Raw genomic sequence first — 72089 nt, 5'->3', positions numbered from 1 at the left:
TCATAAACAAATCCACCACTTTTTTTAGCTCGTCTAGATAATACACACACAACTCTTAAAATATCTTGCGTTTACATTGTCATTTGCCAATGTTATTTCATTGGTTATTCAATGTTTGAAAAAATTAAATCTGTCACACTGTGAGCTGTAACATATGCAGATGTTCAAAAAGAATGGCTTGCTGTAGGGTCTAAAACTTTGCTTCATCAAACGCCCTTCGTGCCTTTTTCAATTCCTCATTCATTGTCAACAAATCTTTGACTCGTGAATATTTTTGAGGATCTTTTTGTATTAAATGCACAATATCTTCTACTTGTACTCGCCCAGGTCGACCGTTCTGTGAAGCTTTCTGTGTCACATCTGTGATAAATTCTATCACAAGTTCTTCTATTAATTCCACAGACTCTGTGTATGGGTTTTGATCGTCACCAAAACCGTACATCATGCAACGAATCTCTTTGAAAAACAGCCTCTTTTTTCTTTCATCAGCAGCAGCAGTAGTTCGAGATGACGTGCCTTCACTATGATAACTCCTTGATTCATCTGCCATTATGATTAACAAAACTACCAGTAAACTACTTTAAAGAAGCACAACAAATTTTGTGTATACCTGAACACCTAAAAATATACTACAAAGTTATACTGAAAAGCAGATGGATTTCTTTGTACAATAAAAATATTGTGATAATTGTCCTGCATAATATCGGTTGCAAAATATCTATTAAATTAAAAGCATGATAAAAGTATAAAAATTCGACACTTCTATAAACAAGAATTTGGACAAGAAAAAAACAAACAAAGCAGCATTTATTTGGAGCAATTAATTTTGATATTTTACATTTTTCAGTTATATAACATACAATAAACAAATTCATACCAAACTAATATGTATATAGTGTTTTATTTCACATTCACTTGGACTAATTATGCATGCTTTATTATGCGTAACACCACCATATTTTTGCAATGTCAGTTGTACCTAAAATTACTTCAATGATTATGTAATGTTTTCTAACCAGGAAGAAATTTGTACTTTTAGAAAAGAAATTTCCCATTTTTGATGATGCAATGATGTCAAACGTCTTCCATGCCATAAACTTTATAACACATGCACACAAACTTTAGGCCTGTCTATCATGGTTTGTTTATGCTGATAAACATTATCTGTTAATGGGAAGGCACTTTGGTAGCCTACCAAGTTACTTTCAGATAAACAAGTGCCCCAACTGTTGCATTGATTTGAAAGTTAAAATGAACTTGTGTTTGCAGTTTGCACAATGCACATTGCTTTCTCATCTTCAAATTTTGTGCTGGATGGAAATAACTAAAATTTTAAATGACCAAAGAGAAGAAAGAAATATTGTTAAGTTGCAAAAGTTAAATTGGAAACAACTCGTCGTGTGAGCGTCTGGGGCCGAGGGTCTATCCTTTTACCACCCCAGATCACGATGTTCCCGGACTACACAGGAAACAACTGATTTAACATTTAGTAAAATTGCAGCAGTAACATAATTATGAAGATATTTTAAACAGAAATATTCACTTTTAGCAACAACTACAATAGATACAACATTACAACAACTACAAAAAAAATTACAAAATATTTTGAATCATGGACCAAAAAGACAAATTGCATTTGCAATCAACAAAATTTTAGTTTCTACATTTAAAAATTAAAACAGGCTTGTCTCTTTCAGTAAATGATTAAAACTTTTCTTGGAATAATACAAAGTTATGTAGCATAGATGAAATATAATTTGTAGAAGATTTTTTACACTGTTTGCAGAAATGACAAAGTTGATGCATTGGCCGAATGGGAACAACAATCTAGTGTGATTTTTCAATTGGCAAGCCAAGCTAAAAATATAAATACAGGCCTCCAAGCTCCTGGCGGACACGGTCGCTGAATCAGGGTTGAGAAAAACCTGGGTTTTTTTAAAAAAGCCCAACCCGCCCGGGTTTTTTTTAAAAAAACCCGGGTTTTTTTAAAAAAGATGCAAAAAAAGGTAGATTCATGCTTATTTCACCTCAAAACTACTTTTTACGAGTGAAGTGCCTTTCACTCACAGTACATGCTTGCATAACTCAATAAAATAATGCACTAGGGCTGTTGTTGCTTGAATGTTGCATCATCCATTAGTTTCAAGATCAAGTTGGATGTTGCATCATCCACTGATTTCTATACCAAGTTGATGCTATTGTGGTAGAAATCACATTATTGCATCATTTGTTTAGATTTGAAGGCAAGGAGCATTTATGCCATCATGTTTAAATATTTTTTATCATTTATATATAATTATATTATATATAGTAATGGATGAGCAATTGCGTGGCCATTTAGGCAAATGCTCTGAAACAGCCATGCGTTAGAATCCAGAATCTGTAATTGATAAATAGCCTCCTAAATTGCATTTCACATCATATATACAGACTACAGTAGAGTAGTACTTTCACCAATTTAACTATAAGGCCTTCTTGCATAAATGAGTTTTAGTGTAGTATACACAAAGTGACATTACTTGATTTTTGTGTAATGTGCAATATCCACTGCGTTTTCAGTTTATTCTTGGAAATTACTGCACAATCACATCCTTAAGTCCTAATTTAAAGTTTGTTGTAAGTGCCTTGTAGTGTTTTTGTAAATTTTTTTAATTTTCCAATAAAAACTGGACAAATATGATGCTCTGGGTTTTTTTATGGGTTTTTTTTGGTTTTTTTAAGTGGGTTTTATTAAAAAAACCAATCCGGGTTTTTTTGGGTCGGGTAAAATACCAACAACCCTGCGCTGAATGGCTGAAAGTCATTAAAGGGCCTCTCAAACTATGGTGCCGGTAGGCCATGATTGGTCGCCGGCTTACACAAGCCAAAATTTCTTCATGTTGTTGGTATTTCAAACTATTTTTACTTCACTCGCATTTGCAACTTTTTCCCACAAACAAGTCAAAATCTTTTGCACGTCAACAAGAAATATTATTGATAAAAGTTTTGCGATAAGAATAAGTCTGAGAATCAACCTGTAAAAAATTGAAGACTAGCTCTATGCCTACTTGGAAAGCAGTGCATTTATATACAACTGCAAATTTGTTTCAGGGCCTTGTTCACTTGTTCTTACTTGAGTGAACACAAAAACACGATATTAATTTACAGACTTTTGAAAACACAAATTTTTTAGAGATTATTTATTTTGGCTGCCCGACACCAGAATTTAGCCGCCAGGTAGAGGCTGTGGTATGTGTGGTAAGTCAGGCTTGGTTGCCCGAAAAATAAAGGAGCTTAGAGGCCTGTGAATGTCACTTTTTAAGTACACAAAATAAACTATAATTTGAAAACAAAACAATAGAACATTTCCTGATGCAACATATCAAAAACAACATGATAACTATCATAACTACACAATCACTTCTATGAAATCTAAAACATCTTTACTACACACACAGTGGAGCTTCTCTAAAAATGTGCATTTTGCTACAGTGCACTCCATCAAAACATACCAACTGATGGCACAAACATGATTACAACATTTTGCAAACGAAAACATTCTTTGTGATCTCCAGGCTTTTGCATGCAGTTGATGGTAGATACAGTTAACGAGACAAAAAGGAAGCCAATCTTTTGAGGATCATGGAGCCATACCTTCAACAAATTTACTCACGATAAACATTCAATGAAAGAAATAATTTTGACTGCTAAAAATTGGAAACATTTTTTCTAATACAGTAATTACAGTATTACATTGACAAAATGGACGTAATATGTTAAGGTATTCTACCTATTTTTTTTCTTACATTGACAGTTTAAATATTATCACAAATGAATTATTTTTCAGAACATGCAGTGGGCTAAAGCTTCATGTCACAGAGTAAAACTCCATTTTTCCAAGAATTTTCATATATATTAATGATCAATTCAAAGGTTAAAACATTTTTGGGATACCATATTGTAAAACCCTTAAACATTGAAAATTGACAAAGAAAAAAAATACAAAAAAAATTTTTTTCGTCACCAAACACCTTGACTCCAAAAATGAGTTCATAATTATATATTTAAACACAGTAAGTTCAAAACGTTTAAAATATATACGGTACCGGACTAGTGTTGTATGCTACAATAATTTTATAACACAAGATTTGACAGTATTTCTTTCCATCAATACAGGCTTATTCAATTGTTTTTTCACATTGATTAGAGAATAATCTTAGAAACATTCAAAAAAAAATGTAGTAGGTTCCAAGCAAGCAGCCCAAATGATATTTTGTTAATACCGTACGTCTTTTTTGAATGTTTAATAAAAGCATAAGCTAAGAAATTGCAAGATGTTGAATAAATAAGTATATATACAGCCTGATGATACAAATTGACAGAAAAATATGCTTGAAAAGATCTAGCAACCAATCTGGTTACTGACTTGCCTAGACAGTAAAAGTTGCGTTTTCACAATGTTTCAATGTAACCAGATGGTGACATGACACAATTCAATAAAGGCAACTTTTGCTTGTTTGGGTACGTGAACTAACAAAGCTTTTCAACACACACAGTGTACATTTTGATATTTTTTAAAATTAGCCATTTGAAATCTGCACATTCTAAATCCTGAGCTGCAAGAAAAGTATACTTGCAAAAAATTCTACTGATTCTTCCAAAAGTCTTTTCGTTGAAGAGATCGCTGAAGAAGATCTTCTGCAGAAGCCACCGACAACTGATCAATGTCAATGGCCGGCCGTGAATTTTTGCCACAATGTTGAAACTCTTGGCTTCGTAAAGAACCCCGAATTGGAGCTCTAACAACTCGATGCAAACGTCGAGGAAGAGATGGAGATGGTGTAGGCGCCTTTCGGATCACTCTTGTTTGCATCAGTGGACTTTCTTGTTTGGCTGGTTTTATGTCCTCATCATCTTTATGTTTTTTACATGGTGTAGAGGGTACAGTGTTCTTTTTTATATAATCTTGCACGTCAAAGTTTATATCCTTTTTAGGAGGAGAATTAGGCTTCGATGAAGGCTTTAGCTCTCTTAGGCCTTTCATTGAAAGATTAGGAGATGTTAGCAAGGCACCACCACCAGCTGGTGTTGTCAGATCATGATGTGTTCGAAGAGCACCACCAAGAGTTTGTAATTGAGGAGTAGGCAAGCGACCACAAACACTTTCGTTACTCTTCGATCCAAGTGTTGATGCAATTGTGGACTTGTCATCACTCTCTTCATCATCACCATTTTCATCCCAAGCTAGCTTTCTTGCAACAGGATTTGAACCTATTAAAGTATCATTTGAAGTCGTACTTCTTGCATCCAATGAATCCTTTTCAAAATCAGCCTCAATAGTCTCAATTTCAACATCTTCACCTTCCTTTTTGTCTTCATCGGGTTCAGATTTTTCACTTCCCTCCTGCAGTTTGGCGTCGCTTTCTTTTTCAGCAGGTACTATAATGCTGCTTGTATAAGAAGAAGTATCCCATAACTTATTATTTGGTGAGCAAATTTGATTTGTGTGATCTTTGTCGAATGCGCTTCCTTCCCGGTTTAACTTGTTGTGGTTTGCTTCCTCCTGTACCTTTCCTTGATACTCACCAGGAAGATGCTTCTCAGGATATTGCTTTGCATATTCTGATTTGCTAGCCTTTGGTGAATGTGCATGATGTTGGTGAGATGAAAGGTCCCTCGCTTTCAACTTCAATGATGGAGAAGCTGGAGAGGTAAATGAGGACACAGATTTTTTCACAGGAGATTGGTTTTTATACATGGAAGAGTACTCAGATTTTGAAAACATTTTTGGGGATTTGTGTGGAGGAATTGCTGGTGATGAAGAGTGAACAACGTCTAGAGCAGATATTAGAGGAGACGATGGAATGAATTTAGTTGGTTTCTTGTACATGTTCTGATATTCCGATTGATGTGCTGAAAGATACCTTTGTTGCAATGACCTGTACTGAAGAGGAACGTGATTAGGTTTAGCTCCTTTTTTAGGTGATTTAGACTTCGCAGGAGATTTAGACTTTGCTGGAGAAGGTGAAGCATCTTTTCGATTTATGCCATGTTTCTTTGTTTTTGATTGGATTTCTTTCTTAGGCGACTGCTGAATTTTTAACAGCTCTTTTTTCTTTTGCTCATTTTGAAACTGAGTGGTTTGCACATCTCTTTCCCATGTGCTTTCCACATTTTGTGCAGATTTACCTTCCATCACTTTAAGTTTTGGTGATTCTTTTTTTGCGATTTTTCCTTTATGCTTAACCTCATTCTCAGAAACCTTTGCCTGAGTTGGTTTTACTACAAAAGTTTTTGAATGCACTTTACCTTCTGTAGTGGAGCTACTTTTTACTGAACCATCATCAATACATTCACCAAAGTCGCCATCTTGCCACCATACCAAACATTGCTGGGTTTCTGGTCTTCTATGAGGAACCTGTCGTTTTTTAGTGAAACTTGGCTCAACTAACATGTTTATTTGATCTGATCTTAGGCCGGCTTCAGGAGATGTTTGGATTGGACTCGGTGTAAACTTGGCAGACCTGTATGATGGATTCCATTGGTAAGTAGACGAATATTCACTGACACCACGAAATCTCACAGGCATTTTACTTCGGTTCACTCCAGACACTCAAGAAAATAAGCAGTTACATCAACTTGTTGATCAAATACTATAAGTTCTGTTAAATACAAAAAACTTTGAAAAGTGATTTTGTAAAATACAAGTGATATTTGTTTTTATTTACTGATTTTAGTTGTTTGATTGCATCCTACAATACATGGATCTTAAACAATCTATGATCTGCAATTTTCCTAACATTGAGAAGTCAGATCAGAGGTTAGGAAACATCAGAATCACTCTGAACATATATAAACTTGGAAGTTAACTGGATTCAACAATGCAAAAGTTACAAAATGGTAGTGAAAGTGTAGAAAAATTGTTCATTTTACACTGTGGATCTGGAATGTATTGCTTGCAGTGTAAATAAATAAATAAAAAACGTTAAATCCATGCCTAAATTTTAGCCATGACTTTCAACGAAATTCAATTTCAGTTTAACAAGCCATTAAAAATTATAAAAAGTCTACAAGTTTACTATATATATCTCAGCATGCTACTATAGATTAGATTAATAAAAATATACATTTTGTGCAGTTGTTAAGCTTCTTTTTTGAGTGTGAGCAGAAAAAAAGGTGGCCTATTGACTAAATTAAGCCATCTGGTACAAATATGGTACTGGTAAGCCTACACAAGGTCCTACATTACATTCAGGGCCGGATTAAGGGTACTGTAGGATTAAGGCTGTTTACTAGAGAAGGGCCTAATTTTGCAAACCAAGCTACAAAAAGTAATAAGAATACATATATGATATACATGAAAAAATCAAATTATTTACTGCAAAACAACATAAACATAACAGAAAAATGGCTAATGATGGCGAGAAGCCTAATTGGTTTTGGAAACAAACGCAATTTTTTTGTGTCAAATTTGAAGCAGATGGAAAAGATCTTGGAAAGAAAGAAATGGATAGTAGGTACCTCTACCTGATGACACTCTAAGCCAGGGGTTTTCAACCTTTTCCTCATCGCGACCTCCTTAGAGCAATCAATGTAGCCTAGTCTCGCGACTCCCATGAAAGTATTCAACAACAGCATATTTAATGCAAAATTTAACCAAATTTGATTAATGCCAACATCCAGTTTTGTTTAGTTTTGCTGCTCCAACGTAAACTTCCGAAACGAAAAACGATTTTTGCGATGTTTGCCTATTACAACTTTTATTGCATTTCCTCCGATTGTTATTTCCATTTTCTATCACTTACAGTAGCTAGATAATAAGAGAAAAAATGAGAGTAATCTACGTTTTTGCACTTTCACCGGTTGAATTTATTGCAATCTTTTGTGGATTTATTTTAATCAATTTCAGTGAGGTGGTTGGTCAAGCCCGGATTTAGGGGGGGCAGAGGGTGCAGGTGCCCTGGGCCCCCCTTTTGAAGGGCCCCCCGACGTGGACAAAATGTGATTTTGTGTTTTTGTTTTTTTCTTTCAGCTTTTAAAGTTTTTGCAAAATGTTGTGCAGTGCTGGATTAATGCTACTGTAGACGTCGAGGTGGATCTTCGAGGTGACGGCGTGAAAAATTTTTCGCACGAGGGGCTCCCGATCTAACAGTGCCCTGGACCTTCTATCAGCTAAATCCGGCCTTGTGGTTGGTGCCGCATATTTTTAACTATTAAGTTTGTCAATGCGTGCACCTGTTGCTGAAAGAACTTTCAAACAAAATAGCCGACACTACTTTTTTTCAATGCCATTGAAAACAATAATGAGAAGTCTATATTTTGGATAGGATTCTTCATAATTTTGCTTTTTTACCATAGCGTGGTTACTAGTTAACTTTAGTCTGCACAAAGCAAGTAGCCTACAAGAACTTGGTGAAAAATATCGAATGCTTTCCTATAGTTTAAAGCCTTTTGCAACGTCTGAAAGCTTAAACGATATAGCCTAATAACCTGAAGTAGAGGAGTGGTCGATTGCGAAAAAAACACAGTTTTTAATCTTTTATGGCACAAAACAATTGAAAAGAATGCACTGGAATTTCAAGCGCCTCGCGACTCTCTGAAAAACGGCTCGCGACCCCCAGGTTGAAAACCCCTGCTCTAAACTCAATTTCGGTAAAAGTGGCGCCTACGTGGTTTTGGAAATGTGCTCTTTATATGTATTGACTCAACTCGGTCATTCGTTTTCAAGCAAAAACTGTAGGCCTACTGGTAGGCTACTGGATCTGTATCACTATCAGCCTTACGAAAATTGAATCTTAAAAAAATGGAGAGCCGGTTTTTTCCAGGGCCTAAGGCTATAGCCTTATTAGCCTAATGGTTAATCCGGCCCTGATTACATTATATAGTAATTCTTCATCTACACCTCATTCACCTTAGCACACTTCTGATAGTGTTATATTTTTACCCACTTACCGTATTTTTATGGAAGTGGCTATTTTTCCACACTTAATGCCATGGTTACAATCAGGTGTTGCCAGAGTTAGGATTAAAGTTAGGAAGGGTTAAGGTAAGGGTTAGAGTTAGGAATAAGGTTAGGGTTTTGATTTTTGCTCAAGACTAAAAAAAAATGTCCAAAATACAAGTTTTTGTTTTCAACAGCTTTAAACTTTTCTCAAATTAGGGCAGAATTCCTTATCTGGCAACACTATTGAGGCTATTATTACATTATATAGTGTAAATATAGCCACAGCCTATTTTTATATAGCCTACTTTGCCTTATTAAAATGTCTAAAAACAATCATCGGAGATGTGGTATTTTTTTAAGCTGCAACATAGTGAAAAGATTACAACCTACAAGATTTTGCAGCAGTCTATATGCATTAAATCAGAATATCCACATCTTTAATACACTTGTTACATCCAGCCTAATTAAATTCATTAGTTTATGACCAATGGAAGGTCTTGGTCTAAGTCCAATTTGTCCACCACCTTCTTCGATATCGTCTGGCATTGTCGTTAACATTAATTCAAGCTGTTTTACAATCCAAGCGCTGTGTGCCTTCGGTTCACTTTTGAAATTTGACGCACAGCACTGTATTTAATGTGTACGCTTGGCACACGGCCTGTGTAGCGGACGCGGTAGTTAGCACGCGTGCTCATATGCAGCCGTCCGTGCTGACGGCGACATTCCTGGGCAGAACCAAGATCAGAACCGGCGAGGAATGACCAGGACACGATAGTCTTTTTCACTGTCTTATCTATCGACTGGCTTGACGGAACAGAATTTGACCACGAGATAGAATTCTTTAAAACTGCGTTGTTTATTAACTTGACTGCTAGTTTCAGAAGAACAAAAATCCAAACATAGCGAAATGAGAACACCGAACTAAAAGAACTTCAACTTTGATTACCAACAGAAATAACAGCGAGTCTTGATTACAAATAGAATAAAAGCGAGTCTGAGTTGAACAATCCTCGAATCGTCTCGAACAGTATAGCATAGTATAGTAAGTCCAGTGACGATCGGTGAGGGAAAGCAAGGAAAGCAGTGCTTACCTTAGCAAAAACTATGCAAAATATAATGACTGAATTCCAGTTTAACTTATTATTTTTATCACGTCTATTTTAACTTGAAAATTACTGTATTCGTGACTAGAATTACTCGTAACGCTTGTGAGTAGTCTAAGTCCTCACCAAACCGCATGTCTTGCCTATAAATGCCAATTGACGCAAACGTTTCTGTCAGAAACAATCACTGAGGCTCCAGGTAAGCAACTATCAAACTTGCTTTCCCAGATTCAAAAATGTCAAAAAACGCCTTCGTTTTATCCAATCCTCACGCGTTTTGCAAAACGTCACCAGCTGCTTAGCCAATCAGATGTGTTATGGTTATGGTAGGTTAGTTGTGCTTTCCCAGTGACGTCAATGCGTACATTCGCTAGAGCGACTAAACTAACTCGTCAGAATGGTATCTCGTCACGGTAAACGCACAGCATCATAATGCCAAAAAGCTTGTTGCTGTTTTTTGATGTCTCCTCGCCATGTAGGCTACTTTAGCCTACTGTACTAGCTTTCATAGTCATGCCTTTGCCCTTTTTACAGCGTTGATATAACGTTACTTCGCTAATGAACGTTCAGGTGCGGATGCAATATTTAGTTTGTTAAGCTTCTATACGCAGGAGGCAAACTTATCCAGCTTTTTGTACAAATTGCTTGCGGTTGTAATGTTTAGGCCTAAGTGTTAGTTTTTGTAGTGTAGGCTTAACTGAATATCTGAGAATGAACATTCATGACGAATTAAACATTTAGACAACTATTATTCCATGTCTAACACAGGATTTTGGTCCTGCAACGTTAAAATTAAGATTGTTCATGACTTCTAAACATTAAATGAATGTATGATCACGACATAGACGAAGCACAATTTGACAGATTTTTATTTTTGATTTGTTTTGGAAATGCTCTCAGAGCGCACCAAATTGGAAGTGTTTTTCAAAAACTTCTGGCGGAGGCCCCCCAGACCCCCCGCTGAAAGTGTTGCCTTCGGCAACACGCCTTCGGGCTTCGCCCGACGGCTACGCTCTTCGTGCCTACTACCTTGCTGCAGCATATTTCCAAGTTGCTTTCCCAACGGTTTAAGCCACCGAACGTCACTGAGTAAGTCTGATATAGCAGTCTCGTCTAGTATAGCAGTATCGTCTAGTATAGTAATAGAGTGAAGGATCATAGTTGCAGTTACTTAAAAAGAACTCTAGTTTAAATTGGAGAGGCGCATCCACAGGCACTGCCAATTCTACATGCGATCATCTAACGTAATGCAACGGTGGATTCACTAGTCGATGAAATACAGTGGTATTGCAATTCAGGCACAATGCAAAGATTGATTACAAGACTGCATTCCGAAAGTATGCGGTATTTGTTGATTAGGAAGGAAGATTCTGGAATACGACATGACGTTACAGTGACGCGCGTTGCGTCAGAAAAAATTAGTTCTCGGGCGCCACAGCCTGTTTCAGTTAAATACTTTTACTTGTACGTAGGCCTATCGATTGCAAAAATTAATAACACGCATTGGTTTTGACTGACCTATTCCAAACAATCACTCACAAAGCACATTTTTAAAATGCGGCTGTGCAACAAAAGCGTGGACATAATGAGCTGTCTGTTTCACTATGGGCTATCCTCGATCGACGGCATAAATAGCCTACTTATGTTATCGCCTACTCTTTCGGTGCGGCACACCTATGGTAGGGCTACAATACGTCCTCTTTTAACCCTATCTTGATACGAGCTGTTTTCGTACGCGGAAAGTTCGACACGGGCTATCTTGGCCCCGTGCTAATTAATCGCTAATAACGGGAGCTATGAAAATCAAAGAGCCAAAATATTTTACAAGGTAATAGCCATGTGTATTGTGCGTTTAAAAATTAAAGTTTTACCCAACAAATTTATTGAAATAAATTGTTGTAGATGAAAAGACATCAGAAAGTCAGTTTTTATTCTACTTTCCCAAAAATAGCTTCAAAATTGAAATTTTTGAATAACAACATAAAGTGATGCTAAACTAAACAAAAAATTACTTTTTCTCATAAATATAAGGCATTTTTGAGCGTTTTTACATTTCAAAGTAATTGCAGTAACATTTATATTGCACTTACATTAAATTATATATATCTACCATTGCACGAAAATGTCTAACCACCTGAGACGAAATGTTTATTGTGAAGGGCAGGAAGGTAGAAAAATTACCAGTGTAGGTTTAAAAAAATCGCAAAGAACAAAAACTAAAAGTCAAGAAATTTCAAATTTCTAGCATATTTCCTTCTGTGAAATATTTCACTACTAGAGTGGGGCGTCCTCATTAAACCCCGTGTCGTATTAAGATAGGGTTAAGAGGATTTGTCCTCTTTAAAATGCTCAAATGTCCTCTTTTTTAATAGTTTGGGTTTTCATGCTTATATTTTTCCTGCGGAATTATGTTGCTTGATGACGTTTCAGCGACGGCTTGTAGAGTTGTAGGCTATTTTTTTTCTAAACATTTTCTATACCAATGTAACATGCTGATTTATAAATTCTACAAGAAATCGGCGCATTTTATGGAACTGTTGTTGAACGTTCATTGCCTGGTTCACTGAAAGATATTAAATGACATTTCAAAGGCCATGCTCACACTTTCTTACCAACTCAGTTTGTTGTAGACGTAGACGTTGCTGGTTACCAACTCAGTTTGGTTCGTTTGTTAGCCTACTTGAAACAAATGTCTAAACGTGCAATGTGTAGCCTATAACACCTAACCTACCGTAGGCCTACAGCAAAAGAAATCGTGGCATGGATAGGCCTACAGCTTTGCAAGGAAAGGAACAGCTTTTTAATTCAGGCCGTTTTTAGCATCTTAACGGTACCGGTAGGACAAGCCCCCTAGCCGGGATGTAGTAGTGACATGTCTCTAATGTGTAGCCTATTGCTTTAGTCATATTTCTTGCAAATAAGGCACCTGCAGCTAATAAGGCCCGGCCAGTAATAAGGCCCACCCCCTGGATCTCCGTTGTTACAAATCTTTCAAACAAAATTGGAAGCTCTGATTGCTGCTATGGTGAATTGAGACTAACTGGTAAAGTTTCACAACCTAAAGTTGAGAACTTTTTGATTTACGGAAAGTTGAAGTTTGGGGGGGCTGAAATTGAGTGGTTTTATTAATTTTCACATATTTTAGACTGTTCTGCAGTTAACAAACTGCTTTGACTTTCGTTTATTTGCATTTTATGTGAAAGATATGTGCATGCTGATGCAGTAAAACCTATAAATTTGAACTTTTTTTCGAACTAAAGCAAGACTGATAATGATGATCAGACTAGGCTAATTTTGATAATGAGGCCCATGGGCCCCTGGGGTAACGTTGTGCACCCCTGGTTAAGAAAGTGAGGGTTAAAGACTTGAGTGACCTAAACAATTCTTGTTGCACCATTAATCCAATTTGTTATTGCAATGGAAATCTCATAATTTCAGAATCAAAATTTTTGGCATCACTACCATACCTAAAAACACCATGTCGCTTTTTAAAAAATGGAGCATGGGGCGGGAGAGGGAATAGTTGTCTCTGTGTATTTAATTTTTAGTTATGTGCCTGTGTTGTCGATTAGAATTTGTTTTGTGGTGTTGTTATGGTGAAAATACACCTTTTCCATCACTTTTGGTGCTAATTCAAACCGGGCCTTATTCACAACACGTGCATCTAATAAGGCCCGCTTGAGACTTTTTTTTATTTTTTTAATATTTTGCAACCCCTATTACTTAGAAACTTGTTTCATAGATATGTTGTTTGGATAGACCCAAAGTATCCTCATTCCAAGTTTCGTTCAAAATTATGCAGTGTTTAGAAAAATATTGAGGTTTGAAAATTAGCGGGCCTTATTAGCTGCAGGTGCCTTACTGTAATTTAACAATTTGGTTAAGGCTGACCATTCCTTGTTGAAAAAAGTTAAGGCTTGACCTGGAAGTCGTGCCTGATTTGTCACATTTTGCAGATTTTTGAGATCATTCCTGTCTGACTGAAACTATCTAAAAATTAGGTATTTTTTCACGTTTTTCTGACTCTCAAAAATATAAAATCATGTGTTGTCTTAAGGAAGCACTAGAAATGAAAAAAATAAGTTAAACGTTCAGTCAATCTGTTTTCTTGTCTTTTTTTCGGTAACTTTTGCTGCGTAGGCTTATAGTATTATAGCCTACTGTAATGATTTAAAAACATGTAAAAGATTCTTCAAGCGTAAAATTCTACTTGCTGGCGAAACGTGTCCTCTTTTTAGGCGATGAAAATAAGGTAGGCCCAACCTATGGAAACTCAGACAAGTTCCTGTGAAGTTGTAGAAAAAAACGGCGATTACACTTTGTCGCTTGATAAACTGGATTGATATGTCGGCCCGTCTTGCTATGCAGTGCAAATTGTTAACTGTTAGGCTACTATTGGTGCAGAGTACAAGCAGTTTTAAATACAGTAGAACTCGGTTAATCCGGATCTTCGCCTAATCCGGATGAAACTGGAAGTACAAATGAACAAGTCTTCATAGAACCGTCATTGGTTAATCCGGATGGAATCGCCGGTCAAATCGAATCCGGATTAACCGCGAGTTCTACTGTAGAATTATTGCGCTAAAAAACAATATTTTTCACACTGTATCAATATTGGAGTACCGTATATGTAGGTCCTGTGCCATTATCATGTGAAAGACAACCCTTTTTGCTTGTGCGCCTGTCTTGTGTCAGTGGTTCAATTCAATGCATTTAAAACTGCCAGGATTGAGCTCTCAAACAAGCTTTTGTAGTGGCACTATTTAATGATAAGCCACCCATACACAACTACAGTAGTGAAACGCATAGCCATAGGGGAGTAAAGTAAAACATTTTGGGAGAACGAAACAAATTTTCCCAAATTTTGTTTTTGTAAACATACCGTCCCTACTGTCAAACTCGCAACATTACTCACAATCTCTGAGGTGATGTAGGCCTATAGTCTAATACAGGGGTCGGAAACCTATTTAGGTAAGAGAGCCATGAAAGCTACATTTTTGAAAATGTATTTCCGTAAGAACCATATAATGCTTAACATTTAATACAATTAGCCGACCACAGATGAGGAGTTGTAAAAGTGGGGCCATGTGTTTACTGAAGATGAGAAAAACAACGGGTGGTCTGGGGAACTTCTCCCAGAAATTTTTGAAAAAATGCATTAAATTTAGAGCATTCTGAGCGCATTTTCATCTTTTAATTGCAATGATAAGTTAGGATAAAACTTTCTGTAAGCCAGATACGGCCAGGAAAAACCATGGATTCCCAAGGCCTGGTCTAATAACTCTAGTCATCAACTTGGAATTAACCTTTCCCGCAGCCAACCAATGAAGCGTAAAACAAAGCAATTTACAAGCTGAGTTTAATACCGGTAGTGGTGAAGCACAGTTTTTGATCAAATAATCGTTCATTTTAGTCGTACATTTTGTACTAAATGTAGCCTACTTTATTGACTGAGTAGCCTATTGCAATTAAATTATCTACTTAAAAAAAAAAAAATTTACTACAGTGCCTAGCTAACTACCGTCGGCACAGCGTTATAGCCTACCGCAAGAGCTACATTTTTTGTCCAGGATAAAGACTCCCACGATCAATCAGTCGCCTTCAAGCATTGAAATTGCATGTATTGTCTATGGAGTGGTGGCTGACTCGATAAATACTCATGCCTTATGGTCTTTTCGTGATTATTATGATGCAACGTATTGATCAATGTTATATGGCCCTTCGGAAAAAAAGAACTTGACTTGGTAAATCACTTCTTGAAGGTAATCATCTATTTTTTTCGTCCCTTGCTTTTATCAGTTTAAATGTGCTGCGTACAACAGCAAAGCCTTGCCAAACGAGTAAACATTGGCTCAAATCTGATTTGTATCACTGTTTTTAAAGTTGCAAAATCCTTTCCAAATATGGTTTAAACATGATCGGACATATCGTAGCTTGCAATGAAAAAATGTGGGCTCAAGCCTACAAAGTATAGACGGAACTATGCTGTTTATCAAGACACAAAAAGCACAAGAGATGCTTGTCTTCCACGTTAACTCAGTGGTTAAACGACCGACGAAAGATCACGCGGCGCTGGTTATACTCTCGAGGTGTGTGCTCGAGCAACGCATTTTTAAGGACTGCTCTCCATTCAGCGGAACCTAGTGGATAAAATAATTTCCCGGCAACATTTCAACAATCCGAAAACTTCACTCTGCCAATCTCGGTAACCGGTTCTGCGTCAAAAGCCTCTACAGTCTACAAGAATGCAAAACTACCAGGAATAACCTACCAAAAGTTTCGTCAATCCGAGGATAAACATTCAAAACCAACCAACTGAAAACCCACGCCACACTCCGATAACAAATGTGTACGGTAGATCCCCATTGTGAACGCAAAAAGGCATAGAGCAGTAAAAAGACAAAATTAAATGTAGTAGGGTAGTTCGGGGCAAAACAAGTCGTCGGGTAAAACCGGCAGAGGTGGGCACCCGCTACTTTTAAAGTAGCGCGCTACCCGCTACCGCTACTTGGGCCAAAGTAGCGCGCGCTACCGCTACCCGCTACCAATTTACAAAAGTAGCGCGCTACCCACTACCGCTACTCGGGCCAAAGTAGCGCGCGCTACCGCTGCTTCTTCCGCTACTTTTGTCTAAAATAACATTAGGAAACACTCTCCCTAGTGACGCAAAAATGACCTTGAAAACTAATGTTACCGGTATCAATCGTTTACGCTGTCATTTTAACGTTGTTACAGAAAACACATTCTAAGGGAAATTTATTGTTACGCATCTTTCAAAAACACGAGCATTTCAAAATGAGAGTCATTAAGTCCTGCCCGCTTTTTTCGGCAGCAGTGGCCGAGTGGTTAGCGCGTTGGGCTCGCAGTCGAGAGCCTGCATATTCGACTCCAGCTACCCGCACTTGCTGTTGTTTCTCTGGGCAAGAAACTTTACGATAATTGCCTCTACCCAGTGATCGATTTCGAGTAATGGGTAGTACCAAATTTAAGTCATAAGTAGAGTAGACAACCGGAAACAGACATTGTCGTCGGCTGCAGCGTGAGTCAGGTGTAGTCGGAAGGCGTACACCGATGTATAGCGCTCAAGTCCGCTTTCCCGCAATGCAGGGTAAAGATATGAAAAACAAACAAACAAACAAGCACATCTTTTCCAACAGAGAAAAGTCTCTCCACCGCAGCACTGGAAAGAATGGGGGTGTTGTATTCCGAAAAAAGTCGTCCACAATTGCTGCTTCCTTCTGCACTGACGTTTCACGGGATGGCGCAAACACTCCAAAAAATACATCCTCGGAGTCATGACTGGTGTTGGTGTCACTCTTCTCGGTATCAACCTGGCTTGATGTCTCCCGCAACAGTCGAATTACATCTGTCTTGACTTTTTCTCGCAGTGCGTCAGCATCATTCGTGGAAACGTAGTGCAGAAATTGTAGCCACGATGTCTTGAAGGAGGGATGAAGACATGATGCCACAACGCATTTCATGTTGTTGAAGCACTTGTTGAATCGTTTCTTCACCCCTTCAAGGACTTTCACTTTCAACTCCTCACAGGTCACAAGATCACTGATCTCGGTCAACTTCTGCCCGCAAATTGTGATGGTTGGAAGCAAGACTCCTTAATATGCCTTGGACTTCCCTGGAGAATGTCTAAAGCCTGGCAGATAGCCTTCATCACACGGAGATATTCGCCGAAGAAGTTGACGTCAGCTAGAAAAGACCGAAACTTTGCAACCAAGCCGATTATATAGCTGCTTTACCACGCCAGTATCGCAAAAAAACAAGCATTTTTTTCAATTTAAATTAAAAAGTAGCGGTAGCGGGAGTGCGACTGAAAAAAAGTAGCGCCTCTTCCGCTACCGCTACTTTGGAATAAAAATAGCGCCGCTACTGCAGCCGCTACTCCAACTAAAAAGTAGCGCCGCTACCGCTACTTTTACGAAAAAAGTAGCGCCGCTAGTAGCGCCGCTACAAAAGTAGCGCGCTACTGCCCACCTCTGAAAACCGGTCAGTTTGATTTTAATCAAGCATACTTGTTGGCGCAACCCAAAAAACAATCGTTCGAAATCTTCGCGGCCCAAAGGTTTCAGAAGCATATAATTTTGCGCAAAATCTTTTGCAATTTAATATCAATTTCAATACGGTCGTCCCCACATATTAAGCCCACATCGGGACCGGACAATTTTAGGCTTATTGAGCGGAGGGGGGGATTTTCTACCACTCCTATACGGTACTTTCAGTAATTCAGGAATGGACCAAATTGGGCTTAATAAGTGAGTGGACCTACTAACTGTGGTCATCGTCGTTTGAGCCTCTGGACCCGAAGATCTACCTTTAATCACCCCAGATTCACGATGTTCCAGGACTACACTGGAAGACTATTAGAGAACAGCCGGTCTTTGGTTTCATCATCCAAGATGCGCAGACCTTCCACTCCGTTCTACAGTCATTGATGATGTGGTCTGCGGTCTGTTCCTCGGCACCACATTCACAAGAGGAGGAAGAGACCATTCCCCATTGGTGCATGGTTGAGCGAAAAAGCCCGAGGCTCGCACGGAGACTGTTGAGGCGCACCCATGCCTGTCTTTGTAGTGTCAGGCCTATGGAGCATGTGTCGGCGTAGGAAATGAACGCATGAAGCCTGGTAAATAGGCTACTTTGACTTCCGTTCAGAATTCAATAGATGGTCTGCCCAAGTAGCCGCAGAGATGTTTTGTTCATCAGCTTCCTTGATCAGACGTTGAGCGGCTGGCACGAATGGGTGTCTTGATTTCAGTCGACGGGGGTGCTCGTTTGGAGAGTAGAGATCTTGTGGTGGAGAAGATGGTTAGGCTCCAGTGCCCGTCGACTGAGAGACAGAGTGGCTTCTTCACAACGAAGATCAGCGGGTTGGATGGCAGCGAGAATGGGGAGATTGTCCAATGGTGTGGGACGCAGGCATCCGGTCACTGTGCACAAGGCGCTGTTTATGGCTGTGTCGATGTTGTGGCAGTGAGCACCAAACAGGTGCACAGTACTCTGCTGAAGAGTAGACAAGGGCCAGGGCTGCTATACACATTACACAAAGTGTCAGCCCTCGCCCCCCAGCTGGAGCCTGCCAGGCGCTTGAGTAGCGCAGAGCGGGATGTCAGTTTTTCGCGCAGTGACACCAAATGGTGGCGGTATGTGAGCGATCTGTCTAGTGTCACCCTAAGATATTTTGGTTCGGGACAGAAGGACAGAGGTTTTCCATTGTTCTGAACGTCTAGCTCACGATCAGCTTCCCGATGTTTTAGGTGGAAAGACGAAACTCAGTAGGCTACGCCAAAGAGTATAAGATTGTATTTATTTTTGAGATACAAGTTATATTTATAGTAAGTTTAAACCCTTTTGCGACCCACTGTGGATGGTCTCACAATCCAAATTTGGGTCGCAATCCACTATTTGCGGATCCCTGGTTTAGAACCTCGCATATCGTAGACAATTTAGGCTAAAAGCGAATAGCAGAAATTGTTATATTGCAAAATGTGCAGTAGCTTACATGACCTTAAAAGGGCATCTGCCCCCCGCTTCCGGAGCCCCTGTAGATGTGCTACTGTTAATGTGAAATTGTTTGTAGCCTATTTATTTAATTCGTTTTTGTAATGTTGACAATTTGAAGTTTGTTTTGATTGTTGGTCTATATATTATGTACTGCCACTTCCTATGTTTTGATTGCTTGCTTGGGGACACGCAAAAAAGAAAGTGTTATCAAAAGGTCCATATTTTTGGATTTGGGAACCCCCCCTGAAAATGTCTGGCTACGGGCCTGCTTCCTCCACATACCACGCACAAGCTGCAACCTCTTGACAGGACTTTTTTCAAACCTCTAAAAGCAGCTTTCAATGCAGCCTGTCAATCATGGATGCGAACACATTTTGGTCGCCGCATAACTGTTGAAAATCTTGGAGAGCTTTTCAGCACAGCTTATTTGAAAGCTGCTGCTGTTGAGAACGCAGTAAATGGCTTTAATGTACTGGAATCTACCCTTATAATGATCAAATTTTACCTTCCAGTAACTTTTTAAATGACCCCAGAAGTGAAGAAGACATATCACCCCAACAATGCTTAGCTGAGGCTTCAGAACCAGAAATTCCTAACTCTTTCCATGAAGAGCCAACTTGTTCTTCCATGCTGCTAAACATAGAAGCACCAAGCTCAACTTCTCAAAGTACACCAATATTTGACCAAGAGGACTCTGCACCTGAATGTATACCAGGCACTAGCTTTTCGAACAGTTTTTGTGACATCATGGCCATTCCTGATTTACATCCCAAAGGATCTGCACGAAGAGAAGAATCGGAAATTTTGACAAGCACTCCTTACAAGAAAAAACTTCTTACAAGAAAAGAAAAATCACAAAAAAGAAAACCTCAACAAACACAAGCTCATAAAAGAAAAAGACTATATATATCAAAAAATACAGCAGTTCAAGAAACAAGCATAAAATCTCAAAGGTCTCAAAACTCAAGAAAAGTGACAAATTTAGATTGCCAATGCATTGTGTGCAGTGAATGGTGGCATGATTCCAAACCAGAAGAAGTTTGGGTGCAATGCAGTAAATGCTAGGAGTGGCTCCATGAGCTCTGCAGTTGGCAAAATGATCAACAGACATTGGTTTGTGACATGTGCTCTCAGTTGCATTTTGCAAAGTGATGTGGATTTTGCCATTTAACCTGCTTTTGAGCATTATATACACTTTTGACTATGAACTATGATTGCTGTCATTATTGAAGTTGTTTTTTGTGTTTTGCAACTAAATTTCTTGCTTAAAGACAATTTTAGCACAGTTGATTCACTTTGTATGTGTAATTGTGTAAATATAAGCTTTCTTTCATCAAAAAACACTAACCTGTTTTACCCTTACTTAGGGGCAAAACCAGTCATTTGACTCGGTCGTAAAAATGATGTTGTATTAACATAACTTAAAAATAAATTTCACTTTTTTTTGCTATCTTGTTTAAGGAAGCCTTAATACAACTGTTTAACACTAAAAATTGAGACATTTTTAACTTTATGTGAAGATATACACAATAATAGCAAAATGTGACTAGTCTTGCCCCGCACTACCCTACTCAAGTCAAGGTTTGCTTGCAGCAACAAGCGTAACAAATCAAGGTGGAAAAATCATGCATTGATCGTTTCATTGTAATAAGAAACGTAAAAACTTTTAAAAACCACCTTAATTAAAAAACACCACTTTTTAATTATGATGACAGAGGCCACTGAATACAAGGCTTTCGGAAAAGTTTAAACTTATCAGCCAAAAATGTTTAAAAAAATTCAAAGGTTTGGTAAACGATTGGTTGATTTATAAAGCAACTAATACAGGCAATGATAGCCTTGTTAAAAAAAAAACTACCCTTTCTTACAAGTACAAACGCACATTGCACAAGACTAGTGATCATTCATTTTGCGAGTTTTACTTCAAATATTTGCGCCAGTAGGCCTACTAGTTCAATCGGAGGGAGAAATGTAAACTCCTTCATCTTCTCCCACAAACTCTTAATCACTTTCTTGTTCATCCTTAAACAACTTGGCATTTTCAGGAATGTCCTCATTTTCTTCTATTTTTCGCTTCATCCCAGATATGGATCGCTTTTTGTTTTCTTGCTTTTCTATTTCTTTTCGTTTGATATTCGCTTCTTGTTCGGATTTCCTTTTTTCTTTCAACTTGGTCTTTTTTCTCAATGCCTCTCTAAGAGCTTCCTTTTCTTCTTCTGTCTTCTCAATGTGATGGTGATAAAGCACCTCTCCTTCACATAAACCTTCTTCTATCTTGTACAGTTCCAATGTCATCCTTGGACCAAGTTCTGTAAGACGAATGGCACTCTGATGATCTTTCATGTTACCACGACCTGCCATTTTTTGGGGTAATTCAACTTTGTTGTTTGGGTCGTTATCCTGCTCCCCTTCAGATTCTGAAGCACTCCCTTCTCCAAGATTCATCAAGTAATCACTGACGTCAATGAATTTGTTCATATTAGGAACGTTTTGATTAGCAACAATCTTTTTCATTCGACGACTCATTCCAACTGGCTTCACAGCAATGTTGTAGTGCCGAAATTCTATCCTGTCTGTTTCTGCAACGTAATTGAATAAGACACATCGTTGAATACGATTAAGGTTCAGTGTGTGTATAGTGATTGAAGGAAACATGTTTTGTAGCATGGTGGCACAAAGCTTGTGCGGGTTGTTTATTCCACGATTAGATGTTGAATCAAAATCTTTTTGAAAGTCATTTAGCACCAGCAAAGGAGAATTTCTGTATTGTCCTTCTGACGACTTTGGCTTCTTCAAAACTGATGTGATATCCTTTATTGCACAATACTTGTGAACTCGAAAATACAACGTTGGACCTTTTGGCACACGCATCACTCGCATGGTTACACTTTCATCTGTCTTGCTGAAGTTCATGAAATGTGTGACGCCTAACGGACCAGCTACAGCAACAAAGTCCTTTAAAGTGTTTCTTTTTCGCACTTTCAGATTGGAAGCAGTATATGGTTCCATAACACGTCTCATATCTAATGTTAATTGGTTGGTGTTTGCACCAACAGCGCCACGACAAAACACAAAGGTGTGAGGAGCCCTAACCACCTCCGGATCTTCTTGCTGAATGTTAACAGACTTTTTCTTTCTCTTCCTAAACTTTCCATGCTTTCTTTTCATAGTGCGTTTCTAGCAGGTAGCGTTTCTACAAGTGCTTTTACAGGTTATTGTTAACTGCCAAAGATCAGCAACCGTAAAAACCTGTAAAAAATACAAATATGAAAACTCAAAAAACTCAAAAAAATAAAACTCAAAAAGTTTCGAAAATTGCATTTTTTTAATGAAATTTGAAAATAGATATTCATTTAGGGGGTGGAGCTAATCATTGAGATAATTTTATTTCCAAGTATTTCATGGCTGTCATAATTTATAGCGATATTATGAGCAGTTTAAAATTTTTCAAAAAAGATTTTTGAGGTAGGCAATGGAAAGATCGTATTTTATTGATTAATAAATCCCGTTGTAAACCTAACAAATGTAACAATGACTTATGACAAGTAACAAATAAAATGATCGCAACAACAACAAGGAAAAAACTCGTAGCCACGTGTTGCATAACCTTCAAGTAGCTTGCTTGATGTCACGCGAGTATCATGCTTGTGACAAAAACAACCATTTTCTTCGCAATACTGTATTAGTTCACCTCTTGCTTTACGTTGACTTGAAGCGAAAACCAATGATCAAAAAAAGATTTAAACATCCGTTCAAATTACATTTATTTGCAGTAAGTAATGTAACCTAAAGTTAGCTAAACGGGGTGGCTGCCACCTCGCCACAGCGGTTATGGGGTGGCGTGGCCACCCCGTAAGTCGGCGCCAGTGATGGCAGATGTTCATTTTTGTATTTAAACATGACCCATAAGTTTTGCAATTTTATGTTTATAGGTGGTACATAACAATAACATTTCTGATAAAGTGGAGCTGCTGTAGTTGTTTGTTCACTATGTTATGGCTCGTATAATTCTGATTTGCAGGACCAAATTCAATTCAATTGTTTTTTTGAAGCTAAACCTCAACTGATTCCATTGCTTACAATTGAATAGACCATTGCAGTATAAAGGCTGAGTAATGCTTTTCTGTTTAGGTATTTTAATTTTTTGAAAAAGATTATAGTTATTTTTAAAAGTCTGGTGCATTGTCTACTACTCGTACACCTCACCTATAAACATAAAATTGCAAGAATCAAAGATTGCCTCTCCATTCAGTGGCTACTAGTCGATGAAATAATTCACAGACAATAACACTTCAATAATTGGAAACTTCACTCTCACAATTTTGATTGATTGAATCTTTATCCTTGGACTGGAAAACTTCAAGAGCTTAATCCTGGCAGTTTCACATACTTGTAAAGGCATTGAACGGGTGGCAATGATGTCATCCCCTGCCGATGTCGTTCCCTCATATATCGGGAAATGCAATCTCTTACACCGCCAGAAGAAACTTCATATGCGGCGGGCTGTTGGATTTCAGCTTGAGCGTCAAGGCTTATGTCGTCCCCGGAGATTGATTGTGAATAACGCTGCCGAATAGACTTCATATGCAGCGGGCTGTTGCATTTCAGTTCAAGCGTCAATGCCCATATCATTCCCAGTGAGCAATTATAAACAAAGCTGCCAAAATGACTTGATATTCCCTAGAATTCGCAAAAGCAGAATTACAAAAGTAGGTTACTACATTTTAAGTATTTATTGTGGTGTTTGTTACGTTATTCTTTCAGTTTGGTACAACTTGTGGGATTAGTTGATAAACAAACAAAAAAAACAATCAATTTGGTAGGCTGCCAAGTTTTTAAAAGTCTCTGATTTTATTCGATTACATCTCAAAAATAAAAATTAATTTCTAGGCTAATTGTTTTTTTTCAGATGTTTTTCAGATTTAGTACAATATTCCAAATAGACTGTGAGCTATTCCTTAGATAGTCTAAGCATTCCTACAGTAAGAAAAGCGGTTTGGGTCTACTTAGTTTTCAGCTGCCACAATTCGAAAAGAAACAACGTAGTGGAAAGCTTAAAACTTACAAAAACCGTCCACAAACCAGACAATATGGCTCTATTTGGCTTCAGTTAACAAGCACTTACAGGTGGATGTAGCTACTTCGGTTCATACGGTATGTGACTATTATCATGTGCAATGTTGCCACTCTCTTGTCATGGAAAAGTACTAGATTTGACTGAAAAAAAACACTAGATTCACAAAAAAAACACTAGTATCATAAATACACGATCATTTATGTGGGGTGCAACCTATTTTTCCCAACAAATTTTTCAAGTTTGGCCTTTGCAATTATGTTGTCAAAAACGCAATATTACTGACAATCTCTGAGGTAGTGTACCGATAGTCTAAGAACTCCACACTCATCAAATGTAAGCCGACGTAAGGTAAGCCTACTGGTACCATGTGGTAGGCTACGCTACCTATTTTAGTCTACTTTGACAACTTTTCACAGTCATTTGTGTGTATTTTTAAAAAATATTTACGCTGAATATCTCAAATTTGGTCATTATTGGGTGTAACCAGACAAAAAACTCGCTGTCTGCTTTGAAAAGCACTACAAACACATTGATGCAGCCAAACAAAAAATAGGTGGGACTACTTTGAACACTGTCCAAACTTATGCACACCAACAGAGCGGTAAATCTCTAAAAAAACACTAGAATACTAGATGCAATCCAAAAACACTAGATCTAGTGGAAAAACACTAGGAGTGGGCGAGTGGCACCACTGACAGTGTTGCCACTCACATCAATTTTTAAAACATCAAATTTTTTCATAAAAAACATCAAATTCAAGATTAAAACATCAAATTGAAAGCTCGGGTGCGTTTTGTCAATAAAATGATAAAAAAAGATAACAATTACATTAAATCTAGTAAAATTTTCTTAAAATTTACTTAAAGGTTTATTTAAAAAACATGTTTTCAAGAAAAACTACTTGGCTAGCAGAATTTTATATGCAACTAAAATAACACTGGTCTACGAAAAAAGAATTTTTTTTTGCTCCAAAACTTTGAAGACTGATTTAGAGTAATTTTGGGGTGCTGAATCCGAATCTGACCTCAGATTTATCCATCACGTCAGGTTTGTGAGATATAATAACAACAAATTGTTACTTTTATCAAAAGTGGAAGATTTGGCATTGCGTTTACTACCAACATATGCAGTGCTATAACGAAAGGTTAGTGTTAGACAGGCCAAAACAGCCTAAATAAGGCTACTGGACAAGCATTGACATAGGCCTGCTTAAATCTTTGTGGTTTCATGCAAAACATTGACGAAGGAGGGGTTCAGTTATACTTTTAGCTTTCCTTTTAGTTTGTTATTACTGCCTTGTTAATAATGTTGCTTAGACAACAAATTGGTATGAAAATTATAATTGGTAGGTGTATTTCAGCTACTTATGCACCACATGGCCTGTATTTCTGGATATAGCACAATGTGTATGTGCAATAAACGCAACATCAAATCTTCCACTTTTGACAAAAGTAACAATTTGCTGTTATCTCACAAACCTGACGTGATAGGATAAATCTGAGGTAAGATTGGGATTCAGCACCCCAAAATTGCTCTAAATCAGTTTTCAAATTTCATAGGGTAATAGCAAAAATCGTGTAGACCAGTGAGTACGCTTTCAATGCGGTACCTTTTTAATTTTGGCGGCTGATATTTGCAAAGAAGCTTACCTACCGGTACAGTATATACAACTTAGGCCTGTATTTTAAAACCCTACTCGACTTCAAGTTTGACTCACTTTGGATGTAATGCAAAACTGATTTTACAAAATGCATCTTTTATGATGAATGAAGTTCAGCAATTGGCTAGTTATGAAACATCAAGTTAAAGTATCATTTTGGTATTACACTTTAGCCTACTTCATGGGGTCGAATTTTTAGTCAAGGCCGACTTCAGCTCAAGTACGGTAAGGTTTTAAAATATGACCCTTAATGTCTTCATCTTAGATACTACAACCAGCCTATCAGTTTTCTTCACAACGGCTCATCATGCTCATGTATCTTTTACGTGGACCACCATTGCTCATAACTTCCACTAGCCTATTTGATGGTTGCCAGCTGGTGCAGCTTCCACTACTTTGGAATACAAGTTGGCGAGCTAGAAGCTGTCCTTTTAAAGTTATTGAATTCACCAAATTGATTATATTTTATTTAGTCTGAGCTAGTTAACACCAAATCGCTTAACATCAGATTTTTGGGTAAAAACATCAAAAAGTTACCCAAAAACATCAAATTTGATGTAATTACATCAAGAGTGGCATCGCTGACCACTGATTATGTGAGAGTGAGTTTGTGACTCTTGTCTTGTGAGTGACCACAATGTTGTGTTGCCAGACTCCGCAAAATGATTTTCTTACAACTGCTTCGAAAATTCACCCGTCATAATTTCCTTTCACCTGTGCTTTTTTATTACAAATCTTCCTTGAGAAGTTTTCCGCTAACTTTAGCGTTACATCCAAAAAAGAGTGCTCTCTCTCTCCAGGTTTTGCGTAATCTCCAAAAAAATCTTCGCTCTTTGAAACGAATTTCTAGTTCAAGCCCTTTTCTCCACGCTTTTTTTTTAAAACTTTAAAATGTTGTCATTTACATTTTTTTTCTCGACTGACTATAAAATTTCCATACATTCTGGACAGAATTCAGTATCGTGTCATCATTTTTCAAACATCATGCAACGTGACAGGAGCAGTGGTTTTCAACCTTTCGTTGCCCACTTTCACTAAGCATTATTTTATATGGTCCACTAACCCTATCGTGCGAGCAAGAATCTACAAAACCGAGCAAAACTAAGTTTTTTAATCCCGGATTAATGAGCTTCTTGTTTGCTGAATAAAGAACCTTTTGAGTAATGCACATTATTGCATTTAAACGACATAAGGCTAGTAATTTTGAGATAAGGTGTTGCGACCGTGCCAAATTTTTTTTTTTCAACTCAATAATTTACTTCGGTCACAAGCACGTTATTAACGTTCGCGTTTTGTCGCTTCTACCTTTTTCTCGACCTTTGCTATGTTGACGTGTATTGTTTTGATATGATGGTCAGAAATAAAAAACAACTGAAAAAAAACAACTGAACTGAACGTTTGTAAACCATTTCTAGCTCCCAACATTGCAGAAACGCCGTCGGTGCATCAACATAAACCACAACACAAGCAATTTTTCTCACATCTTTCGTATTGGTTTGCAAAGTAGGGAAAAAAACTAATCATCCCACTGTCTTTTATAATTTTTTTGTGAAATACAGGGCTCTATCCACTTTTAGAATTCGGGGGGGGGGGGGGTGATTTTAGACAGTGGGCTAAAATCGTCTTAGTTATTTCAAACCACTCCAATAAGTGGGGGGGTGATCATCCCCCTTGGATACAGCCCGTGGTGAAATATTCATAAAATACCAAAATCTGTGAGAGCAAGTGGCAATATATGTGGTTTCACCAAGTTTAATAAAAAAACAAGCACTTAATTTTTATACCATATTTGAAATTATCTGCTGTTTCCAACAGCCATTTTTAAAAAACAAAATTGTTTCACAGTGATCTGCTTTTACTTTCATGACCAAGCTCGGTTTTAAACGTGCAGCAGAAGGTTTACCTTGTCCAACCTTGTTACGCCAATTTCCTACAATTTACACTGCATTGCGATTCATAGATTGGAATTTCCATAGCAATTGTCTTACATTTAATCACCCGAGTCAGTCACACTTTTTATTTAAACCAGTGATATATGCTGATATATTTTAGCATATTCCTCATCTACTGTATTTCGTAGGCTTTGCTGTGGGCCTATGGCCAGTTGCGCTGTCAGGGGAATACTTTTTGGACCGGGATAATAGAACCATGGCCTTTTCAAGGGGCCCGAGAACCTAAACAAACCACCCAGTATTCTTTTGATACAATGCGTTTTTCTTAGAGGTGTCTTGATTTTATTATTGTAACTGTCTCCGCCGCCAGTGTAGCCAAATCGTTTGGCATCCGCTGGCTTCGATCAGTCTTTCAACAAGGTTGATAGGATCTCTATTCTGGTTTGTCCTTTGCGATGTTTTGCAATCGATGGAGATGTGGTGTGCTGAGCAGGGATCCCAGGCCAGCTTTTCTGATGTCGGATCTCAGCAGTTGTAATAAGTTGGTACGGTGACGTCCGGTTCGGCTTTGGTACTTTTTGCTACCAATTATTGCAAATTCAAGGGCTTTCTGGGGAGGTGAGTCCTGGTGAAGTCCCAGAATGTGTCCAAACATGTTCCATCTCATGGTGGAGATCTTGCAAGACAATGGTTCACTGTTGCATATTTTGTAGAGGGTGTGTTCAAGATAACACTGTTTGGCCAAGTATGACCAGTTATGACACGTAAATGTCTTCGATGACAGGCATCCAATCTTTCAAGACTTGCTTTGGTAACAGACCAGCTATTACAGTTGTAGATTATAATTGGGATGCAGTGGCCTACGCGTTGTGTAATCTTAGTCGCAACTGTAATGGGATTCTCGATCTCTTGCTCCATAGTTTCCAGTGTAATCTGAAAGCGACATTGCCTAAATTGCAGCGTGATTTGACATCGGTAGTGCTGCACAATGATGATCTAAAATTGAAACCAGTTCTTCTTCAGTGCCTGAAGTGTGTGTGCACAGGTCGTTGTCAGGGGAGGGGGCACGGCGGCACGCCCCCCTGCAGCGACGTCCTTGACAACACAATAATAGTTTTTAGAGTTGCAAATTGCAATGCAATGAAATGCATGCAACAATTCTCTAGTTGTTTTGCTGCAATCGGCAATCGTGAGTAAATTTTACAATTAAAATGTAAGCGCAACTCTGATTGCAGCATCTTGCATTTTACCGCACTTTTCAAGAGCAAGACTCTGGAGAGTGCTGGGGATTTATTGCATAGACTTAGATTAGGGGCGTAGCAAGTTAAAATTTGTTCCTGTTTAAAGTTAAAGAAAATTAGCCATGCAGTAAGCATGAAGTAAATAGGCTAGAAATGACTGTCGAGAAAAGATGCAAGAACAATACAGTAGGCCTATAGTTCAGTGCTCTCGCCAGAGCGAAAAAAGTAGGAAGGGGAGGCACCTGCCCAAAGTGAGAGAGCACCAAAATGTTAACTTAATGAACAAGTCATAAAAAAGCCGGTCACATAATAAACGCCATAAGTTTTCGTGGGACAACAATATTATGAATGCGGAATGGTAATTTTGCAAATCAAAGTTAACAAATAACTAATCAACATAATAAGAAATCGGTTTATAAGGAGAGGCCACAGAGACAAAAAACGTAACAAATAATAGCCTAGTGAATTTGAATGAAAAATCATTTAAAATTCAGCCAGAGAACTGGGGAAGCGCTGCAAACTCACTCAGTGGAATCCGAGGATCGGAAGCTCAGGAAGTTTATCAGAGAGTTTTTGGCATTAAATGGCAAATTTTAACATTGAAAAATCCGATATTGTTGTTCCGATATAAATTTCGTTTGATTTTGCGTTTTTTGAATTTTTTTCAATTATTGCTGACTTTGCTGTAAACAGCCTTTGAAGCAGAAAGCAAAATACAAAGTTTGGAATTTTTTATGGTATTTTCATTTGATTTAATTAATTTGCCTACTGCACGTAAACGGCAGTGTAACTCAATTGATAAAAGCATCCAACTGGTATCTGAAGGTATATAGTTATAAGCACGGCGGTTACCTCAGTGGTTTGATTCTGGATCAAGAGGTTGAAGATTCGATACCCACTGCCGCTGTTGCGATTCTATTCATGCATAACTTACAAAAAGTTTTGTCCATTTACAGTAGCCTATATTATGTTCGATTTTTCGTCATGTTGATGAAAACAGTTCGTGCTGCATGGGATGGGGCAGCACTAATCAAGAAAAAAAAAATTATTGTTATCGGACATTATCGGCGATAATTTTATCGTTATCGCTTAACTTTTTTTTGATTTATCGTTATCGCTTTAGGCATTTTTCGTTTAACTGAAAAATGAGTTATCGCGCCCAACACTGTCACTAATAAAAGTGATTCCTCACACAAATATCCGTTTTTCCGAAACTACCATTTTGCGATACTTCTCTGCAGGCCTAAAATTATCTGGCAACACTGATACCACACGTGCGTATTTTGCCAACTCCGTGTAACTAGGACTGATTGTGATTGAATTTTTTTTCTCGGATTGAAAAAGCGTAATCCTGAATCACTGGCGAAGGCCCAGTCACTGAGTTTGATAGAGCAAAGTTTCCGATTGTTGTCCGTGAATAAATCCATTCACTGGGTGTTGCTGAATGGACAGCTTTCCTTGAAATGCAAATGTGTTGCTCAAGCATGTAGCGATCCATTATTTCATCATGTAAGTTTTCCTGCCTTTTACTATAGTGAACTAGTTTAACTTAAATTTATTTCCTAATGTTTCTGTAATTTTCCATGTAATCTGCTCCCGAAGTCAATAAGAAAAAGGGGACTGACAATAAAATGATTTGTTCGCATTTGGCGAGAGCCCAGTTCAGCTCTCAGAAAACATTAAATTGATTGTTTAGTTAAAAATATAATGATTTGTAATAATACAATATTATATGAACACCTTCTGATAACTTAAAATTATAATTCGAATAACAATTGTGCGAAAATTAGTTCATGGAGTCAGATAGCTAAATTAGATAGATAGAACTTTCATCAGGTAGTCAGACAGCCGTAAAATTCAACTCAACTTATAAACAAACATTCTTATACTTAAATATAAACTATCCTTACACTTAAATATAACCTAAATAAAATATTACCACAAGCACACCTCCAGAATCGATCCAGCAGCGTTTGATCTTGCAGTTGCTTAATTCGTGAAGTCAGGCGCTTAATCAAGATAGAATAATTCCAAAGCTAAACGGAGGCCTATACTTTCATAGTGATATTTAAAATAGGCTACCGCACCCCAATGCAACAGTTATCAATAGCCTCGGCCTACCAGAAAAAATGAGGTTCCGATACGCGAAAATTATAGAAAATAAGGAAGGTACCTAGATGGGAAAAGATAATGGGAAAGACAAAAAAATATTAAGAATGAGACATAGGCCTACATGGTTGGACTTCTTCGTCGTATGAGCTGTTCTTCGGGACTATATGTTTGGGCATGATGTCATCAGCCACTCTACAGTCTCGTCATCCAGGGTCTTCAGTCCAAGCGTTCCATGTGGTGGTTGATGGATTGGGCAGTCATGGACGACATGATCTACTGTCTGGTCTGTGGCGCCACACTCGCATCCCGGTGAGGGAGCCAGGCCCCATCTGCACATGTCTGAACGAAAGCGACCGACGCCGGTTCGTAGGCGGTTAAGCCGGACCCACGCAAGTCTTGCGAGGGACATTCCCGGAGGGCGGGGATCGACGTCGGGTAGGAAATCATGGAGTCGGGAGGTGTTGTTTTGCCACTCCATGTTCCATGTGTAGTTCGTCCAGTGTGCCGCACTTATTCCAAGATCTTCAACGTTGTTCAGAAGCTGTTGTGCGGCGGGCACAAATGGGCGTCTTGATTTCAGTCGCTGCTGTCCTCCAGGTAGGCGCTGGAGTGCACTGTGGAGGAGGTGGTCGGGGTCCAGTGCGCGACGAGCAAGGGAAATCATGGCTCCTTTACGGCGAAGCTCAGCAGGTTGGATGCCTGCAAGGATGGGAAGGCAGTCCGTTGGAGTGGGACGCAGGCATCCAGTCACAGTGCGTAGTGCGTCATTGATGGCGGTGTCAATGTGGCGGGTGTGAGAGCTGCGGCACCACACTGGTGCGCAGCACTCAGCGGTAGAATGGACGAGGGCCAAGGTAGCTGTGCGAAGGGTTTTCGCATCAGCTCCCCAGCCGGAACCCGCCAGCCGCCTCAAAAGTGCAACGCGCGCCGATAGTTTTTTGCGCAGTGACTCCAGGTGTCGTCGGTACGTGAGTGACCTGTCCAGGGTTACGCCGAGGCAGGCGGGCCCGGCGCAGTAGGGGAGGCGCCCGTCATCGGCGGCAATGTTGATCTCACGTTTTGCTTCCTTGTTGTTTAGATGGAAGGCCGCCGACACTGTCTTTGCCTTGCTGAGCTGTAGCTTCCATTTCTGGAGATATGTTGATATAGTTGACATGTCCTGGCTTAGGTTCCTCTCCACCGACCACCGGTACCACCAAACTGACATGGTTGGACTGAAAGAGGAAGATGCAAAAGAACGAAGACAATCGCTACAAGAAATCGGCTACCGTCGCTAGTAGGGTCAAAACCAAATTTGAATGATGATGAAGGTCAGTTTTACGTAGGTTCTAATAGTTTTGCAAAAACTTGATTTTGATGCAATGTTTCTTCGAATTTGTTAATACCCTTTACTCAGGGATGGAAGTGACGACTAGTTAACACTATTCGTTGCTTTCTGAATATCGAATGCTTGTATCCATTCCTTTTAAAAATAAATATCGAATGCTTGTATCCATTCCTTTTAAAAATACAGTAGAATTCGCCTATAACGGCACCTCTAGGGGATTTGCAAAATCTGACGTTATAGCCGAATTGACGTTATAGACGAACTACCGCAAACTATTCCACAACTGTCTTTTGATTAAAGAAAGAGGCGCCTATAATCCAATCAGGGTTACTGTGTAGCCTACCGGTACCACCAAACTGACAAAAGGCACGCAGAAAATACAGTAAACAAAGAAATTGTTTAAAAAAATAACCTACCGTACAGCGAAAGGTACAGGAAATTTGCGCAATAGGCTACAGCTCGTTGCATACAGTAGTAGAGAAGTTCATTGTTTATTAGCGAAAAAGGCATTGATATTGAGCTGTTTCGGTTTTGACACGGATTTGACACACCTGTAGACTAGAGTGTAGAGCTGCTTTTTACACGTAATAGTTTTTCACGCGGGAAAAAAAAGTTAATTAGTTTATACAGTACTGCACGTACAACTGTTGCTTTGAGTTGTTTAAAGGTCAGCTGTAGAGCTGCTTTTTACACGTGATAGTTTTTCACGCGGGAAAAAGGTTAATTCAGTTAAAGTCCCTGCTGAGAACGACGTAGCAAAATAAATGGAAGACATTTTGCAAGCAGCAGCGCTAATTGGATTAAAAGACTGACCGTTCGTGGTGAAAGTGATGGCTTAAAGTGACGTTATAAACGAACAAAAGACGTCTGGGGACCAATAAAGGATGCTGTTACACGCGAATTGACGTTATAGGCGATGCTGTTGTAGCCGAACTACAATGTATGTAAAAGATAGGAATTCTGCCGGGACCGAGCGAAATGTGACGTTATAGGCGAATTGACGTTATAAACGAAGCCGTTATAGGCGAATTCTACTGTAAATATCGAATGCTTGTATCCATTCCTTTAAAAAAAATAAATATCGAATGCGCGTTATTCACTGCTTTTTTATGCAAGCAACGAAGTCATTATTCGTTTTTCACTAATCGATACTTAGGAAAACTGCTGAACCACTTTTTGTTGTTTACTTAGGCCTACTTCGTCGTCAAAACGAATTTACGAGATTTAGCTTTCGGATTATTATCCGACCTAGCCCCTTTCGGTTTTCAAACTTTAAAGGATTAAGGAAAATTTTGTGGCAACACAGTTCATAAAAACTATGCCAGTGAGAGTCGTTATTTGTTAAATACGCAAATACAACAAAATACAATATTTTTAGTAATTGCTAATTATTTATTGCTTTTTTTAAGTATCGATAGCGGAAAGTCATTGCTTTTTTGGGCACTATCGAGTAGTGAAATAGTCATTGCTTTTTGACTAACGACTTCAAACCCTGCCCTTACTTTAGTTGTAGGTTAGTAAGCTAGCTTCTTTTTGTCTGACAAGAACACATCGCTTCGAATTTGTTGGTTGCAATTTCAATAACGTTACTCAACGCAATTCTGTAAGTTACTTTGTTGTTAACCACTTGTTTACGGTGTAGCAAAATTACTTTTCTCCCAAAGTTATCCTACTATTCTAAATAATATGAAGAAGATTAAAAATACATTCGAGTAACAAAAATACAAAAAGAACAGCAAAAGCATTGGACAACAACAACAACGCGACAGTAGTTAAAATGCGGAACAAGGAAGGACAATATTCAAAGGCAATATTCAAAGGCGTTAAGTTGGATTAAACCTGTTTTGACGGAGATAAACTTTTTTACTAAAAATAGTGTTTTCAAAACTGTTTCTACAAATTTACGCCATAAATAAATAGCCCAATAATAGTCAAAGGAAGAAAAAGCAATTATTTGATGTGGTCTGGCCGGAGTCGCCTTACTCCGTAAGCAAACCAGCGATGCTAAATGAACGTCATCAAAAAACACAAATAAACGAGACACGTCATGATCTCACAGCACGGGCAGAGACTCGATAACACTGGTGTGAACCCATCAACTAATCAACAAAAGATACTACAGGCCCATAAATGAAAACACTTCGATCACGATGAAGTGAAACATTAGGCTGCGTATCTCAACCATGACGTTAATTCTGTTGCGCAAAATGTTACAAGTCGAGTATATACTACAGTCAGTGATGTACGCGCATACAAAAAATATTGATGCCGTCAGCGTAAACGCAAACGTTCGAAAAACCATACACCGTAAATCAGGCGCGGATCTAGGAGTTTTTTTGGGGGGAGGCCAGAATATTTGAAAATGAATTAAAAAGTAATAAAAAGATAAAACAGATATGCACAATCAGTGCCGTAGCCAGGAATTTGGGGGGTTTTGACGGCCGGCGGGCGAAGCCCGACGGCGCGTTCGGCAAAGGCGACACCCAGCGGCGGGGGGTCTGGGGAGCCTCTCCCAGAAAATTTTGAAAAATTACTTTGAATTTGGTGGATTCTGAGAGCATTTTCAACAAAAATATGGGTATAAATATTCCTGTAAAATGGTGCTGTCCGGTGGCATAGAAAAAGGATAAGATCATGTTTTCTTCGGCATTTTTTCGGTAATAAAGCTAAGTCTCTATGTTTTCTTGTTGCTAATTCCTGTCTGAGATGTTTGAATGCTTGGTATTGGCAAAACTCGCTTTTTTAATGCAGTTTCGCTTAAAATTAGGCAAACTTTGTTTTAGAGACATAGAGACTGAAAGCATCATTCTCAATATCGTGACGTCACACGCGTGCCAAAGGGGGGGCTGTAAGTCCGCTGTGGGACTAATATCAGCTGTTAAGAAGCATATCAAACCATTCAACAATTTCTCACAAAATTTCGGGGGGGGGCCCGGGCCCCCCCATAGATCCGCACCTGCGCCGTGTGCGTCAACGTAACTTGTAAAAAAGTTGGCGGCGTCAGCGCATACACTAGCGTAAACTAGTTTTGTTTGCTAGGTGCCACACATTCACACGGTATAAACCACTCGAAACAAACAAGTTTTATTTTGAATTTCCACAAAGAAACACAAGCATCTGAAAGTGTTCATCTGACATTTTGCTGTGTTTTGGTTCCAATATGTCTTTGCCTATTGAAAACATTCTTTCAACTGCAGCGCTGGAAGGTATTGGCGTGTTGTAGCGAAAAAAATACATTGAAAAGTATGCGTTGACGCTATGCGCTAAAAAACCGCGAAAACTTTACGGCGTAGCCTCAAGCGCAAACTATCCAAAAAAATGTGGCCGCAAGCGTTAGCGTAAACAAAAAGTCTACGCCGCAGGTATGCGGCGTAGAATTTGCGGCGTATACGTACATCTCTGACTACAGTACATACTGTAGCTCGCCAGCGTTCAGTGTCTGAGTGCATAGCTCTCAACATGCTGGATAATCGCCTATCCGGTATAGGAATCAAGAAACGAAGAAAGTATCATAGTTTCTGGTCTAATGGACACTAGGACCAGATAAGAAATTAGCCTACCATAAAAAGGATTTCCAGGAGCAGAAATGAAAAGTACTGTATGTCTGCAGACGTCGTTGTAAAAACGCACCATTGTAAAAAAGGACGGTTGCATTTGCTTGGACTAGATTAGGTACCAAACATACGGTAAAGCAAGGTAAAGGTGAGTCCCATACTTGATTAAAGTTTCGGGTATGAGACGATCAGAATCTCATTATACTAAGCCTTCGGCACTAAGGAGAGTAGGATTGCCAGTACCTTTCTCTCGGCCGCCTTTCCTTCAGCAATTATGCCCACCCAATTTATTACACCCTGGGTAGAGGTAAGTGGTGTTTCAACAACCAGCTTAAGCCGGGAGTCAAACTAGGTTTGCATTATTGGAATGCCAACGCCTTATTCGCTGCGCCATCCCACCGCTGCCCGGTAAAGTAGGTAAAGTAATATAGCGAGTTCAGTCAGTTGCCTACGACATGAAATCGGCATCCAGCTTATCAGAAAAGGTGGTTGATGTTGTTAGAAGAGCTTTCGAGGCGTTTCAAAAAGTTTATTGTACACCGCTTACTGTCTTTAGTTGTTTAAAACAACATTTAAACTGCAGGTAGTAAAGTACAAAAAATCTCGTTTCTGAGAGTTGCAGCTCTTTGTAAGAAAATTGAAGCGCTTTTTTGAATAATCAAAATGTGTTGAACAATATTGAATATCCTCATGATCTTGCGTATGCCAAATAGCCTTGGGATACCAATCGTACCTCGCAATAGGAAATGTAAACGTCATCTATTCCACCAACTGGTTACCATCGATATTTGCCGTTCTGGGAAACTCTTGTAGCCCCCCAAAAAGTATAAAAATAACATATTGCTTAGGATTTCTATAAACAAAAATTCAACGAACTAAGGTCGGGTTTCACACAAGTTCAAAAACATTCTTTCGGTGTTTTTTCCTTGTTCGCCTTTCCTTCATTCGTAAGAAAACTTTATAAAGTTCGGACGCCAGAAAAACACTTGAAGACAAACCGACCAATAGCAGGAGATCTAAACATCACGTGATCAACATTGCTGACAAAAAATACAGAAGAGCTAGGTCTACGTTTGCTAAATGTAAAACGATGCATTTTCAAGTTAATGTAACATCTGTTGGCGTTGAATCAATGTAAAACTGAACTCTAGTTGCAACGCGGTCTGGTGAAGTTTATGAATTCTTTGAAAGGACAAATTTATCAAAACAGGTAGGTTTGGAATATAGGAACAGAAGATTGTAGATTACGCAATACGCATGCAATTGTGCAATGAGCACCCATGCATAACAAAAACTGTAATTCGGATTATTTCAGACGTTTTTTTTTCAAATAAAAATCACCAAATTGGTGCTTATTGAAATCTGCGAATTTGCTAGCAGCCTAAATCAATAGACAGAAATATAACCGCTGCCATTTGTTGGAATAACGTAGCAAAACATGACTCACCCGTTGCATGTAGGCTCTCCGTTTGAAACACGGCTTGTAAAGGAGGAAAATAAATAACTAACAATTGGCCTACGATCGATCCGCCCACCGCGAGTAGGAAGACTCGATTGGCAAAGAACCCGATCTCAAACACGGACTTGGTCTGGAAAGAAAGCAAACTGTTGGTGAAAAACAAGGAAATTGAGATTATGGCAATGATACAACCGCGGTGTTTGGACTTGGATTACGTTTCTTAAACTGAAATAATTCGATTTTTTGGTTTAAATTGAACTAACGCTGACGATTGTCCGAGAAGGAAAAGTCGACAATTTCTTAGAAGTTATAGTCTGCAGAAGGAAACAAATTTTTGAGATGGAATGAAAGAAAATCTCCGGATGGAAGATGGAAAAAATGTCTTCCATTCCATACCCTGCAGCAAGCATGCAAAGCCAAGTAATACAACCGGATTTAACAATTTATTTTCAAACACACAACATGAATTAAGAAGTAAATCGAACGTTGTCGACGTATCGCTGTGTCATCGTCAGAAGTAACGAAAATAACGTCATTCAATTAAAGAAACAACTTCGATTTACTTCATAACGGTTCTGTGTGGTAACATAAAAAAAATGAACAAAACTGTTCTAGTCAGACAATTTCACAGCAATGGAGAAGAAAACAAAAATACTCTATTCAAGACTGTTTGGCGAGTTTTTATAGCTCAAAATTGCAGTAATTTTTGTCTGACTCTCTTCAGGAGCTTGTCAGAATAAATTTAATCTAATTGTGGACTGTGGAGAGGTAAGCTTATTTAATAATAGAAAAAAAAAAGTATATTTATCGTTGTTAGACCAGCTACTCAGCCAAGTGATGGTTCATGATCACAAAGTGACTTACTTGGGACCGGCATCCGAATGCGTTGAACATATCGAATAACACAAAACACGTAAACGTCATAGTGGTGTCACGAGGTGTGATGATGTCATCTCGTAACTGCAACACAAGACGTCATAATCGTGATAATCACTATTATAATTACAGTAATAATTGAAGTTCAACGTTCGTTGAATATCTGTTCAAACACGGAATTCAGAAAGCGAGCGTAAAAAAAGCGAATAAAAAAACACATGTCTTCAACACACACGTTAACAAGACATGGAAGAAGCTTCGTATCCGGATGATATAATGATGATAGTGTATTCAACTGATTAACAACATCAATCTCAAAAAATTGAGATATTTCGGACACATAGCAAGAAGCAACTCGTTGGAAAATTCAATGTTGACTGTGATGGTGCAAGGCAAACGAACAAAAGGATGACAAAAAATGAAATATTTTGACAATATCAAGCAAATTACGGGAATAAAAAGCTTGCCGGAAGCACTAATAAAAACAAAAGACAGAACAAAATGAAGGCAGTTCATATGGGAGATCACAGCTGATCAAACATGATCAAACTGTTGAAGAAGAAGCATTTAATTGTTAACGTTTTGGGTCGCAACAGTAGGCAGTTTCCTTTTTGAATCAAGGGCAATATTATATCGTTTGACCTTGTTTCCGTCGCGTAACACAGTCTTTAAATAATTTATACATTACCGGTATGCCTATAGAACTACATTGCAATTACGCTTCAGCTAAACCTTTTTTTTCTGTCAGAGAAAAAAATCGTGGATAAATCAAGGAACAAACTGTACCTCTCGCCAAAAAATAAACAAAGTCCCACAGACGATGAAGGATGCAGACAGCAACACTCTGCATATCAACTCTTTGGTGACAATTGGATCTTTCACCTTGCGTGGAGGCCGCAGGATGACATCTTTGTCGACCGGTTCGACACCCAAGCTGAATAAGTACGTGCAGTTAATCAACGTGATGTTATATGATACAGAGTTTTGTTTTCGGTCATTAAAAGTAAAGTAAAAGACCTCGTTTCTAGCACTAGTTGCTACGTTCATCTGATGAAATTGAAAGTAAAATTAACAACAAACAAGATGGTTTATTGCTTCACTGACGTTTCGCGCACCATGACAATGCGCATCCTCAGAGCGAATAACATACAAAATAAAATTTCACCAGGTTATATACTGCAGTGCGATTGAAGGCAAGAAAAAATAAAACACGCAATATTTTAAAAATTGGCCAATGATGTGTGAGCGGTTACTTTCCACGTTAAATTACGTAAAAACTTCCAACAATAGACTTAAAATTCGAAGCGGTGACGACCAACAGAAAAAGTGCGATTGAAGGCAAGAGAAATAGAACACAATGTTTTAAAGATTGGCTAATGATGTGCGGTTACTTTAGACGTCAAATTACGTAAAAACTTCCAACAATAAACATAAATTCGAAGCACTGAAGACCACTAGAAATTCGAGACAAAATTAGATTGCAATAACGTTTTTCTTGCCTTCAATCGCACTGCAGTATATAACCTGGTGAAATTTTATTTTGTATGTTATTCGCTCTGAGGATGCGCATTGTCATGGTACGCGAAATGTCAGTGAAGCAATAAATCATCTTGTTTGTTGTTAATTTTACTTTCAATTTCATCAGATGAACGTAGCAACTAGTGCTAGAAACGATAATTGTCCTGATGAACACCCAAACTTTTCAGTATTCAGTAAAAGACCTCGGTGGCTTAATGGTTAGTATGCCCGCCTCTGAATCGGTAGGCATGGGTTCGATACCCTGTCGAGTCAAACCACAGACTTTGTAAAAGTGGCACTGAATCTTACTGCTTGGTACTCAGCAATAAATTAGATTCAGGATAATAATGTATTCGGCTGCGCCTCTATGCATCTGCACTCACGCTGTCTCATTTGTAAAGCCATAAGAGCAACGCATGCTCGAAGGATTCAGCGTTATTTAGATTGGTCGATAAATTGACAAAAAATTGTAAAATCGCTGCTAAAAACAAGTTCTTAGAAAGTTCAAATACTACCTTTGCGCCGGGGGGCCGTCCATGATAATGTTTATCCACAATATCTGCATGGCGTTCAATGGGTTTGGCAATTGAAAGAGGGTAGATAGGGCTATGAGGGTAAGTGCTGCTATGCTCCTGCAAGGTTAAATTGTCAATGACACATTGGTATATTTGTACAGCATCAGTGTGTATGTAGTTCAGTTATATATTTTCAACTTATGTTTCGGATCAGTCGTTTTGTTACTTGATAAGAGCTAACATGGGTATGGCCGAAAGCGTTCATACTTATAGTTTATTTTCATTTTGTCGTATTATAGTGTTAAATGCCGTGTGGTTACTAGGTTCCAGAAAATCACCTCTTTACCAAAACTTTATAATTATAGTTGCCGGTATTCAGACGAAAACAAACGAATAATTTTTGTAAAATTTTGGACAGTTACAGATTCTGCCAAAAATATAATGTAGTCATGGCCAATGTGGATTCGCAACCATCAGTTCTTACAACATTCCAGTCCTTTGCGAGAAACATTTGGCGAGCCCTGATTTAAGCTGACGATATTTACAGAGTTCAACTGAGTAAGAGACGAGTGTGAGTTTTTTAGTTCAAACAAAAGATATCAACAATAGCATCACTAACGTCACATCAATGTAAGAAAAAAAGCAAATGCGATGAAATTAAGAAATGAATAGAAGGGATCTTTAAATAGTTGAAATATGGAGGGAAAACATACGTGCTCAATTGAAAACTAACGAAGTTGCGGATGTTGTAGAATATTCCTTTTCCTTCCTCAATGGCACTCCTGTTGATGGAAGAAGATAGACTATCATCTAACGTGCAATTTTGCACAAAGAGGTTTAATTGAAGTAATTGCTTGGCTGTATGTGAAATTTTGACTACAAAGAAGTTGAATTGTTGCTCAAAAGGCAAGGTTATGCTAAATCTTGTAGTAGAAAATAAACCAATAAAATCGGAAAACAATCGTAATCATGCTTCCGGCCACGATAGTTCGTACATTGTTGCAGCAAACACTAGGGCCATCAGAGCCAATGCATTGAAAACGGAAGGAAAACTACTTCCCATTAGTTTACTATTGATATAACAGCTAACAAAAGCGAGAGGCTGACAATTTGGTGGCTTCGATGACTACTGACATTTTGGATAAAATCTTATGCTTCGAATCAAATGTCATCAGACGATACGAGAATTGTTAAGTGAAATGTGATTTCCGCGTAATTTGTGCAAAGAACCGTCTATACACGTTGAATCAATGTAAAAAGCGACGGATTTTCTATCTTGGTACGTACATGATCGTTGACAAATCGTCGTCTACCAGAATCATATCGGCAGCTTCTTTGCAAACGTCTGTGCCGGCGGTGCCCATCGCGATGCCGACGTCGGCTTTGCGGAGAGCGACAGCGTCGTTTACTCCGTCTCCTGTCATCCCCACTACCAGGTTACGTTCTTGCAAGGCCTGCAAACAATGTAGCAAACTCTTTTCGATCTGGTTCCACAAACATAAAGCAACAACACAAGATTTAACATTATTTGTTCAGATACAAGAGTTTTTCTCAGCTTCAATTGACTTGCGTTGCGAGATGACAAACGAAGTGTTTACATTTTTAAAACATCTATTTAAAGCAAAAAATGGATAATTGAAAATAATAAATGTAGTTCTCCAAAGTTGAACTATAAAAGAATGCTTTCAATGACTAAAGTTACCATTACTAATAGTTTTCTTGCTTAAATCTACGTCAAGGATACACAACACGCTGTTTCGGCATCTGAGGAAGCCTCAAAAACAAGATAAAAGTTTGGGATATTGCAATGCAAATTAAACAAGGAACAAACCTTTACAATTTTCAACTTGTGCTTGGGGTTCGCCCGATAGAACACTTCAACTTTATGGATACGAGATGCCAGTTTATGTATGTCACAACTGTCTATCTCGGTTCCAGACATGACTCTGCTTCCTTTCGAGTAGATGCCAAGCCTGGTTGCTGAAATGTCGAGTTTTTATTATTCTAAAACGCATTTTACATGTTTTTCAAAAACGCAAAAAAACAAATTGTTGATTGATGTGGACTCGTGGAGTGCTAGTCAAGTCAAGAAGTGTTGGTTGGATTTTTTACACAAGTAAATGGCTTTATTCTACAAGTGTTGATGGTCGACGGTTACGTGATAACCAAGATAACAAGCTCTTCTTAAAGTTGAAGATTATTCACTGGAAACATCGCACACAGTCTTTCTTTTCTCCTTCACTTGTACTGTACGAACCACAGCAAATATTTGTCTTTCCAACAATGATTTGCTGTGGTATGAAGCAGTGCATGGGTTGTCGTGCCTGCAGTTCCACTTCCTTGCAAATTGCCTACATTTTCTGTTTTGAGGCTTCAAAGTTAAAATCCGGTTCACCTTGTCTTACAGGAAACGTTCACACCTACGTAGCAACAACGTTGGATCACGTAGCAACAACGTTGGATTACGCAGCAACAACGTTGGATTACAATAGCATAATATACTTATTGGCAAAGTTGAAGTACGCCCCGTGATTAAATGTTAAAATGCATCACAAAGGGGTTTCCAGCCAGCAAAGTCTTATGTTGTCAACCTCCCCCTGGTGCACACGTTTCGGAGTTTGATTTTTAGTAATAAGGAAAGTTTCATTAAATTGATTAGACTATAACTTGGGTTTAACTTAAAACTATTGATCCTTTTCCAGACAGCAAAATCCGTCATTTTTGCATACACTGTCGCTTTAGTTTCAAAAGCTTCAAACCTATTGAGATTGCAGTTTCCTTAGCGTCGCCAGTGATCATCTTGACATCGACGTCGGCGGCCGAGAGAACACGAACGGCGTCCTTGATGCCTTTCCGCGGGGGATCGATGATTCCGACAAGGCCGACAAATGATAAACTTCCCAAGGTCGTTCCTCTTGCCATGGCAAGCACTAAAAAGGATTTGCAAACGTTATTAATTGAAGGAGGACGATGCGATGGATGAGATGAGGTGGAGAAAAGGAGTGAAGACAACCGCTTCAAGGAAAGAATCGGCAACCCCAGCTAGTGGGGACAAAACCGGAGTTGAACATAAATGATCGAACAAATGTACGATGTAAAACTGCGTCTAGTTCATGAAATACCTGCAAAGCTACACGAATGAAACTAACCAGTAACCAAAGTATAATTTTTCGATGGTTTTCATTTCATCGTAACAGCCATGCCCTTGATTCGGTGCGTCTGCTCTAAATGTGGTCCAGGCAAAAGTTTTTTTTTTTTACATTATTTCAACATTTGGTGACAAAAAATTGATCATAATCGAAGCTTAATACTTTTAGCAACGTTGTCAATTGTTAGGTCAAAATAGTGTCAAAGTAGAGAGAGAGAAGTTCTTTTATTTGCATCAACAGCACATGTGGAAAAAACAATACAAGATTACAATGTGAACTAGGTTGTTTTAATGTTTGCTGACGATGATGGGAGTGGCAGAAGGACCGAACTGGTCATCAAGTCTGCCACACCCGTGTGGTGTCATAGCTTATTTGACATGGAACGGTGTCGGAGTTGAACGCAACGAGCTGAACGAACGCAACGAGTTGAACGCAACGAACAACGAACGCAAAGTAACTTTCTTTAGGTCACATAAAAGTGACCCAGTTATTATCTAATTCCAGAAAAAAAGCTGTACATGTCTTAACATTAATTCAACACTTGCAAACGTTGGGAAGGAGCAATTTAAAGTCAATATTACATTTCTAGATGTTGGTAACTTAAAGTTTGAAATTGAAATGTGCTACCAATACATCCAATCATGGACCGGATTCAACTTGGCGACACTGGGCGAGTTGGCTCAAAATCGCCACTCTTGGAAGCAAATAACTCATGCTGATGCGCAATCTGCTGCAGGCGGAGATGACGACTGATGATGATGACATCAACAGAGAAAGCAATTTTTATCAGAGTAGCGATGTTCTTGGCTTTTGTAGGAACAAACAGTAGAAGATGGAATGTCATAACCCTCACCTCGTAATCCCGTAGAGCCCATAAATTTTGCCTGATCCAGGAATTTCTCCACTTGATCTTGTGTTAGTGGAAGAGGATATGTCTGTGGCTGGTTCCTACAGGTCAGGTATGTGTCGCACTGAGTGAGCACACGCTCTACGGCGCCCTTCATGAAGATAATCTCCGTCTGTTCCTAAAGAGATGTTGCTCTTGCATATAAATCACGTCTCTTTACGCGCCACATCCATAAGAAAATCAGTCATTTTTTTACATTGATTTAACGTCTGCAAGACGTTAAATCAACGTAAAAAGGGCTGCTTTAATGCGGGAGGGGGGATCGCACTCAAAACAACATTAGGAGATTGACCGTTTGACATTAAAAGGATGTCAACATGGCAACATTAAATTTGTTGACTAGTCAAAGCAGGCAGCATTAGACAAATTCTCACAATTGAAACAGCTCGTTAGTTGTTGACAGCAGCGAAAACGAAAAAAATAATGATCATTTCATAAGAAAATAGAAAGTTATAAAACAGTTGCACTTACAGTGTCGTCTTTATAAAATGCCTTCACTGTCATCCATTTTCTTTCATGGCTAAAAGGTTGCTCTGCGGTTCTGACGAAATTTTCACTGTGTTTGCCCATACCGAACTAGAACAAGAAACAACACCGGTCTGGTGTGGTACATGTACAGTACACATTGCACAACCAACGTCAAAATTAAAAGTAGCAAACTATTGTTATCGGAAAAGATGCAAACTTGCAAATTTGAAGTTTCTTTTCACAACTCCTTTGTTTGCACAAGTTCGTTCGATTATTGTTATTGTTGGGCAACACCGCTGAGTCCAAAAGGCTTCAGTGATAACTTTTAATACAAGAAATGATTGCACGCACCACGTTCGATTGCACGATAATAATCAAATTCAAAGTGGAAAACTAGCTGATGCAAGAAGCACGAAATGAAAATCTACCGGCAAGTGCGTTGGCTACACGGAAAGCATACCGGATATGACGTAACGTATGATAAAAATCAATATAAATCACAAATTATTTGCGTCACAAAGCACGACGTCGTTTGATGCAGAATGCTTTCCGTAAAATTTGCAGGAAGTACTCTCCGAAAAGTCATAAACGTTTGCAAAGTAATAGCAACGTAAGACATAGTAGTTGTGACACAACTGGACGTACTTTCATTGCAAGAGCAACAAGGGACCCTTCGGTTGGTTGTCCGAGCAGTTTCTCGTTGTCGATTCGAGCGTTGTTGCATACTACACCGACCTGACGAGAGTGAAAAGAACGCTTAACAAAAATTATGATCTATCAGTCATTTACAGAATGCAATAGTGACAAAATTACGAAAAAACTACAAAACCTGCGGATTTTCTACGAATAGGGCTTATTCGAAAAGGATGTCATGTCACACCAATACACAAAGCACACACAGTAGATTGAAATCACTGGAGGAAATAAGCCGAACAGTGCAGCGGAAGCGACCGGTACAGGCAAGAAACAAAATAAACCTATACCCAGACAGAAAATCAGCCGTGATTCAAACGTCTGCAGACGTTGAATCAATGTAAAAAACGGCTGATTTGCTGTCTGGGTATGGCTTAGCTGGCCGCATCTTGTCTTATTTGTAGGGGTGGTGCACAGCGCCATAGAGAAATAATTAAATCTGTAATTAAGTCGCCATTTCAAACATTCTGGAACTGGCAGCGTGTACCCAGCACCACCTAGGTTTACCCTGTTCTGTTGTATGAATGGGCTTACACTTGGAGGCTAAGCAAATTGAAGGAACCCGGTTTAAATCCCCCCAAGGGTGGTTGAGACATCTCTTAGAGTAAAATTAATTAACATAACACTGCCTGATGCAAATGATTTGGCTTCGATGGGTGAAAACAAGGAAGTCAACCATCGTGTCTCCAATCACCCAGACAGCAAAACCCGTCATTTTTACATTGATTCACCGTCTGTGTAATGAAAGTCATCTAATGATTTGCTAAGACACATGCCTGAAATGGGCATCGAACCCACGACCCACGTCCTTTCGAATGTGGGGCAGACGCTCTCACCACCTCTATGAAAGTTAATTTTCAAGTTATTTTCAGGCACAAAATAACTACCCGGCCAGTAAATGTCTTTTTTTACATTGATTCAACGTCTACACACGTTGAATCAGTGTAAACAAGGAGTGATTTGTTGGCTGGGCGCAAGAACGCAATGAGCCACCTCAACGACTGCTGCTACGTTAGGATGTGAGTCAGCATCCACGCCAACGTCAAACACGGAAACTTCCCCATCGGCGTTGTAGCCAACTCCGGTTATCTGCAAATATAAACAATAAACAGAGTTAGCAAAATCCTTTCTTTTTAAATCAAAATTCAACCTAGCAACATCCTTTATTTTTACATTGATTCAACGTCTTCATCTGAAGATTTTACTAGGTTGAAACACGGCGTCTTGGACTCCACGCATGACTATCCCGCTTATGAAACCTTGGGACATCTCTAATGTTTCATGCGAATGGGCATGAACGCTGAAACACATTCAACATTTTTTTGCCGATGGTAGTGGATGGCTTTGTCGAACTTAAAATCACATTGCTGGTTGCAATTTCAGGAAGTTTGCCCAAGTATAGTGGCATCCTGTAGATACGCTCATGATGAAGGCAGTTAAGACAAACGCGGTTCAAGTATTAGAGATGAAATAACTTAAATAATAATACTGTAATAGATCAATCTATTTCTTGAGGATGTAGTTCATCTGTTCAGAGAAAAATAATAACACACGATCGTGGAAATGGAGGAGTGTGTGCTGGGTTTGCAGATTCTGATCTTAAAAAGCAGTGACATGACACGTTATAAACATAAGCGATAGCAGTTGGGAAGGTAAATATAGCAATAAAAAGATATCCGACAGTCAAGCAATAGCATAATTTTATATAAGAGATTATAAATGTAATTTAGCACACTGATTCATGCAGCTTACTTCGGCTATTACTTGATCGGAGGTATAAATCTGAGTGACTGTCATTTCATTTTTGGTGAGAGTTCCTGTTTTATCGGAGCAAATGACGTTCACACAACCTGTCATCAACATCATCGATAAGTCATTCAGCAAGAAACAAAGATTTGCATTTGACTATTTTTGTTGGAGCATCGATTTAATGTCAACAGATGTCAAAAAAGCAAGACAAATTAAAAAGTAAAAAATTGTAATACCAAGACAGCAAAATCCGTCATTTTTACATTGCAGACGTTGAATGAATGTAAAAACAACGGCTTTCGCTGTCTGGGATAACTATATCTGAGACTACTTTACTGATTACAATTTATCAAACAGCAACATTACCTAATGCCTCAACAATTGGAAGCTTTTTTACTATGGCCTTTTTCTTGGCCATCCTCATAACCCCAAGTGCCAGCGTGACAGTGACAACGATGGGTAATCCTTCAGGGATTGCAGCCACTGCTAAACTGCAACACAAAGACAATCATCAGTGTTTCACTAGCAACAATCAAAGAGAAACCGAACTAAATTAGAAGAGCTCTCCATTTAGAAAAAATTGGATACACTTTCCACAGGGATATCTAAGGAAGGGGGTACGAATTAAGGCTCAAAGCGACTGCTTTATTCTCACGACACTAGAAGGGGGGTAGTTGATACCGCGTTGAACATGCGGTTATTTTTAAAATTGCAGAAAGTCTTGTAGCGCAGCTGGTACATTCAGCCACAGAAGACAGTTAGCAAATGTTATGTAGAGCATATTTGAAGAAAACTTGTTGAGAACGCAGCTGAAAAGTTACCAGTAAGCTGTTTTTAATCAAAGCCTTTGCAGTAGGCCAGGTTTAAAGCAAGTATATGGGTAGTTGAATTAATGAATTAACAAGTAATTATGAGCATACAGTGAATATTCATGGCTGATGGTAATAGCGAAATACAGGTTATTATAAAAAAGTTATCAAATTACTCTCGGTGTTAATCATCATTATACGAAAAACAGAAGCCGTTCTGCTGTCAGGCGTAATAAAAGCCTTCGCATCCCCTTTTTTAAATCTTTCTGACTTTCCGCTGTGAAAACATTCCGTTCTAGAAATACACTACAGCCAAGAAAGTTAAAAGTTTAAGCAAAAGCATGCAACATTATTGCTTTTACAGTAACCAGTTTGAGCCATTCAACAGGGCAGCACGTAATTTATTACACTTAACTACAGTAGATTAACACGCACATTGTCACAAGGTGCAAACCAGACAGCAAAATCTGTCATATTTACATTGATTCAACGTCTGCAGACGTTGAATCAATGTAAAAATGACAGATTTTGCTGTCTGGAAATGCGGATGCTGGAAAAACAAGACAAGGACGATTTGATTGACAGCTGTTGCTATTACGTAAGGACAGCTACACACCTGACTCCAATTGTGAACATATCAAGTAAATTTCTGCCTTGTATCCACCCCAATAACATGATGACGCCTGCATGACAATCCATACAAAAAATATAAAATATACAAAACTGAAACAAGACCGGAAGTAAACCGGCTTGACTCTCCCCGTCCACAATTTGTATTCAAGCACAAAACTCTTCACTGTCACGTTCAATGTTTATTCAAGCAGTCTTGGTAGCCTTAAAATTATATAGTTTACTGTGAAGACTTAATACATGCACTGTACTGCATGAGATAGCAACTAAGTTTGCGCAATGCGCATGGAACAGTTTCAATACATTTAGAATGCATGTGTACAACACGAAAAGCCCATTTGGTTAGAAAAATATCAATAAAACATTACGTAACATTTAATGTGAGTCTTGCAGCTGATGTTTCTCAGCAAGATTTTCTCTAAACTTCTTGATAAAACGCGTTTTCTCCAGATGGCAAGATTCGTCTAAATTCATGCGGAAACAGATTCAATATGACAAAAACCCAGCTAATAAAATTACTCCGTATCTCATTAAGGCAACATCTGCAGAACTGGCTCCTATTACCCCGAGCGTGGTACCAAGCCTGGCAAACACGATATTCGATCGCCAGTACTGTAGCAGCAGTATCCAGACAGCAAACCAGTCATTTTTTACATTGATCCAACGTCTGCAGACAACAATTAATGTAAAAAAGGACTGATTTGCTGTCTGAATCCATTTATCCCTAATGAACTGACATATACTACTAACGTACCTATAATGCAAAAAGAACCAAAAGATAAGAGCTTTCCTAGGTCTCCCATGGAGTTTTGAAGGGGAGTCTTTGGAGACTCTTCTGCCTGCATCATCCGAAAGACTTCTCCAAACTCAGAATTTTCTCCGGTGTTTATCACAACTCCCTGAACAAATATGCATCGCGGTGGAAACTTTCGATGGGAAATCAGAAAAGCAAGAGGAAATGACACACATCTCGATAATGATCGGTTTAAGCTCACCAGTAATGGCTCAAATGAGGTTTGCTATCAAGGGCAAGAATCAAAACAAACGCTGAAACGTGGTACAGATTATAAACGCAACAGAAGTAGCACAACCTTTCAACAATTTTTGAAAGAAGCATCAAAATCAAAAACCGTATCATCAAAACTTGTCCTTCCCAAGAAAAAGTAGATTACCGTGCGTCACAATCACATTACACCTTCGTTAAACCCAAAGTCTGGAAAAATCTACGAACAGCATCTAGTTTATTGTGTCGGTTGTGGTACACAACAACAAAACACAAAGTCAGCCGTCAATTGCTCTGGAAACATTTGCTCATAAATGTGACTTCAAAGTCTAGTCATGTGACAAATTTTATTGGCAAACTACCTTCCCACTTCCACATCGCACCAACGTTCCCATGAATGCGATGTTGGGTCTACTAGTGTGGCCTTCATGGGAATGGTTGGCTGATATTTCTATGCATTTCGTGACTGGCTCCGTCTCGCCCGTAAAGCTGCTTTCGTCTATGTGAAGGTCAACAACCTGTGAGTGAGTGAAAGCATATGGAGTGAAATCATATGGAGCAGAGAACTAGCATCATGCGTTCCATAGTTTATGAAACACAGTGAAAAAATGCTTTAAATGTTAATCACAACTCACAAGAAGCTTTTTATATTAATGACTAGTTTAAAAGCACAACACACAGACCAAACAGCCCTCAGTGAAGCGGAATTTCACAATGAGAAACTTTTGTTTTTGAATGGCCACAAAGAAATAGACTTGTAAAGAAGCAGGGACATTGGGACAATCGAAGTAAGAAATCCTGCGATTCAGTACCGTACATTTTAAATTGCAGCAAAACAATGCAATTTGAAGTTTTTAAAATCAGAGATAATCAAATATATACATATCCACCAATGATCTGACCTTCACCCTTTACAGCCACTACTCAATAGTGGTTAATTAATTACATATGCCTAGTCAAAAGGGTTATTCCTACTAACTAGATCTCTTGCCAAGTTCAAAAAAGGCAAGCATCACTGTCATGTCATTTGTAAACGGCTATGAGCACCTGTGCAAAGTGCAAGGTCGTCAGAGCTCTTTTTGCTCAGGTAGAGGGGTTTGTAAAAAGCTAAGGAGCAACCAAAAGTGACGACTAGTGACCCGGTGCGTACTTCGTATAGCCTGACGTCAGCAGGAACACGGTCACCAACAGAGATGTGGACGTTGTCTCCAGGAACCAACTCCCGAGCGTAGAACTTCTGCAGGTTCCCACCGCGCATGCTGGAAAGTTAAAATCGCGTCACGTTTACATGAGAAAATCTGGTGATGGGGTAACCTTGTTAGCAAAGCGGACACGACGAGATTTTACGAAAGTGTATACTTCCCTTTGTGTGAACTTTCAAGGAGTTTGTCACCTTCCGAACAGAAGGAAGTAACACTAACTAACACTTGTGACACATAGCGCATTGCGTGAGCCATGACTTTGAGTCCAGATGATTGTAAGACTATTAACAAACGATTCCAACAACAGTCGAGCAAAAATTGCTTTACTTAAACCCAGACAGCAAAGCAACCGTTTTTTTACGTCTGCAGACGTTGAAGCAAAGTAAAAAACGATTGATTTGCTGTTTGGGAAGGTTAAGCTATTAGAAGGAATAAGCTTTATACTATAAAGTGCATTTGTACCGATTCCTGATTTACGGATATGCAGAAAGGCGGATAACTGGTATTATGCAGTATAGACGTGGACTGATGTATTAAGTCGTCGATTCTGAAGTGCATCATACCACTGTATGAAAATATAATATGCTGTAACGCTCTTGCTGTATAACGTACCAATTGCACATAGGCGGAACAAGCTTGTTTAGTTCTTCAAGCGACCGCTCTGAACGATATTCTTGTATGAAAGCGACCGAAACAACGATTGTAATCGCCACAGCTATGCTGATTGCATCGTCATACTGCTTCATTAGCAAACTGACACACGCGGAGGCCAATAGCAGAAGAATGAGAGGGTCTTTGAACTGGAAATTTAAGTTGCTTTTTAAATGTTTGGCAGTTTGCAGTGGAAGATATAAATTAATTAATACACTTGTTGTTAGAGTAACATATCTATGATACAATAATTACTCAATGATGCAAAAAATGCAACATTGTAGTTAAAAAATACAAGCAAATTTCAATGCAAAAAAAAAAACAGACAAAAGTACCATTCCGAAAGAACTTCATATTTCAAATTATAATATCTTTAACCAAAAGTAGCTGAAAAGGCAAAACTCTAACCTGAGATAAATACTTCTTCCAAAGCGGGTCGTCCTGTTTGATTTCGAATTCATTATACCCGTGGATTTTTCTCCGTCGCCCAACCTCCCCTTCACTCAAGCCCCACTTGGTATCACCTTGCAATTGAGTGATCACCTTCAGACAATACAGGATAGCACAAATAACATCGTGCCTGACACATACAGCAGCAAAGTTTGCACCTCTTTTCAAGGCACACATGGAAAGATATGCACATATGACGGCACTCTGTAGGTGGTTATGGCTAAAGTAACAGGTCAAGGTCCAAAGTTGGCTATCAAACTTTATGCATGTATCATTCATCGGCATCTTTACGATCTGTAACTTTACTAGTCCAAGAGCGTGCGAGACGCATTAGCTCAAATGTATTGCCATCTTCTTAAGCTATTTCTGAGTCTTATAGTTGCATTTTGATAAAACATCATTTGATTACGAATCGTTGCAATTCGTAAATCATTGCATTTTGATAAAAAACATAGTATCATGAGAGTTAACTTTCAGCGTTGTTTCAAAATTTAAACGTGACAAGTCGAAAGGAAGAACTCGTGCACCCTTAACTGTTTCTCCTCGCTCAATTTATAGAGGATTTACGAGTTACAGAACCAAAGTTTAACTAAACAAGATTATACTTCTGCAGTTGAAAGCTCGGCGGCTTCAGCTGCCTTCATCCCAAAGTGCGTCGTTCCGTCACTTGGCTCCTCCACTTTGACCTTTGTCACGTGATCTGCTTTTGAAGCTTCTCCTTCTCCAATTTTCTGGTTGGAAATATATTATGGTTCATTTCCGTCTTTTTAAGTTGATTTTCGGTGCTAATAATATTTTTTTGTATTTTACATAACGTTTAAAACACTTTGAGATAACGCAATTCATACCAAAATTTTTGCAAAAGATATTCAATCTTTGGACAATAAGACATCTCTACCGGCAATAGAGATTAGAGACAATTGGTATTGAACATGTAAAGGATAAAAATTATTATTTCATGACTACATGTGTAAAATGGTAAGGGAATCGGATAAATATAATCTTCAGAACAAAACGTTTACCTAACTCTTTGCATATTGAAATCTGTATAAAATTTCAAACACTCCACAACTCAAAAACAACAAAGCTACTCAACAACTATCAATAAATATTTTAACCTTACAGTACAAATACTTAATTTTAATGTTTTCAAATTCTCTCAGGATCAATACACGTAACGTAATCTGTAGCGCATGGAACGTCAATATTTTTCTGTTAGATACCTTTTGGTTGGAAGCAAGGATTGTTTTCTTGTAGGAAGAGGACACACTCTTTGCTCTTGCAGATGACAACAGCGGTTTGTACTTGTAGTCCTTTGAAGATGGCATGATTATAAAACCTTTCCAAAATTTGGCTACTTCTGATTTTTATTGGCTTTGTAAAAAAAAAAAATTATCTATGTCTGAAATAACATTTTTTGCGTTTTTTTTACCGTAATGGAAGCCATTTATTTGACATTTGGCAGGACCAATTCTTACTAATTAACCTAAATCAAATTAAACAGTAACTTAAAACAAAATTAAACTGATTAGGCAGCGACAATGTGCAAATGTGCAACGTATATAACACCATAATGTTTAGGGGTGATTTTTTGTAACTTAACAAATTCAAAAAGGTGACTTTAGTTTTGCAAAAAAGTATCCATAACACCATCCACAAAAGTTGCACACAAAAGTTGCATGCATACAAAGTATGCATACAAAGCTAAACGAATGCAATAACGTTTTCTTCATTCAAGCTTGCAACTAAACGTGCTAAATGCATCGCAAAAATACTGTACTCTCAGCGTAGATGCTGTATAAACATCACACTATTGCTAACGGACTAACTCTGAAATAAAGTTTGCTACTTTGACTATAAATCACAACTCCGAGTAAGTCCATGACAAAACCACAAAATGCTTTTGCGGTAAAAAACGTTGCGCTGCACTCCTAACTCAGTGCAAGCTGTTAGTGGTCTGCAACATTGCTCGAGATATCTTCCGTGATTGGCAGATTGCAGCGCAAATTCCAATACAAATTCAAAGTTTTGTTGAAGAAACTCGTTGTAAATGCATAGCAGTGTAACTACCAACAGATTATAAACACTTGAGATATGTATATTCCAATATTCAAGTTCAGATCAAACTTTTTTTATTGAAAAAACGCTTCTCCACTCGTCCATCGCAATTCACCAAGTCGATGGTGAAACAGGTCTTTTCATCAGGTGCCCCTAAAGTGATGCCCAACTGTATATTAAAGTGCGATGAAAAGCCACGAATCTTTATGCGGCAATTGGTCAGGGCAACGCTGAAACGCAAGCCTTCAGAGTTGACCACTTATTCAGACGATTCCACTCAACCGTATCATGCTTTCGCTGACGTTACAAATCTAGTCTTTGGATTAAACTTGCAACTTTTGTTGTTCTGCCACAGCAAGCCTTTTCGTGTATTGCTCGTCTGCACAAAAATGTTTTGTAGCCTACCCAATATTGCTCCTGTTTCGCTCTGCTACGACAAGTACAATCTTGTTTAACTTGCATAACGTAGTTGAAAAATCTTTTGCTTGCCTTCATGGTAAATTGATTTTAACTCCCCAAATGAGACCAACCTTCAATGTTAGAAAACACTGACTATAAATATCTGTCATCAGAGTCAAGTTTTTCTACCATGAGTCTAAATGTTGTGCTCACAACACTTTCCCTTCACTGATGTTGATAGCGCTGTTTCTAAGAAACTTGAAAGTGTTTGAGCTACGAACTGTGCTAATCTTTTTGTAAATCAAAAGAAAATTTAACTATAAGCGCTGTAGACAATACAACAAAGCTTGCAAAAATAATTAGCTTATTTAATACTTGCGCACATACACATAACCAAACGTAAGAAACACAAAATAATATTCAACCATTGTTTTACGTGATGATGAAAATAGGGCAAATTAAACAATGCACAAGTCTCGCACCGCAACAACCCACTTCCTGACAAGGTTGATGATGCAGCAACAAATGGAGTCTAAAACATACCGATGCATGCATTCTATTACTAATTGCATCACCACAATTGAATTGCTCTTATAATGAGAACATTCGAAAAATCCATATGCTTCCTTAGCTAATCACCAAGCTTTAAGACTTCATAGAACTCTGTCAAACTGGTGTGTTTCTGAGAAAAAGAAGGAAGGTATGATCTGTCACCTCGAAAAGTGGGATCGCGGTCAGATGGATCATGGGAACATTGCCAGTGCTGACAATAACATACACACGCTGACACAGTGACACTTCCCACACTTACACATGTGGAGCATGACATTTTTGACACAAGAGTCGCCACGGATTGGCTACATCTAGTTGCTCGTTTTCCTTCCTTTCTTCAACCCCTGTAAGAATTTCAGAAAAGTTTGTGCGTTCAGCCGTTCACCTTGCTGCTAAATCATTTCCTTTGCTGCAAAAGCTTTATTCTTACACATCATACAAAAGAAGGTTAAATGGAACTAACTAGAGATGTCTGGCTAAAAATCTCTAAGCAGCCATATGCACCCAAAAACCCTGACAGTAACCAATGGGTTTAAACTGATTAAAAAAATAGGCGAACAAAGCTTGATTTTTAATTACTTTGATTACATCTGAACCTAATTAATACTGCAATGCAGTATATACTATACATCGAATTCCTTCCTCGCTTAGCAAAACATCTCGTGCTGGTGATGACGTGTTGGTATCGTAGCTTCATATGGCACTTTTATATGCGAAGCTCGTTGTCTTAAAGCCAGTTTTTAAAAGTGTTTCCGCGTTGGAGAACTGTGTTGTAACCACCTGGTAGTGCAGTCCATGGAATGTACTGGTACTAACATGGGTTTAGAAATTCTATTTTAGCAGTAACTCAACATTTAAGAACTTAGTTTTCCAAATTTTTGCAATAAAATAACTGAAATACTTGTGGAAAGTTGTTTCTTTTCTTCTAACTATCAGCTCAAGGTGTGGGTGTTTATTGGCTTTTAAGCACTATATGCAAGAATGTAAAACCGACTTAAATGCCCGAATGAAAACATACAGTACTAAGTACAAGCTGGCGCTAGGGTGCAAACCTCGAATCTTCCGTCCTTCTAAAGATATGTCTGATGCTCAGCTCTTGATGCTTACACGCAATGCTCATTAATTCGTTCTACATTGATTACGCTGCTAAGAATACGTTGACAAAACTCATCAATACCATGGGGAACCAGAACAGAGGTTGAGAGACATCAGCGTCTACTTTATTAACTACTACTTTTATTACTAAATATAAGGTTGTCAAGAACGTGCTCCTATCAACAACATAAAAAAATCATTGCAAGAGACGTGAGCAACGTATATATGCTATGATGTAACTCAATTCTGCCATCTATCTGTCACTTAATCATGCTTCAGTTTATGAGCTGGCTACAACCATCAACCAACACTACGCGGTGCTGCTATAACACAGTTGGAAAATGTTGAAATGATGTAAAATGACAACTTTTTCTGGCCACAAAAGTCTGGAATTGTAAGGAACAGCTTCAAGAGATGCTTTCTCGGTTTGGTGAAAGATCTCAAACAATCAATAATTGTTTATGGTATCATTCTTCTTCTTTATTCATCATTACTTTTTTCTAAATTTCTCTCTATACAGAAGCTAACATCTAATCTGACACAATCAGAATTTCCAAATTAATAAACAGATAAAAAATTTACAACAAGATCTGTTTATTAACACTTAACGTCAGCAGATAAAACACATATGGTACGATATCACCTACACAAGTTAAAAAGTACAAATCAGTCGCAAATTTTATCCAGTTATTATTTAACTAAAACGTCATCATCATTATCAGACCAATGGATGAAACAGAATTTGCAACAAGTACTAGTTTTGCAGTGAGATGTCCAGTTGTCCACTCCATGCGGCAGGTGGACCGCACCACAATGTCACGTAACTGATCGTTACAAACATGAATTAAATTATTAATGCACTACGGTGACGAACCTCACAGTAAAAGTGACGTTGTTAAATGGCAGCTTTACGATTTACAAAACAAGCTTTTAGTTACCAAAAGCAGTCTAGTACAAAGCACACTCAGATGGAATGAATATTAAAATTCATAGTTCAAAATAATAATTAACTAAAAAAATAAAAAACGGCCAAAGCCTAATGCCTACATTCATTGGAATTAAGATTATAGCCTACCCAACTAACTACACTGTAAAGAAATCTTTAGCAACTAAAGTGTTAACATGTAGATGTATTTATGAACTGTCATTTGGGATGTCAAAGCACACTATGTACAACAAAATAGTGTATTGACTGCGGAATGACCCGTTTCGGTGAGTCCGATTCGGTGAGTCTGATTCGGTGAGTCTGATTCGGTGAGTCCGATCCCTTAACGGGGGATTTTTTCAATTTTTTTTTAAATTATCGGGTACCGTAGCCTAATTATCATTGCCGTTTTAGGGTTAGGGGTTTGGGGTTAGGAGTTAAAGGTTAGGAACTCACCGAATCGGACTCACCGAATAATAGCAGACCCACTGACTGTACTGTAGCCGCAAAAATAGAGAGTGAGCTTTCTCTCACTACACAGGACAAAAACAGACTCAAAAATAAAACCATAAAAATGCAAGATACTAAAAATAAAAACAAAGCCAAGTTAATCACACAAAGCCAGTTTTTATTATAGAACCATTCAAAACGTTAGCTTAATTATTGTCAGCACTTTAGTGCAAATAATTGGAAAGTAATCCATAAATAAATCCATTTGTACTTTACCATTCTTACAACAAACTTACCCTTTCATTTCGAACAGAGAAAACTGTGGAGTCGTTGTTTGACAATGAAATATCACCATTTCCATTTTCAAAGATTTCATTTCCCTTTCGACGATGAATCGAAGTACCGTACATTACTAATAATTCAACTACTTTTTTCACATAACCTACGCATGCACTTTAAAAATTAAACAAGCTTTAAAAAAACTTTCTCATTAACGGTCCAATAAAGACTTTAGTAGCCTAAGTTATGATCTTACTTTGGGAAGATATGAAAGCATAAAAAACTGACTTGCTATAGTATTATGCTTTAGTACTGTGCTAGTGTGCTACAGGCTAATCATCTGACCCTTTCATTGTTCCATTCACTGCTTACTGGCATTCTTCGCTTATCACACATCAGCTATCACTGAAGCTTGATACAAGCCAGGGGTTAAAGTCTCAAATGCAATGCACACAAATCAAAGTCCACAGGAGTTCAGTTTGAGCAAGCACAGCAAATTACCAAGTGGACACATAATGTAGTTGTAGTTAATAAGTTAAACCAATGTATTGCATTGGCATAATTGTTATATAAACAGTTCCTTGAGAAAATTTAGTCAGCTACTTTAAAATAAATAAATAAATAATAAAGTAAAAAATTGTGTCTTGTTACAATTTGTTGTCCAATATTAATGTGCCAGTGAGGTATGGTTAGTGAAGTTTAGTGCAGGATACAGAAAGAATTAAAAAAAAAGTATCCGCCAGAGAAAAATTAACGCTTGCAGTTTTATTTATATTTGAAATATGTACACTAGGGTGGCTCATTTTCCTTGATGTTCTTTAAAATTTTTGTCAGTTTGGAATAATGTTCCATTTTGGTCACTGATATTTGTGAACCAAAAATTTTTGTTGGGTTTTGACCTTTGACCTTGGTTCACCCAAGGAGAAATTCTGAATTTTTCTGAAAAATTAGTAAATTTCGAAGTGGTTTAGCAGTATCTCAAGAGAGGATTTCTCAAAATTTGACCACGTGATTTTGACGTCACTTCCTCTGTTAACTTCCACGTGGAACATCTTCACCCTACTCCAAGTCTGAGAGTCACTAATAGTGCATGCTTTTAGTGTCATTTTAGTTGATTTTACAGCCTTTTCGCAGTCAGTGAATCTATAACGTCGTAGAAGTAGACCAACAAAAAAATTTGGCACAAAAGATGAGAGTCAGTTTAGAGTATTTCAGGGCCCCTGATTCCGAAAATGCACTTAGTTTTTTCGAATTGGCTCTAGTTTTCGAGATATTCGACAATGAAAATATTTTTGAAATCGTTTCTCAAAAGCGTTCAATTAGCAAATTACTTATTTTCAGCCCTGTTTACCATTATGATGTCATAATTGCACTTGTCTAGTTCAATTGGTTCATATTGCACGAAAGTTCAAAACGCAAGCAAAGGTTGAAATGAACTGTGTTTAACGTAAGGGAGACATAAATACTCAATGAAAACAGTTGTGAATCAGTAGGTCTACATCACAAGAAAAATATCCCGAAAGTCATGTGTTTATGAATGCAGCTTTATATTGAAAAGGTAGGCCTACTGAAATGGATACTTGTACAAATGAAGTTTTATTCCAAGCCTTTGCCAAGGCCAAGTCTTTGCTGCAAGAAGTTTTTTTCTGGTCTATAGGCTAAATAAATGGCATATAGGCTAATAAAATATGCCTTTGACAAGTAGGATGCTGTACAAACAACCCAGATATATTTTGCTGCATGAGGCAACGCAGAGGATCAACACATTTTGCGATAGATACAGCGCTATATAAAAACAAGCATTATTATTATTACTTTGACATGAAGCTGGGTGATCAAGATAAGTCCTGGGTTCCTCCTAAAGTATGCAAACATTGCACTCAAACCCGTTTCTGGGCTCAAGGCTAAGAAGTTCAGAGTGCCATGACATAAAGAGAGCCGTGGAATCACCATGAAAATTAATACTTCTGCACGGTGAGGATGTTCGAAGGAAGTTGGAACATCATGTTTACATGGAGTGTGCAAGGCAGTCATTGCATGGACGTTGCTATTTCTGTTTTTTGTTTGCCCTCTCTATAGTTTCAAGTGGTGATTTGCTTGAAACAATAGGAAAACGGGCATGACTGAGAAACCTCAATACCTTCAGTAATGTTTTGGAGCAAGGTCAAGTTTTTTTCTCAAAACCATTTCTACCACCTACTGTAGTAGTTAAAGATTTAGTTATCAAAAGTGGTAGCTGCAATCTTGGCTCCTCATCTCGATCAACATGGCATTCTTGACTCCAAGGCCAAGATTACGTTCTTCCGCAGCAAGGATAAATGCAGCTACTTTACTGAAGAACATAACTTTGTATTCTGTAATTATATAAATGGCCTTCGTACCTTGATGGGTGTTGCTCAGTAGGCCAATCATAATAAAGAGTTGCGTTTGTTCATCGATAGCTTTGTTTTGTTTATTTGTCTAGTTTGTTAAGCAAAACAATGTATGCATTTTGTTTGTACAGTACTTAGTAGCTTACTTAGTAAGTCTGAGACTGTTGAAATCAACAAATATATTAATGCAAAACGCAAGTTATATATTAAGCAAAACAATGTATGCATTTTGTTTGTACAGTACTTAGTAGCTTACTTAGTAAGTCTGAGACTGTTGAAATCAACAAATATATTAATGCAAAACGCAAGTTATATATTCTACATCTTGTATCCTCAGGTTTACTTCGCATCATATTTTGATTGTTACTAGGCCAGTAAACGTTAAATAGCTGTTTGTTTAGGTTGTAATCAACGTGATTGGTTCCAAATAGCGTTTATACAACTCAGAAATGTGCCTGGGATTACTTTCAATTTTGTCTATGTAGTAAACGACACGACGTTAAATCTGTAGGGGCTCAAAATTGCGAAAAAAATATTTTTGCTGTAACGCAAAAACTAAAGCCAATTCGAGAAAACTTAGTGCATTTTTAGAATCAGGGGCCTCGAAATACCTTAAAATGACTCTCACATGTCTTTATATAAAAAAGTTTTGTTGGCTTGTGAAAATGGATAAACATCGTCAAATGATTCAAGAAACTGAAAGCAGTAGATATTTACTACGTGAAGAGCGCACAAAGAAAATCATGTCTGAAATGTGGTAGAATTCGACATTTTGAGAGTAATACATGTGTCAGTGTTTATGGAATTGCTAATTAAACTACTTCGCTTGCTACAAGTTTGTGTTACTGCCTCTTATTGTGTCCATTAAGATGCTAGAGTGCATTAGAAGATAGCGAGTGAGCAGTTTCAGGGATAAGCGAAAATTCAATATTTTGAAAAAATTCAAACCAGGTGAACCAGGGTCAAACGTTAATATTTTTTTGTAAAATTTGGTGTAGGAGATACATTTACCAAAAGGAACAATATTCCAAACTGACGAAAAATTTAAAAGAAAAAAATTTTTTTTTGGAGATTTTGCGCCAGCCTAATGTACACACAAACAGCATAAATATAAAAGAAGAGAAGCTGAAATATCAGGTTTATAACAAATGTGAGGTACTTTTTGTACGTATGACTTGCTAATATGATTTAGTAAGGCTGCTTTTATATATGGTGCACTGCCAAAACAATTAGCTCCCCAAAATTATAAGTAGTAGCTACCTACTCAGTACTCACCTTTACAGTGTTCACCATTAACTCCCACAAAGAAACATGTCTGGCAGATTTTCCTTCATCACTTTTTTCACTTTCAATCATTGATTATGGAAACCATGCAGATCTAAAAAATTAAAACAAATATCTATATAATAGCTTTTAAAAGACTATAAATATAATTGAGGAGTACTGATACCAATATTCCATCTGCAAATAAAGCAGAACTTGCAAGGCTGGCCATCTTAAAGAGTGAGATGAACTGATCAATTATGCAAAACAGCGGAATGGCCCGTTTCGGTGAGTCCGATTCGGTGAATCCGATCTCTTAACGGGGGATTTTTTCAATTTTTTTTTTAAATTATTGGGTACCGTAGCCTAATTATCATTGCCGTTTTAGGGTTAGGGGTTTGGGGTTAGAGGTTAGGAACTCACCGAATCGGACTCACCGAATAGTAGCAGACCCGCAAAACAGAGTAACACTAACATAACTCAATTAACTCATACACATGCTTCAAACTCAGAGATTATTTTTTCTCTATGTAACTAGCTGCCACACCCCTATGATACCATCACCCAGTTTGACCACAAAATATTTAAAACATTCGCTGGTCTAGATTTTAAAGTAAAATACAGTAAAGTTGCCAATACGATTGCACACAGGATTACAAGCAAGCATAAAAAATCGCCGTTAAATATATCATAAGCTATATCAAACATAGTTATTAAGACACTGTTTAAGCAAATAGAATTTGAATAAGAACTTCTGATGATCCGTATAGGTGAAACAGGCTGTTAAGGATTCAGATAGTAATAACTATATTTGATTTAATTCACTCTGCTTTCTAGCATTGAGCACTTTTTGTAGTATTAATAGTTTTCATTGTATTATCATAAGCTATATATGTATAAATTAAAAACTTGATAAGAAATCTTGCATGGAAATGACTAAATTTGTGACAAAATCGTAAATATCAGCTAGGCACCTTTTAAAAGTTTATTTCTGGCTTTTGCAGTAAAATAATACTTGCCAATGCCACAGAGCAAAAATTATTAAAAAAATAAAACTGACAAATTGCAAACATTAAAATGTGCTTAACACCAAAATGATAGAGTCAAAAGATTTTGCACAATGGCTACACCTGCTGTTCATGAAATGATCAGTAGGTAGTGTAAGAAGAAATTTAGGTAAACAACATAATTGAAAAGTGATGAAACATATTTTTAACTCGGTTGTTATGATTACCGTATATATACAATTATACATGATACTCAGCCTATGAATTCATCATCACTCAGTCACTTGAGCATGAAGTTTGCTTTAATTTCGTTTCACAAATGTGAGCACATCCTCTTAACACAATTGAAAAACTCCAAAACAAACTTTTTCACTAAACTTTACATTAAAAATCTTGCTTTGAATATAGCAATGGTGGAAAAAGAATGCATAGTGCGACAACATTATTCAAAAAAACAAAGAGTAGCCTACCACACAAAATTAAAACTTTTAGTCTACCAGAGTAGTATTGCAAAGCTTTCACCACACAAGTGTAGCGTAGCTTCATCAGTACACATCATTCTTATCAAAGAGTACAATTAAAAACGCAATGAAAACAAACCATCATTCAAAAAACATAGAATGAAATAGTAATGATTTTAGTTGATAATCATTGTGACTGATAACATACTGTGTGGTAAATATACAAACGCAGTGCAAAAGACAGTGAAAATGCACCCACAATCATTAAACGAGCTGCTTCAAATTTGAATCAAATTTGCCAAAAAAGTGCTTCCAAGCTGTATCAAACCATAGCACTATGGAATCTCGCACGCGGTCACTATGGACATTGGACAAGCCACGTAAGTTAACGCAAAAAGCAATGAGTTTTGTGGCTATTGATTCAATAGCATTGAAGGGAGTTTTTCTTCATATTTCTTCTGTGTTTAAGCTTCTGTGATCGATTATCTATCCTTTTATCGCTAGGTGGTTGAAGTTAGCCAGATTACCGCACATTGGAAGGCTACTAGAAAGTAGCTAGTCTTTGGTTTCATTCTCCAAGACAGGCAGACCTTTGGGTTGAACTTGGTGCAATCACATGGACTGTTCTTCAGAACCACGTTAGCAAAACGAGGAAGATAACACTTCTATTGATGTATGGCTAAGAAGAACACCATATAACGACAGTTGAGGCACACCCATGCCTGTCTCGGTAGGGACAGGTCAATGGGACATGTGTCGGCATCAAGGCCGAATAAACAGAGTCTGCTAGAAGCTAGAATTTACTGTAACTTATATCAGGCCTCGAAATTTGTACTTTTTTCCGGCGGTCAAGCATGTCCTACCGGACTGGTACTTTCAGCGGACATTTAATATCTCAACCGGACATATTTTTTGCATGTAGATTTTGCACAAAATCACACTACAGTATTGGGTGTCCGACGTTTTTTCGTAAACAGTTGTTCGTAAACAATTGTTCGTAAAGTTAATTCTTCGTAAAACAATTCTTCCTAAAGCATTTTTTCGTGCATGCAGTTGAAATTTGATGTATACGAAGAAATGCTTTACAAAGAATTGTTTTACAGATTTCATTTTAAGAACAACAGTTTACGAACAATTGTTTTACGAACAACTGTTTACGAACAATTGTTTTACGAACAATTGTTTTACGAACAACTGTTTACGAACAATTTACCTATAACCACAGTATTGTGTAGTCGTGTTTGTAGAAGAAGATTTTCTTCAACCACAGACATATTTTCTACAACAATTTTCTACAACAGAATAACTCTGCAATGGTTGATGGCTCAATTAACCAATCCTAAAGTATATATACTGAAGCAGATTGCTTGCAAATAAATCAGTGTGTTAATGACAGTCGTGTAATGACGCAATAAACACAATTGAAAACAACAATCCAAATTTCCTTATTACAAAAGCAACTACGATCACTTATTCCGTGGTTTTCGCGTTATAGAATCGTTGTGCCAAGCGATTACTGCCGGTTGGCGCGGGGTCGTATTCTGTGCAGAAATTCTATTTCTATCAGTATCAGCGTGAATAAGGTCGCCACATGCGCCTAAGCACATGCGGAACCCAGCTGAGACTTGCTTCTCTGTGACGTTTCTTTTTAACAAACGATCAATGTAACGCAATAATCCTCATTGTTAAAATTAGAATACATATCCTGCCGAAAAGTTCAGACAACTTTATTTCAAGGCAACATTGCAAGGCGTTGAAATGATGTAAAAATGACTACTTTTGCCATCAGCTGGTTAACCACGCCACTCTAATGTGATCTTTAAAGCAATTGCCTGTATTATTATTGTTTCAGCTCCATATTTGTTCGTGTGAAACTAACAATTCAAATTTAAAATATCTTTTTGCTGCATTAGCTCTATTTTTGTCAAAAATTTTGCGGCGGTCATTTATGACCGACCAATGAGTCGGCTTTGGTAGACATTCGAGGTCATTCCGAAGGTCATGTCCGCCAGATATTTCGAGGCCTGTTATATATATTCAGATTTAAAAATATATGTTCTGCCCAAATAGCCACGAGATGTTTTATTTGTCAGCTTCATTACGCAGAAGTTGAGTGGCTGGCAATAATGGGTTAGGGTTGGTTGTTTGAGGAAGCAGAGACCTTGGAATGCTCTATAATAATTTTAATACATACAACAACAAATTTTAACACAATTGAGCCATTTAGGTTTGACAAATTACAACTTTAAAAGCTATTTGAACAAAAGGATATGCAAATGAAACATGAAACCTAACAAAATAAACTTAAAACAATATTTATGATAGTTGCTTGTTACTAACCTCAACAGCCTAATGTTGCAATTGCTTCAAATTAAGCTTGAATTGGCTTACAACTTTACAATATCTAGGCATCACAATACAAACTGAAACAATATAAACAAACACAATTAAATTCCAAACTTTAATATGATCAGTATTGTATATTATTGTACCCCAATGCAGGCTCAGTATTAGGGCAGGCTAACTTTAAATTCCCATTGTTGAGATGTTTACAGGATGTCATTAACTAAAAACAGCATTTATTCTCAAAGTCAATTCGAAATAAAAGGAAGTTAAAGCAATGAACAACTCACAAAACTGCTGAACTTTCCTGCTAATGGTGGATCTGACAATCCTTAAAACCTTGTAAGGCATTGTCAAGCATTTTAAGGAATTAGCAGACATGTTACAGGATTTTGGAACCATGATCTTAACCTCAACCTCTAAGAGTAACCCAAATTGTACAAGTAATTTGGAAAACAGCTCATTTAGGACTGCCAACCTTGACAATGCCATAAATTTTTTTTTAAATGTAACACAAAATTAAGTGAAATTAGTTAAGATGAAGATTTTTTTTATAAAAGTAGCAAGTGTAGGCCTAACCTATTAACCCCACTGAAAATATGCTGCAACTATCTTCTATAGGCTATAGAATTTCTAAATTCTAAGCAAAGTGACTATTTTTACCCACATGTTGGCATGGTTGCAATCAGGTGTTGCCAGAGTTAGGATTAAAGTTAAGAAGGGTTAAGATAAGGGTTAGAGTTAGGAACAAGTTATAGTTTGATCTTTACCCAGTACTGTACAAAATTTTTTTTAAACAAAAGTTTTTGTTTTTAACAGCTTTAAACTTTTCTCAAATTAGGGAAAAATTCCTTATCTGGCAATGCTATTTACACTATATATTATATATAGCCACAGCCAATTCTAATATTCATAGACCAATAAACTGACTGACTAGTCGGCCCATAAACTGACTGACTGTGTCAGAGAATGATAATACAAACTATATTTAGGCCTCCTTTCAGTGTTTTTGCTTCATCCTTTATGCTAGCAGGTAGCAGTTGTTGTTTTTGCATCATAGGTGTTATTTTTCTTCTTTGTTTTTTTCTCATACTACCGTACTTTTGTAGGGCATGAAATTTTTTGATACTTGTATAAAACCACAGTATTTCACTTGACTATTGCAGCAGTAAACAACTTTTTATTCTCACTTTAACTGATCAGCCTATCTTGTTTCAACGTAACTTGATGCTGATGCTTGACATTTGTCATGTTAAAAACACGGGAGCTGACTCGACGACTAATATAGTACTACCGGTACCGGATTTCACTGTTTCCTGTCTGTTGTTGCATCTAGATTGTTATGATGCTATTTTATTTGCATTGTTTATAATTGTACCATATACTATTCTCGCAACAAACGAACTAAAAAGTTTCTCTCTTTCCAAGGACCAAGACTTTAAGAGTAAGACTTGAGCACCATGGTCCATGAGCAAAGTTGTTGAAAATTCCAAATCTCATGATATGTCAGTGTTGCCAGAGTCGTAACCGTTGAAGCTGTATAGGTACATTGTTATAACTTACCATTCTGGAAGCAGAGCCAGTTCAGTTCAGTTCAGTTGTTTTTATTTCTGACTATCATATCAAAACAATACACGTCAGCATAGCAAAGGTCGAGAAAAGGGTAGAAGCGATGGAACCACTATAAGATCCGCTGGAACCACTGTAAGTGTTGTCTTTAATTCAGTAGTTGCTATCATTCACCTTTACAAATTGCAATTTCTTTGGAACTGTCTACGAGGAGATTGACAATATTGTTCATTTATTCTTAATTATTCATCATTAATATTGTAAAACATGTAATGAAAAGCTAATAAAATTTAATAAATAAATAAATATAATTCTTGCAAGTCATAAACAACCATCAATTTTAACACCAAAGCAAAATATTTTGCAATGCATGTTGATTAAAATATCAAAAACAACATGAATTTGCGAGTTTGCAACCAACTACAAGTACATTATTTATACGTTGGGCTAAAGAAGCAAAATAAATTCACTTGACTTGAAAAAAACGACGACCTACCTCTATTGCAGAAACCTGGCAATTTTAATCTGAACTGAGTCACTGCGTGACTTGAGTCAGACAAAAAGGGTACGGTAACCTAAGAAGTGGGATTGCTGGTTTGAATTGTGGCCCGGTTGGTTTCGTTTAATTTGGAACTGGCACCAAAGGACGGAAGATTTGGATTATGTGTTTTGTTTAAGCATCTGAGGCCAAGGATATACGGTACGGTGTTAGAATCATACCACCACAGATTACTGATAATTTTTGGACTAGGCTGAAAAGGCGTGTAGACAGTTCAGTTTGTTTTTATTTCTGACCATCATAACGAAAACACAATATATGACAAACATAGTAGAGGTCTAGAAAAAGGTAGAAGCGACAAAGCAGCAGACACTAATCACATTCAAATTACTAAGTGCACTTATTGGGTACATCAAGTTTGCAAGTGCATTGCATTTGCGCAACAGTTTGGTAGAAAAGGGCCAGATAGAAAGCAGATTTGGAGTTTGGACATGGCATAAAAAGTTTGAACAAGAAGGTTGCTTGTGCAGAGTAAAAGGATCTGGCCCTTTTCTTTCAAATCTTTGCACAAATGCACGCTGCACAGTCTTATTTGACTGTGTTCTAGCATACTCCAGTACACAAAATGCTTTTTCTGCGCTATTATATGGCATTTCTGCAACTAAAAAGAAAAACGCCTGAAAATTAAAAAATTAAATTTTATGTCGTATTTGTACCATACGGTAGGCTACTGTAAAAATTTGAGATCGTATAAGCAATATACATAATTGGCAAGGTTACAAGAATGCACATTGTACAATCAGAGCAACTAACAATAATGTCGAATTTTTTGAAACACCCTGTACATTGAATAACATAAAAAAATTAGTAGCCTACAGACTAAAGCACTTAAGACAAACGGGTCATTCCATCTTTAATTTAAAATTTTTTGAAATTTGCTCACCAATGGTCTCAGATTTTTTTCATATTTGGCAAAATTAAAGATCTCATTGAAAAAATGAGTTTGCAAAAAAAATGAGCATTCTATGTTAAGCGGTTTCCGAGATATCGCATTTTAAAATTTGTGAAAAATGGGGAAATTCGGGGCTTTTTTTGTTCCGCTTCAGTGGTTTTTGGTCTATGTGGGCTTAACGTTGAGGTAGAAACTTGGGGAAAAATGCTATTCCCCCATTTTTGGGGGTGTAGAATTCAAAAATGTTATTTAAAATGCCCTTTGACCATGCCTTCTAGGCGTAAATTTCATTTTTAGTTTTTTTTCTTCCGAACTCCGTTCCAGAGCGCTCTGCATGTTTAAAAAAATTTTGAAGATGGCAAACAAAAGCTGAAGCATGATACTACTTTGGATTACTGAAATGATTCTTGGTAAATTACAATTACTACCAGTATTGGATATGCTATTTACCTTCAAAGTTAGGTTGATCTTGAAAATTACAAAATCAAAGTATATATAATATAATCCATTTGCAATTTGTATGCCGGTAGCATGTAAATGCATTATAGTGGCCAAAACTTAATTTATTTTGTAACTGTTTTGCAGAGTTTAGTAAAATTGACAGATATATTTCTAAATCTATGTTCATGCTTGTTTTTGTGTGCATACAATAGTATTTTGCTACTATACAGCACCTTCTATTGAAGCAGAAAATGGAGCCATGCTCTATTGGAATATTGAAGAATGTAGAAAAACAATGCCACGGGACTTCCAGAATTCGAATCCAAGGTTTTGTCAAGTTTAGTGACATCAGTGATGATGAAAGGGTCATTTACCTTTGGCGAGCTGGACTAAACACAGAAAGTTGTGGGAGAGAAGGAAAAATTTGTTTATTTCATGAAAAGCATTTAGGAGAATATTTTCTTTCCAAGAAGGTTAAGTGTATTGATGTGTATCAAAAACACAAAAAGAGAAAAGTTACCGGGGACCGTATTATTGATTTGAAAATGGCATTGCACTTGAGGTCCAAAGACTTTACTTGCATACCGGGCAATAAATTATGTAGGAATTGCTGGAGCATGGTGTGAAAAGATATGAATGTTGAGAAAGATGCTTCAACATCCTCAGCTGATTCTGAAATCAGATCATCCGATTCCTGCTCAATTGAAATGTTGGATGAATCCTTAAATCAATCAGATTCTTTAAAACGATCGAATGAAGTCCTACAGTTGTTGGGCAAATCACCAGTAAAAATGCACTCCATCAACAAGCGCCAACGTACCTCATACGCTCAAGCTAAAATAAATAATGCTGTCAAGAATCTACAACAAAACATATCGGTTGCAACGGCAATACAAGAAGAAGAACTAGCACCTTCCACTTCAGATGAGAAAGAGCACGAAAATGCCATCAAAGCAAATGATTTGGATATGTTAATGAACGAACTAAAGGAAAAAATAACAACTGTAAATCGCCAAGAAAAGCTTGCAATATTAACTTTAAAACCAAACTCTTGGCATGTAGAAAAGACAAGAAAATTTTTTGAAGTGTCTAACTATTATAATATGTTTCTCAGTCTGTCAAGTTAAAACAAGAACATGGAATTTTGGCCAAAGCTGATTCCATCGGAGCCAAGCATAAAATTCCAGAAGACACAAGACAGCTGGTTAAAGATTTCTACTTGGATGATGAGCATTCATTTTCTCGAATCATGCCCGGCCAAAAAGATTTTGTCAGTATAACAAAGAATGTACATGAACAAAAACGTCTATTGCTTTGTAATATTAGCAAACTTTATGCACTGTTTCAAAAGAAATATCCGGATGTGAAAATCGGATCATCAATATTTTACTGTCTTCGGCCTAAACAATGCATCACTGTATCAGCATCAGGAACGCATAGTGTATGCGTATGCACAATTCATCAAAATGCAAAATTGCTTGCTGCTGGAACAAAATCAGGCAAAACATACAAGGATTTCATGCGTATGATTGTGTGTGATCCATCAAACAAACAATGCATGCTTCATGGCTGTCCAACTTGTCCAAGTATATCAGTTCTAGAAAATGAATTACAGAGTATATTCGATGCAGAAGATATAACTGATGTGATGTTTCAGCAATGGACTACGACCGATAGATGCACAATTGTAGCACAGACTTGTTCCACAGAAGAGTTCATAAGCTTGTTTACTTCAAGCATGAATAAGTTGAAAAGGCACTCTTTCATAGCAAAAACTCAGAGCATGCATTTGAAAGAGCAAAAAGAAAACCTACAATCCCATGAAGCAATTGTTCTGTTAGACTTTGCCGAAAACTACAGTTTTGTAGTACAAGATGAAGCACAATCTTTCCATTGGAATAACTTGCAGTGCTCTTTGCACCCAGCTGTCATATATTTTGTTGATGGTGAGGGAAATTTGAAGAATAAAAATGTTTGTGTAGTATCCGAGGACAATGACCATGATGTTCCCTTTGTATATGAAGTTCAGAAGACAGTAGTGAACATTGTAAAATCAGACATGCCTCATGTGAAAAAACTAAGCTACTATTCTGATGGATGTGCCCAGCAATATAAGAATTACAAAAATTTTATGAATTTATGTTGGCACAAGCAAGATTTTGGCCTAGAAGCTGACTGGGTATTCTTTGCCACCAGCCATGGCAAGTCGCCCTGCGATGGCATAGGGGGTACTGTTAAGCGCCTGGTTAAACGAGAAAGCTTGCAGCGTCCGGACTCCAATCAAATACTGGATGTCTCTACTTTTTACAAATTTTGTACAGAGAGTATCAAAGGAATTCGCTTTGAATACTTTAGTAATAATGAACTAGAATCAACCAGAAAATACTTGGCAGAACGATTTTTGCATGGAAAAACTATTCCTGGTACTAGGTCGTACCATCATTACGTACCACTGGCTACAGACAAAATTGGATGCAAATATGTATCTTCAGATGAAAACTATACTGCAGTATTCAATCTATGTGGTTCACTGTGCTTTGAAAAGATTAAATCAATGGACTTTGTTGCATGTAACTATGATTCTCAATGGTGGGTGGGTATGGTTCTTCAAGTTGATGAAAATCAAATGGATGCTGAAGTAAAATTTATGCGCCCTTCTGGACCTTCACCTTCTTTTTATTGGCCTCAGCATGACGACATATGCTACATTCCTTTTAATCACATACTGTGCAAAATTGAAACTCCAAGAGCAACAGGCAGTGGGAGAACATACAAACTATCTGCAAACTCCATAAAAAACATTTCTACTATGTGCCATGTTTAGCTTCAATCAAAATGTAGTCCTCAAAGTAAGAAGATATTTGAAAAAAGTATCATTTGCAAATCCCATTACAATTACAGACCAACAACCATCTTGATTAAAATGGATATTGTCATATA

General features: G+C 37.8%; 4 protein-coding genes across 5 annotated transcripts; all 4 read right to left on the bottom strand.

Annotated features, from left to right (window-relative positions):
* Window positions 1-190: 190 nt before the first annotated feature.
* Window positions 191-609, bottom strand: LOC145786386 (transcription initiation factor TFIID subunit 13-like). Its single transcript, XM_082598031.1, has one exon. The coding sequence runs from the start codon at window positions 548-550 to the stop codon at window positions 191-193; it is 360 nt and encodes a 119-aa protein (XP_082454157.1). The 5' UTR covers window positions 551-609.
* A 3860-nt stretch (window positions 610-4469) lies between these two features.
* LOC145786752 (nuclear protein MDM1-like) lies at window positions 4470-6577 on the bottom strand. The gene has a single exon (XM_082598484.1). It carries the CDS (start codon window positions 6566-6568, stop codon window positions 4625-4627), a length of 1944 nt encoding a protein of 647 aa, XP_082454610.1. The 5' UTR covers window positions 6569-6577; the 3' UTR covers window positions 4470-4624.
* A 14365-nt stretch (window positions 6578-20942) lies between these two features.
* On the bottom strand, window positions 20943-22785 carry LOC145786534 (suppressor of SWI4 1 homolog). The gene is made up of 2 exons (XM_082598204.1): window positions 21922-22785; window positions 20943-21870 (listed from the first exon to the last, which is right to left on the bottom strand). Exons 1-2 carry the CDS (start codon window positions 22708-22710, stop codon window positions 21544-21546), a joined length of 1116 nt encoding a protein of 371 aa, XP_082454330.1. The 5' UTR covers window positions 22711-22785; the 3' UTR covers window positions 20943-21543.
* Window positions 22786-32779: 9994 nt separating this feature from the next.
* LOC145786684 (calcium-transporting ATPase type 2C member 1-like) lies at window positions 32780-65761 on the bottom strand. 2 transcript variants are annotated; one of them, XM_082598397.1, is made up of 25 exons: window positions 65686-65761; window positions 61890-61992; window positions 53708-53797; window positions 53090-53215; window positions 52443-52577; window positions 51996-52183; window positions 51332-51440; window positions 50544-50699; window positions 49933-50077; window positions 49165-49231; window positions 48106-48230; window positions 47743-47840; window positions 46984-47079; window positions 45943-46032; window positions 45301-45405; window positions 44776-44947; window positions 43533-43703; window positions 42605-42753; window positions 42061-42227; window positions 41487-41555; window positions 40774-40890; window positions 39527-39674; window positions 38729-38824; window positions 37853-37994; window positions 32780-37421 (listed from the first exon to the last, which is right to left on the bottom strand). In XM_082598397.1, exons 2-25 carry the CDS (start codon window positions 61968-61970, stop codon window positions 37294-37296), a joined length of 2970 nt encoding a protein of 989 aa, XP_082454523.1. In that variant the 5' UTR covers window positions 61971-61992; window positions 65686-65761; the 3' UTR covers window positions 32780-37293. The 2 variants fall into 2 exon arrangements, with proteins under 2 accessions (XP_082454523.1, XP_082454524.1); XM_082598398.1 differs by lacking the exons at window positions 61890-61992; window positions 65686-65761 and adding an exon at window positions 58260-58275.
* Between the last annotated feature and the right edge of the window lie 6328 nt (window positions 65762-72089).

Source organism: Aplidium turbinatum, chromosome 17, assembly GCF_918807975.1.
Source record: "Aplidium turbinatum chromosome 17, kaAplTurb1.1, whole genome shotgun sequence".
Lineage (NCBI taxonomy): Eukaryota > Metazoa > Chordata > Ascidiacea > Aplousobranchia > Polyclinidae > Aplidium > Aplidium turbinatum.
The sequence above is the reverse complement of the archived record's forward strand: the minus strand, read 5'-3'. Positions and strand labels throughout refer to the sequence as shown.

Excerpts from the sequence above, each read along its gene's own strand:
- LOC145786386 (XM_082598031.1), bottom strand. The coding sequence starts at position 550 with ATGGCAGATGAATCAAGGAGTTATCATAGTGAAGGCACGTCATCTCGA.
- LOC145786752 (XM_082598484.1), bottom strand. The coding sequence starts at position 6,568 with ATGCCTGTGAGATTTCGTGGTGTCAGTGAATATTCGTCTACTTACCAA.
- LOC145786534 (XM_082598204.1), bottom strand. The coding sequence starts at position 22,710 with ATGAAAAGAAAGCATGGAAAGTTTAGGAAGAGAAAGAAAAAGTCTGTT. Across the intron at positions 21,871-21,921 it reads ATAACGACCCAAACAACAAA|AGTGCCATTCGTCTTACAGA; the intron begins GTTGAATTACCC and ends AAAGATCATCAG.
- LOC145786684 (XM_082598397.1), bottom strand. The coding sequence starts at position 61,970 with ATGATTGAAAGTGAAAAAAGTGATGAAGGAAAATCTGCCAGACATGTT. Across the intron at positions 53,798-61,889 it reads TAATGGTGAACACTGTAAAG|GACTACAAGTACAAACCGCT; the intron begins GTGAGTACTGAG and ends CCATCTTCAAAG. Across the intron at positions 42,228-42,604 it reads ACAAGTTGAAAATTGTAAAG|GCCTTGCAAGAACGTAACCT; the intron begins GTTTGTTCCTTG and ends CATTGTTTGCAG.